This window comes from Lygodium microphyllum, chromosome 7, assembly GCF_053477565.2.
Source record: "Lygodium microphyllum isolate KBCC chromosome 7, Lygodium_microphyllum_v1.1.10, whole genome shotgun sequence".
Lineage (NCBI taxonomy): Eukaryota > Viridiplantae > Streptophyta > Polypodiopsida > Schizaeales > Lygodiaceae > Lygodium > Lygodium microphyllum.
This window is the reverse complement of record NC_141141.1, coordinates 81,749,142-81,821,230: the sequence shown is the minus strand read 5'-3', so window position 1 is coordinate 81,821,230 and position 72,089 is coordinate 81,749,142.

Genomic DNA, 72,089 nt, shown 5'->3' with positions numbered 1-72,089 from the left:
AGCTAAAATATCATTTCGGAGACATTCTAAGACCTGATCGGGATAATTTGCTAATCTGTGCATCAGTTAGTGCGGGATGTTCATCAGTGCGAACTCGCTCTGGGCGAAAGAAATCGTGGCAAGATGCCCTAATGTTGCGCCTGCATTACACATCTCTGCTTTTTCTTTCTCCTGTCCGGGGTCCAGGCGTATCGTCTAACCTTTTAGAAAGCCTGTAGCAAGTGACTTTCGGAATCTAGAAGGCCGCCCCCGGCTGTCGCCATCCTGGTCCATCGTCATTAGCCCGTCGGTCAGCAACAACGTCTGAAGCCAGATTGGACTTGAAAATCCGCTGACGATCAACCGTAGATTACGATATATTTAGTAGACAAACAAAGGGAACTACGAATTAAATGAGAGAGGCCTTGATGTACTAATATCAATCGTGCCGCCTGGGGCGACTGAATCTCTGCATTCTGGACCAGCTAGTCTTATAACACGTTTCTCGTGTATCTGAGCCAGCTGGGCTGCGACGCTCTGAATCGAATTTTTAAGTATAGATCAGAGACAGGACATCGTTTTTCAGACCCATGCATATTGAAATGACTGGAAAGGTAAGATGTTGACCGCAGCGAATTAATCAATTATGCATTAGAAATCATGAAAAAGTTATGCACCACGAGCCTGAAGGACTTACCCAACAAGTTGAACCGGTCAACTTGACGTATTGAACTTAAACTGCGCTGTTCTGTGGTAGCATATGGATGATAACTGACTTCTGCATTCATCTTGTCGGAATTCTGATAATAACTGACTCCTGCAAAGTACAAACACGGTTGCCAAGATTTAAAGGGTCTTCACATGTTGAATATAAGAAGCCTTGCTTTGTGAGCGTGGGATGAACCTTGAAGGAAGGTTTTTTACTAAGATACACATTCTCATGAATAGGAAAGATAGAAGCTAGGTTTTCAATGATGCTATATCGCGATCTCAAATGGGCTTGACAACTACTCTTTCACTCCAAAGATCACTGCCAAGCCTTATAGCCTAAACCTCCAGGGCCCTATGGTGTCACATGAGATACGCGTGGGAGTTTGTGAAAGTCACTCGTTGCCGGCAGGGACGCTTTGTGAGATGGGAGCAAACATTGATGAAGAGTACTCAACTCAAAATAATTACCCAAAAGAAAAAGTTTAGATACAAGGCGAATATGAAAAGATATAGACAATATACAAGTTCAAAAGACTCTTGGTCAAAAGGAGTTAAAGGATATGATCAAAAGATATATGATAAGCTCGAGATGGAACTTGTGATGACAAATTGTTCATTGATATGATGCTCGGTAGCAAATAGGATGAGCCCCTTGTAGAGAAATTCGCCTTATCTCTTCAAAGCAAGAAAAGGTTCACTCACCAATGAGAAGACAAGGTCATAATCTTGATCTAAGAGAGAAGAGAAGAAGGTGGAATGTGAGGATTTGATGGAGAGATCTTCAAGGAAAGGGAGGAGCTCAGAGCTCAAACTCAATAGCCACTCCCATAGAATTTTGATGACGAATACTTTGAAGTTGCGAGGAGATCTATGGGAGTGGCTATTGAGTTTGGACTGCAGTCATTCTGGACTTGCCGAAGAAGATTATGATAGAAATTTACGATCTAGTGCCCACTACAACTGCATTAGTGTTTCAATTGAGTCAGACACAAACAAATGATCCCTTTGTTGGCTTCCCATCAACGTTATGGCTACTCTTACGTATGGAAGGAAGCATTTCATCTCGATTGTTAGAGCTTCTTCTCCAAATTAGGAGTACAAAGACCAAAGCCCCCCTGAAGCATCAAGCAGTGTGCTGCTATCTACCCTACAATAGCTCTAATTGCTACACGTTTATGCAACCAATTGCACGGATTATCAAGCCATTGCTACCTACATTTTCTCTGATTGCAATTGGCTTGTGCATGGAGTCTCCTTCAACAAACATCAATGTAGTGGAGTCTCCATTTGGCCTCGTGCTTGTATTGCCTGTAGTGGAATTTCATGCAATTGCATTTTCCGTTGGACCCAAGATAGTAGTGAATCACAAGCAGCCCTCATAAATCAGACATGGTCCTCCGATGGTTGCCGTATTGCCTTAGGTTCTAAGTGTGCCATTACCGGCAAGCATATGCAGGGGGTGGCAAAAAGGATGGTGAAAAAAGCTTAATAATTAAGCTTTACAAATAAAAGAAACGACACGACAGTTTAGCATTATGCTTTCTTAAAGCGTAGTGTTTTCCTAAAGCATACACTTTTAAAGCTAAACCTTAATGTGCTAAGCTAGAAAGCCTCGGGATTTTTTAGGGTAAAGAAAAGCACAATGTGAAGATGTAGGAGAGAAAACTATATAAAGGTGACATTATGATAGCCTTAGGGGGGGATCCATCATCAAAACAAGTGAGAGAGGCTAGAGGTGGAGCTTCTATCCCTTGCCATCTTTGAAGATTGCCATCAAATTTTGGAGAGAAGGCTTGAGGTCTTAAGCCCCTCACCTACATCAAAGTTTTCATGGCAAGTCGTTTATGAAGTTTGGTTTGAGTTGAGATTTAAGCTTCTCGCCCACTTTGAAGGTCATAATCAAGATCTGCGGAATGGCTTTCAAGTCAAGCTATGAGCTCCTTGCCCTCTTTGAAATTCTCAGCATAAATTCCACGAGAGTGGCTTGAGTTTGAGCTTGATGCTCCTCGCCTTCCTTGAAATTCTACCCATAAAATCTTGCATGCCACCTTCTTTTCTTCTCTCTCAGATTGAGAATTCATTCTTCTCTTTCCCATAACTCTTTTCATCTAATCCAAAAGTCTTACAAACCTCTAACTTGCATGTATTTTTAATCAATAATTTTTTTTCTCATTTAAAATTATATTGGATAAGTTTTATTTCGTTGAATTCTTCCATCTCAAAGCATCCCTGTAGTGAGAAACCTTCACAAAACCCCGTGCGAATTCCGTGCCGCATCTGGTGAACCCAACGTGAAAGCGTTGCTTCTAATCATCGAGATGGGAGACTCTTTGAATAATCCACCCTCATCATTGACTACTTCTTCCTTTTCAATTGATGAGATGAAGACTTTATTGCAAACTCTTATCTTCAACCATCATGATTCAGAATCAACAAATGTAGTTATCTATGCAATAGCAGAAGAAAGTACTTACATTAGCAAGAATTTGATCAACAATGAATGTTACAATAAGAAGAAGAGCATACACATGGTGCGACCAAGGCGATCGAGGTTGTGGTTAGTGAGCACAAATTATTTGAGAAGTTGTTATGGGAATTTGAAGAGCGATATAACCTGTTGAATGCACTAAAGCAAAGAGCTCTAAACTTGAAAAAAATAGAGTTATTTTTGCAGGTGGTTGATCGTGCACTTTAGGATAAGTTGGAAAAGCTTCTTGAAGACCATACGCAGCCTATGGGATTGAAGACGGATTAGCACGATGTTGTCTATGTGGTCTCTTTATTGACAAAGAGACGGAGATGGAAGGCTTGCTTACAAGAACGACATGCAGTCACCATCAGCAATGTCTTCTCCTACCACGACCTCTCCTACTTCTTTTGTTGCATCATCTGCTACTTCTTTTATTTCTATGCCTATGTCTATGCCCATGCATATTCCTGCTGCGATTGCTTGACCAACTATAAAACTAATTGTCAAGTATGATGCAGGAGATTTTAAAGAACTTAAAAGACCTACAAAACAAGATGACTAGAAAGGGAGTAGTAACTAGCTTCAATTTTAGCCCCAACTTCATCTACCCCTACAAATTCTTCTAGGATGGAAAAATCTCAAGGAGTCAAGTTTCTTAGCCTTCTTCTTTAGAACTAGAGCAAAGTCTGGCTGATGTTTAGAAGCCGAAAGTACAGAAAGATTAGAAAGCCCCGAAGAGAAAAGATCCAAAGCCGAAAACACAACCTGGATTCAAGCTACTTTCCGACATCGAGATGACTACAATCTTGAAGAAGATTGAGGAGAATATTTGTGATGAGAAGATTACTAATGGCCTTTATGACAAGCTATCATGCTCAAAGACTATGGAGAATCTGTCAGCATTGCTAAAATTTGAAAATGAAGAGGTATCATATGTCTTACAAGTCAATTCTCTAGAGATGAATTGTAAGATTGTTGATTTCATGTTGTAAGAAAATTTAGGTGCTAATATTTCTCAGCAAAAAGTGTCCTTTGTTGAAATATTTCAGCAAAAAGAGTTGGGTGTTGTTTATATATAGCAAAATTTGTATTTACCACGGTATTTACTGCAAGGGCTGAAATTTACAAGTTGTAGCAAAGAAGCTAGAGTACTGAAAAAATATAAGACAGATGACAAGAAGATTAGATTACCTTTGGATAGTGATGAGGATTTGCCTATGATGGATATGGATATAAACGTCAATGTGGACAAGGCACAAACAAGACTTGGTCCATTGAAGTAAGAAAGAGAGTTTGGAATGATGGAATTGTCTAAAGTTCAACCAACCAAAGAAGATCTCGATGTTATGTAGAAGATTTTTGCAGAAGAGAAGACCAAGCCATTGGATACTATGATGATCTATGAGAACATATTTACTTTGATTCATCCATATGATTGAGGAGGATGCTGTGATAACCTATGTCAACTTATCTACTTGTCATATTACCCAAATGATTACCCATATGATCTTGGTGGGAACAATAAAAAATTTGGCCCATCCGGGGGATGTGCAAGTTTGAAGGGGACGGATGTTGTGACATTGCATGTCCACCACTGCAAAGCCACTTTGGAGTATCCTAATATTGTCACTTTTGTGCTTAAAAGATGTTGGTGTTACAAAGGACTAAGAGTCATGCCATCTTTTACATGCTAAAACAATCAAAACGGAGTTTGAAAAGAGAGCTTTCTGAGGCCAACACACTTGTGGATATGTATGGTAACTGTAGATTGCTTACGAAAGCATAGCAAGTGTTTGATAATATTCATATGAAAAAGTTTGTGGAATGCATTAACCACAACATATGTTGAACATGGTCTTGAGGATGAGGTGCTCATGGTTTTCAAAGAAATGTAGGTGAAAGATGTCATTAGTGGATGCACTTATGTATGTTTTCATCTTGAAAACTTGCAATACAATGGGAGCTTTTGAATTAGATGAATTCATACACTTTGAAATAGTGAAAAGGGCAATGGAAAAGGAGCCTCACTTACATAAAGGACTAGTTATTATGTATATGAAATGTGGATTGCTAGCAGAGGCAAGCAAGGTATTTAGCACTTTGCCACTTCAAGATATAGTGGTATGGAATGAATTGATTGTGCAGGGGCTTGAGTATAGGATTTCTTGCAATACTTCAAAGGTCTCATATTTTTTGGGCGCAAAAGACCTACTTAATCGCAGAAAAAGGAAGAGGGAGTATGCACAAATTCATAGGTGGATTGATAGTTTAGCAAGCCGCAAAGTGGATAGATGATTAGCTATACAGAAGCTCATTCTTTAAGTGTTTTGCCCTTTGCTTCATGTATTGTGCATTAATACCATGCTAAAGCATGCAATGTTATTAATGAGAATGACTTTGAAGTTGTTTGGTACGCACAACAAACTCACCATATGTTGCAACCAAAGTGGGGAAAAAGGTAGAAACGATAGTATTTGTTGAGCGAACAAAGGTGAAGATTATGAAGATTTGAGAAGCATTTGGAGAAAACAAATAAAGTTTTCTTGAGGAGATTGGATGGTGAGCTCAAATGATAGAGGAGCTTTCAACAAGGTTAGTTGAACTTAAAGCCACCATAGAACCTTGTGCATGGCATCTCCTTTGGCAATGAACATCAATGCAATGCTGTATCCATTTGGCCTTGTGCTTGTATTGACCATAGTGGCATTTCATGCAATTGCATTTTTGGTTGGACCCAAGATAGTAGTGAATCACAAGCAACCCTTATGAATTAGACCTAGTCCTTTGATGGTGGCCATATTGCCTCAGGTTCTAAGTGTGCCATTACCGACAAGTGTATATAGGGGGTGGCAAAAGGGTGGTGGAAAAAGATTAATTACTATGCTTTTTAAGAAAAGAAGAAAGGACGTGGCAATTTAGTGTTATGATTTCTTAAAGCATAAGATTTGGAAGCTAAACCTTAATGTTTTAAGCTATTGGATGGACTAGAGTAAAAGAGCTCTAAATTGAGAAAAATTAGAGTTATTCTTGCAAGTAATTGATCGTGCACTTGAGAATGAGTTGGGAGAGCTTCTTGAAGACTACACGCAGCCTATGGGATTGAAGATGGATTGGTAGGATGCTGTTGATGCGGTCTCTACACAGACAAAGAGGTGGAGATAGAAGGCTCGCTTGCAGAACAGCATTCAATCACCATCAACAATGTCTTCTCCTACCATGAACTCTCCTGGAATATTGTTGAACCATCTACTATTTCTTCTATTTCTATGCCTGTGTCTATGCCTATGCCTATTTCTATTCTTGTTGCAGTTGTTAGACCAACTACAAAAGTGACTGTCGAAGATATGATGGAGGAGATTTTTAAAGAACTTAAACAGCACACCGCAAAGTGGATAGATGACTAGCTATACACAAGCTCATGCTTTAAGTGTTTTTCCCTTTGCTTCATGTATTGCACATAAATACCATGTTAAAGTGTGCAATGTTGTTGGTGAGAATGACTTTGAAGTCGTCTGGTATGCACACCAGATTCAACATATGTTGCAATCGAAGTGGGAAAAAGGTAGAGAAGATAGTATTTTTTGAGAAGACGAAGGTGAAGATTATGAAGATTTGAGAAGCATTTGGAGCAAAAAAATAACATTTTCCTGAGGAGATTGAACGGCAAGCTCAGATGATAGAGGAGGTGTCAGCAAAGTTGGCTGAACTTAAAGCTACCATAAAAGCTTCTAATAGACATCGAGACAACATGCTCTTTGCAATTGCATATGAACTTGAGTTGTGGACTTATATGGCCTACAAATAAAAAGTTGTTTATCATACACTGAATATGCTAAGCATACATGTCACAAAGAAATGTCTTGTGGCAGAAGGCTTGTGTCTAAGCCTCAGATTCAAGATGCACTATAGTCATACTGGACTTTCCAAAGAAGGTTATGACAGAAATTTATGGTCTAGTGCCAACCATCGACCATTGCAACTACATTGGAACTTCCATTGAATCAAGTAGAAACAAATGATCCCCTTGTTGGCCTATCATGAACGTTATTAGTGCTCTTGTGTATAGAAAGAAGGGCTTCATCTCGATTGTCAGATCTTCTTCTACAGATTAGGAGTGCAAAGACCAAACCTGACCTGAATAATCAAGCCAAGGTGTAGCTATCTACCCTAAAGTAGCTCCAATAGCTACAATTTTGTGCCACCAATTGCATGGATTATCAAGCCGTTGCTACCTATACTTTCTCTGATTGTCACAAGCTTGTGCATGGGGTCTCCTTTGGCAACGAACATCAATATAGTGTGGTCTACATTTGGCCTCGTGCTTGTAGTGCCTATAGTGGCATTTCATGAAATTGCATTTTTGGTTGGACCCATGATAGTAGTGAATCACAAGTGGCCCTCTTATTAGACTTGATCCTCAGATGGTTGCCGCATTGCCTCAAGTTCTAAGTGTGCCATTACTTGCAAGCATATAGGGGGCGGCAAAAGGGATGGTGAAAAAAGCTTAATAATTAAATTTTACGAAGAGAAGAGATGATACGACAGTTTAGCGTTATGCTTTCTTTAAGCATAAGCGTTAAAAGCTAAACCTTAATGTTTTAAGCTAAAAATCCTTAGGCTTTTTTTGGGTAAAGAAAAGCACAACGTGAAGATGTAGGAGAGAAAACTATATAAGGGCAACACTATGAGAGCCGTAGATGGGGATCCATCATCCAATCAAGTGAGAGTCTAGTCTAGAGGTGAAGCTTGTATCCCTTGCCTTATTTGAAGATTTTCATCCAATTTTGGAGAGAAGGCGTGAAGTTGAGCGTTAAGCCCCTTGTCTACACAGAAGTTTTTGTTGAGAGTCGTTTATGAAGTTGGGTTTGAGTTGAGCTTTAAGATTCTCGACTACTTTGAAGGTCGTCATCAAGATCTGTGAAGTGGCTTTCAAGTTGATGATGTATGAGCTCCTTGCCCTCTTTGAAATTCTCAGCATAAATTCTACAAAAGTGGCTTGAGTTTGTTCTTGATTCTCCTTGCCTTCTTTGAAATTCTTCCCATAAAATCTCACATCCCACCTTCTTCTCCTCTCTCAAATTGAGAATTCATTCTTGTCTTTCCCATAACTCTTTTGATCTAATCGAAAAGTCTGATGAACCTATAACTTGCCTATATTTTTAATAAAGAATTTGTTTTTCTCATTCAATATTCTTTTGGATAAGTTTTATTTCGTTGAATTCTTCCATCTAAAAGCATCCCTGTGGCAAGCAACTTTCACAAACCCCCGTGTGAATTCCGTGCGACAACGGCCAACCCAATTGATCTTTGTTCTCTTCCTTCCTTCGTCCCAAAGACACTATGAGCTGATGTCGAGTACTCCACGGTTCTCCTTTCCATTGTAATTATTGTGTTGCAAACCGTCACCCTCTCAAGCTTTCATCATCATGCATAGGTGACTACTATGGCCTCCCCCCCCCTCCAGACAACTCAAAACCTCCAGTCATCTTTCTCTAGATTGTGTGACGTCAGTAAACTTGCACTAAATGTTGAATAGTAAGGCTTGTAAGATAATTTATCCTCTGATTTTCTATCCTTTTTTGTGAGCTTCAAGTGTGCTATAGATAATGGGATCTATCGTTCTCCATATTACTATTTCAGCTTATGAACTATTGATTATCCTTGCACTGATAACATGATCATAGTATAACCTTTTAACATTAGTATTTTCTACTACTCAATCTTGTGAGAGCTCTATGTTGATATCTAAGGAATAAGATACTTTGTGGACTCTCGTAAAGGAACTGCCTGTCAAGTTCTGTGTCCTTAGCGATCTCTTGCATCATCAATTTTTGAACAACGATTTAGCACTCATCTTAATCAAGACACCATCTCGCTTGCAAACTATGCTTAGAAGTGGTCATCCAATTTGCATTGTAATCTCAAGCTTGTTTCTCAATGGCACACTCCTTAGGATTGCATATCAATAGTGAGATTTATCGCCAATGTGTATGACCATGATGGCCACATTCGGAATGTAGCTCTCGTGTGCCATCTTCTTGAGATGTCCACTCATACAAATTGAATCTTTTGGTTCATAGTAGCTAAAAGCTTTCCATTGAATGCATTCAAATCATACACAACCTCTTTTGTCTCTTTTCCCATTATGAGTTGCATCTTTCCATCCTCAACCAGAAACACTAATATACAACTCTTGGAGTGCTCATTTACCTCTGGGATGGCATATGATGTTTCAATACAATAGTAAATAGTGTTGTCATCTATGAATGAGCGCCTCATTATTGAGCAACCTTATTCATAGGCATCAAACTGATATGAAACAATATTTTCAAATGTTTGATCATCTAATAGTCGAATAGAATGTGTTTTCATTTCTTCTACACTACATAGATACTTAGCACTTCAAATGGCAAAAGTTCGTGATGATTCTTGATGGAAAATGTGATGAGCATACTCATTCAATGCATTTTTTGAATGTCATCAAATGTACCGATTTTAAGTTCACCCTCTTTTCCAATTGCCAAACTATCTGGAAAAGATGCTGAATTAAAAGGGCACATATCATACCCTCCACGCCCAGTATTTGGATGTCTAGTATGTGATCATTCATCCCCATTATAGTTGTTGCTTCTCCCATGTCAATTCTTGTAGCTGAGAGCTCTTGTTTCCATCATGCCCTAGTATCTTTCCATTCATTGATAAGGTTTGATACTTTTGCTGGCTTGTCTCTTTAATTTCAAGATAGTTTTATTTTTTTTCCCACCTACAATACTTTTGAAGCAATTATTGAAGAGTTCCATGCATTTATTGAAGTAGAGTTGTTATGAGAAGCTTCAAATCTACCCCTGGTGCATGTGTATTTATTATTTTCTTGATTGCATTTGCAGTCCCTTCAGAGAAGGTGGCATGTAAATATGCCTCAATAATAATCTCATCTTGTAGCTTTGGAAAAGTTCCAACTGATGCTTTCTAGTTTAGTACCTCTAGAATGATGACAAACAATATTCAAAGTCCAATTTAGTTGAGTCACAAGTTCCTCAATGTCTTCAAACTTCTCATCCAAATATTATTCCGGCATTCAGAGTATCTTCACTTATGTAATCTTCTCTTATGACTTCACTATGTTGGGCCATTTCTAAATCTCGCCATCCCTTGTGTATTCTCACTTATCTATAATCCTTCATTTACCTTATTCCATAAATTCCATTATGGAGTGCACACCCTTGGAGTCTTCAAATTCTCTTCATATGGACCTGTTTATCATGCAATGTGCCCTAGTAAGAATATGCTATGTAGCAAAACTTTGTGTCCAATCATTCATGATTTGGGCAAATATGCAAATGAAAATCCATGCAATGCAACCAGTCTAACAATGCTCCACAAAAATTATGAATGCACTGAAGAAAATGTGCCTAGCCTATCTACATGCGTTCGTGCATCAATGCAAACACAAAATCACACACCTAATAGAAAATAGATTCCTAATGACGATGAGTAATGAGATCAAAATCCTGGTGAAAAACTCCGCCCTTAGATTCGGAGTGGTGGATGTGCAACGTTACGACATCTGCCTCCTCCAAAACTGCACACTCTTCGGATGGGCTAGAGCTATCCATCCTCATCATCGCCAAGTTCAACAGTCAATGTGATCTCCTCATCTTCTGCAAAATCATCTAAAACATCCACATCCTCATCTACTTCATCTCCTACCTCAAATCCATCACAAATCTCATTATCCAACTCTTCAATTGCATAGGCTACATTATCTCTCCTCTTGAACATTTTGATTCTCTTTCCTACAATCGATATCCGCAAGGCCGTACCATCAAGCTTTGCTAAAGAATAGGTGGCATTGTCATGGAGATGCTACACCAAATAAGGCCCAAACCATTGTCGTGTATTCCAATCTTGCTCCTCAATCTCTCTAGGTCTCAATCTATAACTACTATCAAATCAGTCTTTGTTGCGAATTCTTGCCTCTTTGAGCTTTTGAATAGCTCTCTCAATATCTTCTGATATCCTCTCCAACTAATGAATACAAAGAGCCAAAAGATCCTCTCTAATAATTTCATCTTGTTCCCATGGTAATGCACTCCAAGTAAGTGTGCAAGTCTCTATAGGCACGACTAGTTTCTATCCGTACATGAGCTCAGCTGACATATACAATGTGAGTAGTGCGATCATCCGATAAGGCATAAGGCAACAATCTAGGCCAGTCTTTGACCCCTATCCACTGCATGCTTTGGCCAAGGCTTTCACAATCGGTGAATGGCCTCTTTCGCTCTTCCCATTTCCTTCTGGATTATATGTTAAAGTCAAAGCAAGTTTAATGCGAAGGTGAGAGAAAAACTCCCTAGCCTCATCAGCATCCAACTCACCTCTATATGTAGTAATTCTCCCAATGCATCCATATACGCAAATAGCATTCTCCAACAGAAACTTACAAAAGACCACTAAAGTAGACTTCATTCTTAATGCTCTTGCTTTCACTTGATTTGTGAGATTCTCTCATTTCAGAAAAATGTAACATATTTGCTACAATCCAACAAGCATAGTAATCAAATCAAGAACCCACTTGTAGTGAATACATAGCGGGTAGGTAGGGTGAAGCTCATTGCTATGCCTCACTGAACAAAACAATAGACAATCAGTGCATGTATAAATAAACAGTGAGATATCTCTATACATGCCTCTCCACCAATACTGTTCTTTAATATTCTCATAGGTTGCCCAAACAACTCTATGTCCAACCCAAAGACTTTCATGAAACTCTTTCATGATTTGCACATGTGAAGGTCTGTCACATACAACTCTCATTGGTTGTCCTCCTTTCTTTCGTGTATGCTTCCAAAGTAGTCCATTCCGCAAGAAGAAAGCATAAGCTTTTCTTCTGATCTTCTTGAAGTCCGCATCAGTCCATCCATCCTATCTAGACATGGTACTCAAATAACGACCAATCTGTAAATGCTCTCCTATATACAAAGACTCATCAAAGCTCTCCAAAGTAGATACATGACAAGTATGATCAACATGCATGGCTGAAAGATCGGTCCCATCATCAACCTCATCAATGCAAGAAAAATCCATGTCATCATGCCTTGCTTGTGAAATCATATCGGCTATTGGGTTGTCTTTACCTGCTATGTGCTTAAACTCTGGATTCATGGATTTTATGTACATAATGCACCTAAGCATGGCAATATCTATAGTAGAACAACTCATGATCATACCTAGAAGAGGCAAGTAGTCAGTGTCTCGACCACCATAACAACACCAATGAAGTACTCTTTATCCTTCTTGAGAGCCGTGACAACTCCCAAGAGCTCCCTCTTAATCTGTGGATACATATGTTGCTGCTCGTTAAGAACTTTCGCCCCAAACCAAATGGCATACTTATTCCCATTTGCATCATCTTGGCCAATAGCCTAACCAATGTTGATAGGACTAGTATCAACAGTGAGTAGAATAGGTCTTCCACACTCATAATCTACTTTTCAAAGAGTCAGAGCAACTCTCAACAATCTCTTCAGCTTTTGCATAGTAAAGCTCTAGAATAAAGTCCCGTAAGACCTTGTTTATTCCATTCATCATATGAGCAACTGAATCAGTAGCTCCTTGCGGAAGGGTACACATTCAGACAAGACCTAAAGGTGTCTTCATCATACTCAAATCTTTGCTCTCATGAGCAAGCTCGAACTAGTCATAGCTGGTATCAAGTGAATAAATAACTCATCTTACCAAAAGCCTCTATCAACTCATCCACAATAGGTCCTACACCAACATTCCATATAGTGACCCTGTTCATCGGCTGTAAGTCATGTATGAATCTGAGTGTCCCATTCTTCTTATGAATTCTGAACCATCTATTAGAATACAAAGCTACAGAATGTTCTAGAATTCCCATCTTAATCTACTCATTTAAAAGCTCCACCAATTTGGGCAAGTGAGATCTAGGCATAGGAATAGGTCCTCGGGGGGATCACCTTGTAGAACATGTAATATTCCACGTGAGTTCAAAAGAAAGAGTATTTTTATTATGTTGACTTATAGTTTTTTTAAAAAAGGGGTTTATAAATGCAACTCATGTAAAATTTACATTAGGGGTGTTTTTATTCAAAAATTTTCAAAAGCACACTTTTTAAGGTAGGCGGGGGCGGAGGAGGGGTATGTGGGGTGGGAGGGGGATGGGTGGGGGGAAGATGGGGGGAGGGGATCAATACTTAAAGGCATATATGTTCTCATAAGACAAATATTTACAACTAGCATGGGGGAGGGGGAGTGAATTCTATCACACCTTTTCATCAATTTGAATTTACCTTGTGTTCACATTAAAATCCGGACAACTTCCAAGTTTTAGGATTATAGGCAACACACCAGGTGCTTTTTTCGGGTGAGGCAAAGCATCCATAGTTTTTTCCTCTCCTTGCAATTTTATTAGCCTTTCCCTTTAGGGCATATGCTAGTAAAATGGTGCATGGCAAGGTGGTGCATGGCTCCAAAAGATTAGCCACACTTTACTCAAGTTAAGTGGCTCACTATCTTGAGTAAAGTGGCCCATTTTATGAGTTAAGAGTTGTGGAACCTTGAAAAAAAGGAGTCCTTAAAATTAGGCATTGGTTACATCAAGGTAGATTAGAAGTGTTGGAGGAGGGAAATCAAGAGGTTGCTCAACTTGCTCAACCTTGTAAACTATCATGGATAGTGGTCAAAATAGAAGTGGTACAATGGTGTAGTAGTAAATCACATCTTAGTATGGATAGCACCCCCTCTCTTTGCATAGAAGGCAAGAAGATAAGCCAATAATTGTCTTCCACTCATGTTAGAAGGCTATTGTTAAGGTGCAAACCTGACTTTAGCCACGTTCCTAACAAAAGCTCCTTATATATAAATGAATCACAAATATCAACTTACGAAAATGGGAGTGCACATTGGGTCCTCTTTAATACAACATTTTGAGCTAGTTGTCCTATTGAAATGTCTTGTGTGATGTCTAAAACACAAAATTACTTTTTGGGACTGATATAAGAGCCATGGTACTTTGAAAGGCAATTTAAGGTAGCCTAACACTCCTTCTCGTGCTCAAAAAGGGTGATCAAAGAGAGTGAAAGGAAGGCTCTAGTCTTGACCCAAAGAGTCCCACCCTAATGAGATTAAGGCATTGTGCCAAGGGTGTCGATCCGGAATACTCAATGACCTAAGAGGATCACAGAGGTGATGGACATTTTCTTTGAGTTGCCCAAGAGGTCACCCCAATGAAATCAAGACATTAGACTAAGGGCGTTAAAATGGATTGCTCACAAGCTTGCAATGATCGTGAAGGCAATGATTTTTGTTTGGTCGATGTTTGTTTGTTTGACTTGGCCCAATAATTCATAGAAAAGTGAGACTCAAAGTACAAAACCACAATCAAGGGTGTGGATGTAAAGAGTAGATGAGGGTAACTACCTAACTAGTGTGGTAGTTTCTTGGGATCTTGCATGAACAATGAAAGCTCATAATGCTCCACTTGATGGGGTAAAAGGAAACATGATGCTCAATGCATGGTTTTCCATTTGGAAGAGCTGAGTTGGAGAAGTAATCACTATGGTAGTATCATGTTTTAATTTGAATTGTACATAAGGGGCCATGAAAATGCACATTCGATTCAAATTTTAGATTTACAGAGGGGATATAGCTATTGCCTTCAAAATTCACAAAAGGGGTATATAAAATGGTGATTTTTTTTAAAAGGGATTTTTAAAGTATCTTTTGAATGCACGTTATATAGTGTGCTTCTATAAGGTGAACCCCCCCCCCCCCCCCGAGAATAGGTCCTAGATTCCAAGGGACATGCGGAATCGTAAAAAAAACCATAGGTGTCACAACCCTAAGATCAATGCGTATCCAATCTCATGATGGGAAAAAACAAAATCTCTCCCACGTATGCTCAACATCTCTTCAAAACATCTCAGCTCTTCTGAAAGCGAAAAATCTTCAGTCCCAATCTTCATCTCTTTTAGTGTCTTGGTTGAAAACCTATGTCCAATACCTGTAGGGTCTCGTCAAGTAGGCTGCATAGCTGCTCTCCAATCATCTCATCACTATCCAATGGTAGCGGTCTTGCAACTAGTCTAACCTTCTAAGTTGTTAACTGTCTTATATTTTGTCTATACTCTGGCTTCTTTGCTACAACCTGCAAGTTACAACTTTTGTTGTAAATACCCTAGTAAACACAAATTTTGTTGTGTAAAAATAGAACCCAACTCTTTTTGTTGAAATATTTTAGCAAATAACACTTTTTGATGAGAATTCTCAACACCCATGAAAACAGCAATTTTCCAATACATCAGGAGAGAATGGACCTGTAAGACATATGAAAACTCTTGATTTTTAGTTTTCAACAATGTTGAAAGATCCTCCATAGTATTTGAGCATGAGAGCCCATCATAAGGACCATCTACCCTGTCTTCATCCTGTAAAACACCTGTAAGATTCAATTCTTTCTCTTTTCTCTTTACATACTGTATGGTAGCTTTAGGCATGTTCGAAATATGCTGAAAACACAAAGTATATTTAGTAGATACACCATAAATACCTGAGGAGAAACTGTCTAGCTACTAGGAGGCGAGAGCGTTCCCTATCTTGTACCATCATCGTCTCACAAGATAGTGGTACCTAGCAAAAATCTGGCTGGGGAATCCCTGAAAGAATCCTTATTCCGCTTATGGTTGACACAAACTGTCATGAACTGAACAACCCTGTTTCCATCTTTGCTTTGGATCCATTCGTAGGTAGACCCATCATTCAAAACTTTAGTCTCCATCCGAGACTCCGCAATGAATGGTTGCCTAAAAATAATAGGATAGGAACAATAGTTCTGTACAAAGAAATGATAACACTCTTTCACATCTTCAATAGAAATATTGAAGTTCGGACAAGTAGCATACAAATCTCCTACATTATTGTTGGCCGCATGCATGCGCCAACCATGATCCACATCAACTGGCCATCTACCAGTATCATACAATCCACACACTATGACATTACTCTCGGAGCCATGATCCAAAAGAGCAACACAAGGGGTCTCTGTCTCACCAAGCTTGGCTACCATCTGTGAAGTCTCATGAGGCCTGTGACTTTGAGAAAAGTTGCTACGAGGCACCAATGTAGGCACATCATCACTATCACATACTATACATGATGAAGTAAAGGCTAAAGAGTCTTCTTGGAAGAGTTCTTGGACTACATACATAAAGCTCCATTTGTAGTCTCCTCAATAATTTCCTCATCAGAATCAATATCCTCAATCTACAACCCATAGATAATAGCCTTAGTAACTACTAAAGCCTCTCGATGGATCATATCCTATGCCGACTCTTCAATAACCTATCATTTTCTTTTAATGATGTCAATGATAATATCATGAAATTCTCTTTTGCAATTCCCAAGACTTCTCCAAGAGTGAATTCAATTTTTCAATTAAGAATTCGATCCTCAAGTACATTTTTCAACTCCGTACTTGACTCAATGTTGAAAAACAGCTTGAATTCAAGTTGCTTTTTTAGCTTCAGATCCTTTGTCTTCGAGGCTTTCTAATCTTCCTATACTTTCGACTTTTGAACATCAATCATACTCTACTTTATTCAATCCTGAAGAAGAAGACTAAGAGACTGGATCACTCCTCCTAGTAACCCTCTTTGAAGCTTCAGGCTGATCATCATCTCTTTTCAACACAATATTAGTGAGTTTGGAAATCTCCCAATTTCCATTTTTTGAATACTGAAAAGGTGGCACCCAGATAACATGCCCATAAGTTTCTCAAAACCATATGACATGACCTATCATTGGAAAGTGCTTGAAAAATGGAATCTATTGAGCTATAGAACGCTTGATTTGGAGTTATAGTGTTCAAGTTATGAAAAATCTAAAGATTTCACTACGTGTCCCAAACTTATGGGAAATTTTCATATTCCCCAATATGGTGTTTTTTCACTTCTCCTTAACAAGCACTTCAAATTCTTGAGATTTTTCCATATAGGCATAGATAGAGAAGACATAAACTCAATCTGTTGGAAACCAGAGTTGCAGCATTGGAATGTGTGCACAAGAGGGAGAAGAGAGCTCAAAGTACAAGAACAAAATCTTGCTTACTAAGTTGCTTAGAGTACAACTTAGGTACACTCTCCCACGCTTGATAGTGACCCATAGGCTATTTATATAGCCTCTACCAAGCTAGGGTTAGGGTTTTCCCTGCCCCTAGGGCTATTCACACTCATCTGCCCTTATACTCCCTTGCTTATAGTGGGTTCCTATGCCTGTCTTCTAACACCCCCCCTCAGTGCCAGGGTGGCATTGGATTACAAAGCATGTAAGAGGTTCCCCCCCTTCTTGGGATGCCTTTATAAGTTAGGCTTACAAGGTTGTTTTTAGGTAGATGATTTAAAGAGTCAAAACAGTCAATCTTCAGATGGATTGGAGGCATAGTTGGCCACCAATTCTTTGGGTATATCAGGAGTGTTGAGGCATTTACTAGTGATATGCCCTGTCTTCTTACATTTGTTACATTTCATCTTCTCGGGATACTTCTTCGAGTAGTTGTTTACAAGATGTCATTTTTTCTTACAAAAAGAACATCTAGTGAGAGCTATATATACCAATATTTGATCACGGGAAGTTGAAGATGCCTGATTGTTGCTGCTTTCTTTGTGGTTCCTCTTTTCTTCATCCAAACAGGATTGAATGGTACTTGCCAATGTAGGATCTGGAATGTTGGTGAGGGTGGTTACAAGAGTAGGAAATACCTGTTTTACAGCTTTTAGGAGAATAGCAATAGCATCTTCTTCATGTTTTGGAGCTTGTACAGAGGCACGCTGTCCCATAAGTCCCTTCGTATGAGAGATAAATTTTCCCAAATCTTCTCCTGATAGATATTCCAAGCTAAAGAATTCAATTTTAAGGAAGATTTTAGTGTTTTTACAAGTGGCTCCATGGAGCTTTTCAAGCTCATCCCATTTTTCTTTGGCAGTTTTTTGTTGATCAACATGATGAATCAGGGATTCATCTAAGTGTAACATTATGATTGCTTGAGCACGTTGGTCATTCTCTATATGAACCAGATTTGCAAAGTTTACAGCTCTACTTCCTTGAATGAGAAGCCAATACCCTCTCTCCATCATTTTGTATTTTATAAGTACCTGCCATGGGTGGAAATCTTTGCCATCAAACTTTCGAATTTGAGAACGGACATCAGCATATGTTGTGTTCATTGGGAAGGTCTTACCACTTGTTAGGACAAGGGCAGTGTCTAATCCCTTACATATTTTCCACTGAATGTGGAAGCAAATCAGACAATTTGAAATCAAAATTGCAATGAAGAGAAAGGCTGAAAATCATATAAATGTAATATTTCAAAGTATGACTGTGGTGGTCCTTTCTTATGTGCAAACTTATTTCGAGGTTTAACAGTCTTTTTAGGTTTTAATGAAGTAAACCTAGACTGGACTTCAGGCTCCTCCTTGTGGTATGGCTTAGTGGATGAAGCTTGTGTTGGACAAGGCTGGTCTATGATCTCAATGCTTGTTGTTGATGCTTCTGAGGAGAGTACAATGACACTCATCCTTTTGATTTCATTTACCAGTGTACTTGAAAAAAATCACTCACTGTATGCAATACACTTCTAGTGTATGATGGTCTATGTGTTTATAATTATACACATAACCTTACAACAATATACGAAGAGGAATAAAAAAACTCATTAGATTTTAGTGAATACCCAGCAAGAAAATGATTAGATGATTAATGATTAGTGTTTAGAAACACTAATGTCAAGCTTAGTGAAATGCTTGAATGAAACGCAGTTGGAAGTTGGCTTCCCAATGCAGTTAGTGATGTCCATTGAGCATACCCAAGAGCTTTTGAATCTGGAATAAGCTTTAAAGAATATGCTTCAGTGATTAGAATCAATGTTAATGAAGCTCAGAGTGAAAAAAAAGACAAAATGTCAAGCTTAGAGCTTGCTGGCTATGGCTGCCACAAAATACACAGTTAGGGTTTAGCAGAGATCTCTTTGTGTGGAGAGGAATTTCCAGAAGCCCTCTTGTGGGAGGATGGCCCACTAGGGGGGCTATAGAAGCCCTATAGTGGTTGTGGCTGAGATTGCGCTGCATGTTGCCCATGCCATGCCTGAAGACGCCACACTATCAAGAACTGCGCTATTTCTGGGATTTTGGCAATGCTGCCCACGCCGTCAGCTAATCCCTGAGGTTTATCATGCCACGCTGATTCATCCTAAGATAGGCAAGAAGTCCCTAGAAGAAATCAGAGGGAGATATGGCCTCCTTTGTCCTCCCCAAGTCCTCTAATGGAGGTAGGTTGCAGGCAGCTATGGAGGAAAGAAGGATAAGATGAAGGAGATGATAGCTCATGTGCACTTAGTGATAGCTGACGCTGAGGAAAGCTGAGGAGATTAGAGATGGCTCTGATACCATGTTGGAAACTAGAGTTACAGCATTGGAATGTGTTCACAAGAGGGAGAAGAGAGCTCAAAGCACAAGAACAAAATCTTGCTTACTAAGTTGCTTAGAGTACAACTTGGGTACACTCTCCCACGCTTGATAGTGACCCATAGGCTGTTTATATAGCCTCTGCCAAGCTAGGGTTATGGTTTCCCCTCCCCCTAGGGATATTCACACTCATCTACCCTTATACTCCCTTGCTTATAGTGGGTTCCTATGCCTGTCTTCTAACACAATCATCCCATCCACTCCCTTCTTTTATCACATCATCTATGGCTGAAAGTTTAGATAATGAAGCTTTCCCCTTTTTCTCTACATGCAGTACATAGGACTATAAAGGAGATTTTTCCTTCAACAATTGCTCTTATTGAAGTACGTAGCAAATTCTCTTGCCACCTCTCGCAACACATAAGAAGAGCGTGAAAGAGACTCCTCCAACAATTTCTTCATACCACCCTTATGCCTCTTCAAAATCTTGGTAGTCCTTCTGCTCATAATCTGGACTATCACACCACATGCAACGACAAACTGGATCATTCTTGCCTATCCATTCTAGTCATCTTGGTTTGTAGGTCTTTTAAGTTCTTTGATATCTCCTCCACCATATCTTTGACAGTTGATTTTGCAAATCATTTGACAACCATAGTAGAAATAGACATAGGCATAGACACATGATGAGAAATAGGAGAAGTAATGGATGGTGCAATTGGAGAAGTAGGAGAAGTCATGGATGGTCCAATTGGAGAAGTAGGAGAAGTCATGGAAGGAGAAGACATCGTTGGTGGTGAGTGCATCCCCTTCTACAAGCAAGCCTCCCATCTCCACCTCTTTGTCAGTGTAGAAACTACATTAATAGCATCCTACCAATCTATCTTCAATCCCATAGGCTGTGTACCTCTAGCAACTCTCCCAAATCATCTTGAAGTGTAGGATTAATCCTCTACAAGAATAACTTCACTTTCTCCGAGCTCAAAGCTCGTTGCTCTAGTGCATCCAACTAGTTGTATCACTCTTCAAACTGCTGCAACAACTCAAAAGTAACAAGTCCTTTATTGGGCTGATAAACCCACTCTCTGAATATCTTTCGTGTAGCAATACCATAATCCTCTAGAAATATTTCATCTTTGAGCGTTTGGTAGCAAATAGGATGAGACCCTTGTAGAGAAATTCGCCTTATCTCTTTAAAGCAAGCAAAGGTTCATTGACCAATGAGAAGACAAAGTCGTAATCTTGATCTAAGAGAGAAGAGAAAAAGGTGGAATGTGAGGATTTGATGGAGAGATCTTCAAGGAATGCGAGGAGCTCAAAGCTTGAACTCAATAGCCACTCCTATAGAATTTTGATGACGAATACTTTGAAGTGGCGAGGAGCTTAACGCTCATACTCATGCCACCCTCATATGAGACTTGATGGCAAGAAATTCAAAGTGGGCGAGGGGCTCAATGCACAACCTCAAGCCCCTCCCCTTGAATTTGATGGTGAATACTTCGAAGTGACGAGGAGCTTAAAGCTCATATTAAAGCCACCCTCATATGAGACTTGATGGGCGAGAACTTCAAAGTGGTCAAGGGGCTCAATGCTCAACCTTAAGCCACTCCCTTGGAATTTGATGGCAAGATAAGGCTCTCATAGTGCCTCTCTTTTATAGATTTTCTCTTCTACATCAACACGTTTGTGCTTTTATTTTCCCAAAAGGTTTAAGGCTTTTCATGCCTTTAGCTTGCTTAAGACTTAGTAATAGACAAAAAGCCTTAAAGGCTTTTAAACAAAATGAATAACTTAATAGATAAACGCTTTGCTTTTCCAATAACGCCATCATCATCACGTTCAGATTATGTTCAAGCTTTGTCACCCTGCAATTCTTCTGCCACTACAACAAAAAGGGTTCATAGACGCGCTTGTAGATGCAATATTTGAATTGTGAAAAAAATATCGGCCGCGTTTATTAACGCGTCTATTTGTGCGTCTACAAAATCGCATCTAAAAGCGTGCTTATGATCAGCGTCACATGCACATTTAGACGCGCCTTTAGAGGTGCGTATAAAACGCACTACGTAAACATATAATCATATTTTTAAAAAAGTGGATATATTCATATTGTGCATCTATTTACTCTGAAAGTTTTTGACGAAAATAGATGCGCATTTATCCTGCAATTTAGACGCGCTGATAGACGCACAAAACAGACGTATGAAAAAAAAACCAGAGAGCATGTGGCCTGCAAAGCCACATGCTCTTTGGTTTTTTTCCCCCCATCAACATCAAATTGTATGCTTAGGGATAACAGATAAAGATTATTTCGAAGATTGGATACTGAAAACAAAACAATGTATGTAGCACACGAAATTTCATATATATAGATGAAACATTTTTACATTATGAGTTCTAGTGCTTGTGACGTCATGATCCCAAGCACTAGCTAAAAGTAATACATATCAAAAATGAAAATTACAAGCCAAGGGGAGGCATGCATACATGGAGCTCCTCTATATCTCCTCAGAAGAGGCATCATCATTGCTACCACCACCGCTGCCTGTGCCACTGCCGTTGCCGCCACCGCTACTGCTAGTCTCCCCTTCGCTATCCTCAACTACATCAGGGTTCGCCTACACAAAGGATTAAGGTATATAAATACCATTACAAACAATAAATTAGAGTTAAAACCGGAAACTAAAGTATCCAATGAACTTTAGGGTTGACCAAGTCGGGTTAAATAGGGTACGCCCTAACCCAAAATATAAAGGATCTTGCCAAGCTACAAGGCACCCCGGATCGAGTGCTAGATGCATTCAAAAGGAAAGATTCCTTCCTTAACAGTTTGCCAACAACAAGATCGATCAATGGAAATGTTTGTGCTTGCTAGAGATTTTAGAGCACTGTTTGATTTATTAATTACAAATTAAATGAATATCTATACTTCAGGTTGAAGGCCTGAAGGGAGTGGCAGCTTGGATAGATGAAGGCACTCTGAACCATCAATATCCCCAGTTTATCTTGAGATGAGGACATCTCGATTCCTCTAAGGGGAAGAGAATGTGACAGCTCCATAGTTGAAACACGCATTTTGCATGAATACCCTCTTAGTAGGGATAATATTTTTCTTTCTTTCTTTAAAATTAGGCAAATTTTTTTAATTCCCTCCTTCCCCCAGCCGACTTTCGTGCTAGGGGAGAGGGAGGGAATAGTGCATGACTAAGCATCCTTGTGGATGCTTTGGAGGGAGGAGGACCATGCGCATTGACACGTTAGGGGAGGGAGGATCCCCCTTCCCTCCCCTATTTAAACGAGGATGATGCTGCCAGTAGGGGAGGGACAGAATCGAGTAGGCTGATTATCTTGTCAGTAAATCACGGGGTTCATATCTTGAAGAGAAGAAGAGAAGGAGCCATAGTACTACTAGTGTTGGCGTTGTTGTTGCTACTAGGCGAAGCATGCGCCTGAGGTCATGAGGAGTTGAAGTCCAAGGGGGCAGTATTTTTGTCCGGGCGGAGCGCCAAGATCGCCACCAAGCGGCCAATGCAGCTGCGCTCCCGCCATCAAGATCCTCCTCATCATGAAAAAAAGTGTTCCCCACCCCCTCCACGTTAGTCTAAAAATTCCCTCCCTCTTCCACGTAAGCTTCTAAGGTATAGAAGCTTCCTTGGAAGCTTCCATAAGGGGGCTCCCTCAAGGCCTGTTTCCATGTGGCCACCCCGCAATTTAAAAATCCTCCCCGTGGTCTTTTCCCCATAAAATGCCTTAGGGTCCTATAAGCCCTTTCATATTGCAAGCCCCGTAATCCTTTCTTGTGGGCTTCCACAAGCCTTCTCCAAGTGGGTTTATACCCCCCTCCCCCCCACCTGAGATTTAAGCACCCATTCCCTCGCAAGTTCCACGTAAGTCCCCTTCTTCTTGCGACTTCCACCCAAGTTTCCTTTTTCCTTGAAATTTTCACCTTAATCCCTTCTTCTTGAAATTCCCACCTAAAACCCCCCGTGCTATAAGCCCTTCACCCTTCACCTTTCCCCTTTTACCCTTTCACCCCCGGGTTTTAAACCCCTCAGCCTTTTTCACCCCATGTCCTAAAACCTCTCCAAGAATCCCCTTCCTATACCCTTCACTCCCGTGCCCAAAGATCTCCCAAGGCCCTTCATATGTTTTTGAAACCACACTCACACACACCCTTTTCACCGTGTATAAATCCCTATAGGGCCTTTTCTCTAGGCTTTGTAAACCTTGCCCTCCCCATGAAATTAAGACCTTAAAGGTCTTATTACCCCCTTCACGTGGTTAATCCCTTAACGATTCCTTGCCTCAAAAAACAGAAGAAGAGTATTGAAGCGACGGTAGAATTCCGAAAAGGAGTGTAAAGCTGCTTTCACATTCGAAGGACTACAATTGCGATGCCGCCTAAGAAAGTCCAAGGAGTAGCTGTGGAGGGTCACCTCCCGGTATCCATGTGGATATCTCACCCCAAACCTAGGTTTTTCCTTCTTAATTTTATATTGGTTTTAATTCAATCGTGCAAGATGAATTGTTAGGGATAGGATATAATTTGTCCTAGTTATTTACGACGAAGGAATTTAGTTTAATTAAACATGCAAAATAAATAAAGTATAAACATAGTTTTCCTTCAAATAGCATTATGCATTGAAACGAATTATGAGCAATAATTATTTACCCACTAAAGTAGTGCACTTCGGTTAAGCCTAGAAGGTATAAAACTGCATCTTGCACTCTTTTTACAACGAATCATCATGGAAGGTGCAATTCATGAAAGGTTTCTTACGATGCTTAAACTCTAGGAAGTTATCATTGCTAACTGCATAACTTAGCAAGAGAAAGATTGCTTATTTGGCATAAGTTTTTGTTCGCAAGAAAAAAATAAGATTAATTGAATTTACCTAACCTCAAATCGATAAAGTTTAGGATTGAAAAATCAATTGACACGTAGATAACAAACCATGCGGAGGTGATCTCGATATTACCTTCTAAAGTTAACCAAATTAATTTAGACTTAGAAATACCTATGCTGCGAAATATTCACTGGGAATGAATTAAAATCCAAGAAACGTTTATACTTTAAATACTTGCCCACATTCCCTGAGTGTAGAGTCAGTAAATTGTAAACATAAAAGAAACTAGGGTTTGTCCTTGAGTTTCTTTAAATATATAAATATATATATATATATAAAGCTAAGAAACCCTAGCTCTGACAAATGTCAGCTTAAAGAAACTAAAACGAATTGTTTCTTAAACCCATTACCACATAGTACGATGCAAGACTTGCGTAGCAAGTAGGAAGTCATATGGTCTTGTGATTGATTCATAAGAAGAAGGGTTGAATACCATCAACAAGGATGGGGATCCTTACACAAGTTATCTTGCAAGAGGATGTATTCTTCGATATCCTTCTAAGTAAGGAAGGTTTAAAGCTGGAAACTAAAGTATCGAATGAACTTTAGGGTTGACCAAGTCGGGTTAAATAGGGTACGCCCTAACCCAAAATATAAAGGATCTTGCCAAGCTACAAGGCACCCCGAATCGAAGTGCTAGATGCATTCAAAAGGAAAGATTCCTTCCTTAACAGTTTGCCAACAACAAGATTGATCAATGGAAATGTTTGTGCTTGCTAGAGATTTTAGAGCACTGTTTGATTTATTAATTACAAATTAAATGAATATCTATACTTCAGGTTGAAGGCCTGAAGGGAGTGGCAGCTTGGATAGATGAAGGCACTCTGAACCATCAATATCCCCAGTTTATCTTGAGATGAGGACATCTCGATTCCTCTAAGGGGAAGACAATGTGACAGCTCCATAGTTGAAACACGCATTTTGCATGAATACCCTCTTAGTAGGGATAATATTTTTCTTTCTTTCTTTAAAATTAGGCAAATTTTTTTAATTCCCTCCTTCCCCCAGCCGACTTTCGTGCTAGGGGAGAGGGAGGGAATAGTGCATGACTAAGCATCCTTGTGGATGCTTTGGAGGGAGGAGGACCATGCGCATTGACACGTTAGGGGAGGGAGGATCCCCCTTCCCTCCCCTATTTAAACGAGGATGATGCTGCCAGTAGGGGAGGGACAGAATCGAGTAGGCTGATTATCTTGTCAGTAAATCACGGGGTTCATATCTTGAAGAGAAGAAGAGAAGGAGCCATAGTACTACTAGTGTTGGCGTTGTTGTTGCTACTAGGCGAAGCATGCGCCTGAGGTCATGAGGAGTTGAAGTCCAAGGGGGCAGTATTTTTGTCCGGGTGGAGCGCCAAGATCGCCACCAAGCGGCCAATGCAGCTGCGCTCCCGCCATCAAGATCCTCCTCATCATGAAAAAAAGTGTTCCCCACCCCCTCCACGTTAGTCTAAAAATTCCCTCCCTCTTCCACGTAAGCTTCTAAGGTATAGAAGCTTCCTTGGAAGCTTCCATAAGGGGGCTCCCTCAAGGCCTGTTTCCATGTGGCCACCCCGCAATTTAAAAATCCTCCCCGTGGTCTTTTCCCCATAAAATGCCTTAGGGTCCTATAAGCCCTTTCATATTGCAAGCCCCGTAATCCTTTCTTGTGGGCTTCCACAAGCCTTCTCCAAGTGGGTTTATACCCCCCTCCCCCCCACCTGAGATTTAAGCACCCATTCCCTCGCAAGTTCCACGTAAGTCCCCTTCTTCTTGCGACTTCCACCCAAGTTTCCTTTTTCCTTGAAATTTTCACCTTAATCCCTTCTTCTTGAAATTCCCACCTAAAACCCCCCGTGCTATAAGCCCTTCACCCTTCACCTTTCCCCTTTTACCCTTTCACCCCCGGGTTTTAAACCCCTCAGCCTTTTTCACCCCATGTCCTAAAACCTCTCCAAGAATCCCCTTCCTATACCCTTCACTCCCGTGCCCAAAGATCTCCCAAGGCCCTTCATATGTTTTTGAAACCACACTCACACACACCCTTTTCACCGTGTATAAATCCCTATAGGGCCTTTTCTCTAGGCTTTGTAAACCTTGCCCTCCCCATGAAATTAAGACCTTAAAGGTCTTATTACCCCATTCACGTGGTTAATCCCTTAATGATTCCTTGCCTCGGAAAACAGAAGAAGAGTATTGAAGCGATGGTGGAATTCCGAAAAGGAGTGTAAAGCTGCTTCCACATTCGAAGGACTACAACTGCGATGCTGCCTAAGAAAGTCCAAGGAGTAGCTGTGGGAGGGTCATCTCCCGGTATCCATGTGGATATCTCACCCCAAACCTAGGTTTTTTCTTCTTAATTTTTTATTGGTTTTAATTCAATCGTGCAAGATGAATTGTTAGAGATAGGATATATTTTGTCCTAGTTATTTACGACGAAGGAAATTAGTTTAATTAAACATGCAAAATAAATAAAGTATAAACATAGTTTTCCTTCAAATAGCATTATGGATTGAAACGAATTATGAGCAAGAATTATTTACCCACTAAAGTTGTGCACTTCGGTTAAGCCTAGACGGTATAAAACTGCATCTTGCACTCTTTTTACAACGAATCATCATGGAAGGTGCAATTCATGAAAGGTTTCTTACGATGCTTAAACTCTAGGAAGTTATCATTGCTAACTGCATAACTTAGCAAGAGAAAGATTGCTTATTTGGCATAAGTTTTTGTTCGCAAGAAAAAAATAAGATTAATTGAATTTACCTAACCTCAAATCGATAAAGTTTAGGATTGAAAAATCAATTGACACGTAGATAACAAACCATGCGGAGGTGATCTCGATATTACCTTCTAAAGTTAACCAAATTAATTTAGACTTAGAAATACCTATGCTGCGAAATATTCACTGGGAATGAATTAAAATCCAAGAAACGTTTATACTTTAAATACTTGCCCACATTCCCTGAGTGTAGAGTCAGTAAATTGTAAACATAAAAGAAACTAGGGTTTGTCCCTGAGTTTCTTTAAATATATAAATATATATATATATATAAAGCTAAGAAACCCTAGCTCTGACAAATGTCAGCTTAAAGAAACTAAAACGAATTGTTTCTTAAACCCATTACCACATAGTACGATGCAAGACTTGCGTAGCAAGTAGGAAGTCATATGGTCTTGTGATTGATTCATAAGAAGAAGGGTTGAATACCATCAACAAGGATGGGGATCCTTACACAAGTTATCTTGCAAGAGGATGTATTCTTCGATATCCTTCTAAGTAAGGAAGGTTTAAAGCTGGAAACTAAAGTATCGAATGAACTTTAGGGTTGACCAAGTCGGGTTAAATAGGGTACGCCCTAACCCAAAATATAAAGGATCTTGCCAAGCTACAAGGCACCCCGAATCGAAGTGCTAGATGCATTCAAAAGGAAAGATTCCTTCCTTAACAGTTTGCCAACAACAAGATTGATCAATGGAAATGTTTGTGCTTGCTAGAGATTTTAGAGCACTGTTTGATTTATTAATTACAAATTAAATGAATATCTATACTTCAGGTTGAAGGCCTGAAGGGAGTGGCAGCTTGGATAGATGAAGGCACTCTGAACCATCAATATCCCCAGTTTATCTTGAGATGAGGACATCTCGATTCCTCTAAGGGGAAGAGAATGTGACAGCTCCATAGTTGAAACACGCATTTTGCATGAATACCCTCTTAGTAGGGATAATATTTTTCTTTCTTTCTTTAAAATTAGGCAAATTTTTTTAATTCCCTCCTTCCCCCAGCCGACTTTCGTGCTAGGGGAGAGGGAGGGAATAGTGCATGACTAAGCATCCTTGTGGATGCTTTGGAGGGAGGAGGACCATGCGCATTGACACGTTAGGGGAGGGAGGATCCCCCTTCCCTCCCCTATTTAAACGAGGATGATGCTGCCAGTAGGGGAGGGACAGAATCGAGTAGGCTGATTATCTTGTCAGTAAATCACGGGGTTCATATCTTGAAGAGAAGAAGAGAAGGAGCCATAGTACTACTAGTGTTGGCGTTGTTGTTGCTACTAGGCGAAGCATGCGCCTGAGGTCATGAGGAGTTGAAGTCCAAGGGGGCAGTATTTTTGTCCGGGCGGAGCGCCAAGATCGCCACCAAGCGGCCAATGCAGCTGCGCTCCCGCCATCAAGATCCTCCTCATCATGAAAAAAAGTGTTCCCCACCCCCTCCACGTTAGTCTAAAAATTCCCTCCCTCTTCCACGTAAGCTTCTAAGGTATAGAAGCTTCCTTGGAAGCTTCCATAAGGGGGCTCCCTCAAGGCCTGTTTCCATGTGGCCACCCCGCAATTTAAAAATCCTCCCCGTGGTCTTTTCCCCATAAAATGCCTTAGGGTCCTATAAGCCCTTTCATATTGCAAGCCCCGTAATCCTTTCTTGTGGGCTTCCACAAGCCTTCTCCAAGTGGGTTTATACCCCCCTCCCCCCCACCTGAGATTTAAGCACCCATTCCCTTGCAAGTTCCACGTAAGTCCCCTTCTTCTTGCGACTTCCACCCAAGTTTCCTTTTTCCTTGAAATTTTCACCTTAATCCCTTCTTCTTGAAATTCCCACCTAAAACCCCCCGTGCTATAAGCCCTTCACCCTTCACCTTTCCCCTTTTACCCTTTCACCCCCGGGTTTTAAACCCCTCAGCCTTTTTCACCCCATGTCCTAAAACCTCTCCAAGAATCCCCTTCCTATACCCTTCACTCCCGTGCCCAAAGATCTCCCAAGGCCCTTCATATGTTTTTGAAACCACACTCACACACACCCTTTTCACCGTGTATAAATCCCTATAGGGCCTTTTCTCTAGGCTTTGTAAACCTTGCCCTCCCCATGAAATTAAGACCTTAAAGGTCTTATTACCCCCTTCACGTGGTTAATCCCTTAATGATTCCTTGCCTCGGAAAACAGAAGAAGAGTATTGAAGCGATGGTGGAATTCCGAAAAGGAGTGTAAAGCTGCTTCCACATTCGAAGGACTACAACTGCGATGCTGCCTAAGAAAGTCCAAGGAGTAGCTGTGGGAGGGTCATCTCCCGGTATCCATGTGGATATCTCACCCCAAACCTAGGTTTTTTCTTCTTAATTTTTTATTGGTTTTAATTCAATCGTGCAAGATGAATTGTTAGAGATAGGATATATTTTGTCCTAGTTATTTACGACGAAGGAAATTAGTTTAATTAAACATGCAAAATAAATAAAGTATAAACATAGTTTTCCTTCAAATAGCATTATGGATTGAAACGAATTATGAGCAAGAATTATTTACCCACTAAAGTTGTGCACTTCGGTTAAGCCTAGACGGTATAAAACTGCATCTTGCACTCTTTTTACAACGAATCATCATGGAAGGTGCAATTCATGAAAGGTTTCTTACGATGCTTAAACTCTAGGAAGTTATCATTGCTAACTGCATAACTTAGCAAGAGAAAGATTGCTTATTTGGCATAAGTTTTTGTTCGCAAGAAAAAAATAAGATTAATTGAATTTACCTAACCTCAAATCGATAAAGTTTAGGATTGAAAAATCAATTGACACGTAGATAACAAACCATGCGGAGGTGATCTCGATATTACCTTCTAAAGTTAACCAAATTAATTTAGACTTAGAAATACCTATGCTGCGAAATATTCACTGGGAATGAATTAAAATCCAAGAAACGTTTATACTTTAAATACTTGCCCACATTCCCTGAGTGTAGAGTCAGTAAATTGTAAACATAAAAGAAACTAGGGTTTGTCCCTGAGTTTCTTTAAATATATAAATATATATATATATATAAAGCTAAGAAACCCTAGCTCTGACAAATGTCAGCTTAAAGAAACTAAAACGAATTGTTTCTTAAACCCATTACCACATAGTACGATGCAAGACTTGCGTAGCAAGTAGGAAGTCATATGGTCTTGTGATTGATTCATAAGAAGAAGGGTTGAATACCATCAACAAGGATGGGGATCCTTACACAAGTTATCTTGCAAGAGGATGTATTCTTCGATATCCTTCTAAGTAAGGAAGGTTTAAAGCTGGAAACTAAAGTATCAAATGAACTTTAGGGTTGACCAAGTCGGGTTAAATAGGGTACGCCCTAACCCAAAATATAAAGGATCTTGCCAAGCTACAAGGCACCCCGAATCGAGTGCTAGATGCATTCAAAAGGAAAGATTCCTTCCTTAACAGTTTGCCAACAACAAGATTGATCAATGGAAATGTTTGTGCTTGCTAGAGATTTTAGAGCACTGTTTGATTTATTAATTACAAATTAAATGAATATCTATACTTCAGGTTGAAGGCCTGAAGGGAGTGGCAGCTTGGATAGATGAAGGCACTCTCAACCATCAATATCCCCAGTTTATCCTGAGATGAGGACATCTCGATTCCTCTAAGGGGAAGAGAATGTGACAGCTCTGCAGTTGAAACACGCATTTTGCATGAATATCCTCTTAGTAGGGATAATACTTTTCTTTCTTTCTTTAAAATTAGGCAAATTTTTTTAATTCCCTCCTTCCCCCAGCCGACTTTCGTGGTGGGGGAGAGGGAGGGAATGGTGCATGACTAAGCATCCTTGTGGATGCTTTGGAGGGAGGAGGACCATGCGCATTGACACGTTAGGGGAGGGAGGATCCCCCTTCCCTCCCCTATTTAAACGAGGATGATGCTGCCAGTGGGGGAGGGACAGAATCGAGTAGGCTGATTATCTTCTCAGTAATCAGGGGGTTCATATCTTGAAGAGAAGAAGAGAAGGAGCCATAGTACTACTAGTGTTGGTCTTGTTCTTACTACTCGGCGCAGCATGCGCCTGAGGCCATGAGGAGTTGAAGTCCAAGGGGGCAGTATTCGCGTTCGGGCGGAGCGCCAAGATCACCACCAAGCGGCCAATGCAGCTGCGCTCCCGCCATCAAGATCCTCCTCATCATGAAAAAAAGTGTTCCCCCCCCTCGATGTTAGTCTAAAAATGCCCTCCCTCTTCCACGTAAGCTTCTAAGGTATAGAAGCTTCCTTGGAAGCTTCCATAAGGGGGCTCCCTCAAGGCCTGTTTCCATGTGGCCACCCCGCGATTTAAAAATCCTCCCCGTGGTCTTTTCCCCATAAAATGCCTTAGGGTCCTATAAGCCCTTTCATATTGCAAGCCCCGTAATCCTTTCTCGTGGGCTTCCACAAGCCTTCTCCAAGTGGGTTTATACCCCCCTCCCCCCCACCCGAGATTTAAGCGCCCATTCCCTCGCAAGTTCCACGTAAGTCCCCTTCTTCTTGCGACTTCCACCCAAGTTTCCTTTTTCCTTGAAATTTCCACCTTAATCCCTTCTTCTTGAAATTCCCACCTAAAACCCCCCGTGCTATAAGCGCTTCACCCTTCACCTTTCCCCTTTTACCCTTTCACCCCCGGGTTTTAAACCCCTCAGCCTTTTTCACCCCATGTCCTAAAACCTCTCCAAGAATCCCCTTCCTATACCCTTCACTCCCGTGCCCAAAGATCTCCCAAGGCCCTTCATATGTTTTTGAAACCACACTCACACACACCCTTTTCACCGTGTATAAATCCCTATAGGGCCTTTTCTCTAGGCTTTGTAAACCTTGCCCTCCCCATGAAATTAAGACCTTAAAGGTCTTATTACCCCCTTCACGTGGTTAATCCCTTAACGATTCCTTGCCTCAAAAAACAGAAGAAGAGTATTGAAGCGACGGTGGAATTCCGAAAAGGAGTGTAAAGCTGCTTCCACATTCGAAGGACTACAATTGCAATGCCGCCTAAGAAAGTCCAAGGAGTAGCTGTGGAGGGTCATCTCCCGGTATCCATGTGGATATCTCACCCCAAACCTAGGTTTTTCCTTCTTAATTTTATATTGGTTTTAATTCAATCGTGCAATATGAATTGTTAGGCATAGGATATAATTTGTCCTAGTTATTTACGACAAAGGAATTTAGTTTAATTAAACATGCAAAATAAATAAAGTATAAACATAGTTTTCCTTCAAATAGCATTATGCATTGAAACGAATTATGAGCAATAATTATTTACCCACTAAAGTAGTGCACTTCGGTTAAGCCTAGAAGGTATAAAACTGCATCTTGCACTCTTTTTACAACGAATCATCATGGAAGGTGCAATTCATGAAAGGTTTCTTACGATGCTTAAACTCTAGGAAGTTATCATTGCTAACTACATAACTTAGCAAGAGAAAGATTGCTTATTTGGCATAAGTTTTTGTTCGCAAGAAAAAAATAAGATTAATTGAATTTACCTAACCTCAAATCGATAAAGTTTAGGATTGAAAAATCAATTGACACGTAGATAACAAACCATGCGGAGGTGATCTCGATATTACCTTCTAAAGTTAACCAAATTAATTTAGACTTAGAAATACCTATGCTGCGAAATATTCACTGGGAATGAATTAAAATCCAAGAAACGTTTATACTTTAAATACTTGCCCACATTCCCTGAGTGTAGAGTCAGTAAATTGTAAACATAAAAGAAACTAGGGTTTGTCCCTTAGTTTCTTTAAATATATAAATGTATATATATATAAAGCTAGGAAACCCTAGCTCTGACAAACGTCAGCTTAAAGAAACTAAAACGAATTGTTTCTTAAACCCATTATCACATAGTACGATGCAAGACTTGCGCAGCAAGTAGGAAGTCATATGGTCTTGTGATTGATTCATAAGAAGAAGGGTTGAATACCATCAACAAGGATGGGGATCCTTACACAAGTTATCTTGCAAGAGGATGTATTCTTCGATATCCTTCTAAGTAAGGAAGCTTTAAAGCTAGAAACTAAAGTATCCAATGAACTTTAGGGTTGACCAAGTCGGGCTAAATAGGGTATGCCCTAACCCAGAATATAAAGGATCTTGCCAAGCTACAAGGCACCCCGGATCGAGTGCTAGATGCATTCAAAAGGACAGATTCCTACCTTAACAGTTTGCCAACAACAAGATCGATCAAAGGAAATGTTTGTGCTTGCTAGAGATTTTAGAGCACTGTTTGATTTATTAATTACAAATTAAATGAATATCTATACTTCAGGTTGAAGGCCTGAAGGGAGTGGCAGCTTGGATAGATGAAGGCACTCTCAATCATCAATATCCCCAGTTTATCTTGAGATGAGGACATCTCGATTCCTCTAAGGGGAAGAGAATGTGACAGCTCCGTAGTTGAAACACGCATTTTGCATGAATACCCTCCTAGTAGGGATGATATTTTTCTTTCTTTCTTTAAAATTAGGCAAATTTTTTTAATTCCCTCCTTCCCCCAGCCGACTTTCGTGGTGGGGGAGAGGGAGGGAATGGTGCATGACTAAGCATCCTTGTGGATGCTTTGGAGGGAGGAGGACCATGCGCACTCACACGTTAGGGGAGGGAGGATCCCCCTTCCCTCCCCTATTTAAACGAGGATGATGCTGCCAGCGGGGGAGGGACAGAATCGAGTAGGCTGATTGTATTGTCAGTAATCAGGGGGTTAATATCTTGAAGAGAAGAAGAGAAGGAGCCATAGTACTACTAGTGTTGGCGTTGTTCTTGCTACTCGGCGCAGCATGCGCCTGAGGCCGTGAGGAGTTGAGGTCCGAGGGGGCAGTATTCGCGTGGGGGCGGAGCGCCAAGATCGCCGCCAAGCGGCCAATGCAACCGCGCTCCCGCCATCAAGATCCTCCTCATCATGAATAGAAGTGTTTCCCCCCCCCCCCCCCTCGACGTTAGTCTGAAAATTCCCTCCGTCTTCCACGTAAGCTTCTAAGGTATAGAAGCTTCCTTGGAAGCTTCCATAAGGGGGCTCCCTCAAGGCCTGTTTCCATGTGGCCACCCTGGGATTTAAAAATCCTCCCCGTGGTCTTTTCCCCGTAAAATGCCTTAGGGTCCTATAAGCCCTTTCATATTGCAAGCCCCATAATCCTTTCTTGTGGGCTTCCACAAGCCTTCTCCAAGTGGGTTTATACCACCCCCCCCCCCCCCCCACCCGAGATTTAAGCACCCATTCCCTCGCAAGTTCCACGTAAGTCCTCTTCTTCTTGCGACTTCCACCCAAGTTTCCTTTTTCCTTGAAATTTCCACCTTAATCCCTTCTTCTTGAAATTCCCACCTAAAACCCCCCGTGCTATAAGCCCTTCACCCTTCATCTTTCCCGTTTTACACTTTCACCCCCGGGTTTTAAACCCCTAAGCCTTTTTCACCCGGTGTCCTAAAACCTCTCCAAGAATCCCCCTTCCTATACCCTTCACTCCCGTGCCCAAAGATCTCCCAAGGCCCTTCATATGTTTTTGAAACCACACTCACACACACCCTTTTCACCGTGTATAAATCCCTATAGGTCCCTTTCTCTAGGCTTTGTAAACCTTGCCCTCCCCATGAAGTTAAGACCTTAAAGGTCTTATTACCCCCTTCACGTGGTCAATCCCTTAACGATTCCTTGCCTCGAAAAACAGAAGAAGAGTATTGAAGCGATGGTGGAATTCCGAAAAGGAGTGTAAAGCTGCTTCCACATTCGAAGGACTACAACTGTGATGCCGCCTAAGAAATTCCAAGGAGTAGCTGTGGGAGGGTCATCTCCCGGTATCCATGTGGATATCTCACCCCAAACCTAGGTTTTTCCTTCTTAATTTTATATTGGTTTTAATTCAATCGTGCAAGATGAATTGTTAGGGATAGGATATAATTTGTCCTAGTTATTTACGACGAAGGAATTTAGTTTAATTAAACATGCAAAATAAATAAAGTATAAACATAGTTTTCCTTCAAATAGCATTATGCATTGAAACGAATTATGAGCAATAATTATTTACCCACTAAAGTAGTGCACTTCGGTTAATCCTAGAAGTTATAAAACTGCATCTTGCACTCTTTTTACAACGAATCATCATGGAAGGTGCAATTTATGAAAGGTTTCTTACGATGCTTAAACTCTAGGAAGTTATCATTGCTAACTGCATAACTTAGCAAGAGAAAGATTGCTTATTTGGCATAAGTTTTTGTTCGCAAGAAAAAAATAAGATTAATTGAATTTACCTAACCTCAAATCGATAAAGTTTAGGATTGAAAAATCAATTGACACGTAGATAACAAACCATGCGGAGGTGATCTCGATATTACCTTCTAAAGTTAACCAAATTAATTTAGACTTAGAAATACCTATGCTGCGAAATATTCACTGGGAATGAATTAAAATCCAAGAAACGTTTATACTTTAAATACTTGCCCACATTCCCTGAGTGTAGAGTCAGTAAATTGTAAACATAAAAGAAACTAGGGTTTGTCCCTTAGTTTCTTTAAATATATAAATGTATATATATATAAAGCTAGGAAACCCTAGCTCTGACAAACGTCAGCTTAAAGAAACTAAAACGAATTGTTTCTTAAACCCATTATCACATAGTACGATGCAAGACTTGCGTAGCAAGTAGGAAGTCATATGGTCTTGTGATTGATTCATAAGAAGAAGGGTTGAATACCATCAACAAGGATGGGGATCCTTACACAAGTTATCTTGCAAGAGGATGTATTCTTCGATATCCTTCTAAGTAAGGAAGGTTTAAAGCTGGAAACTAAAGTATCGAATGAACTTTAGGGTTGACCAAGTCGGGTTAAATAGGGTACGCCCTAACCCAAAATATAAAGGATCTTGCCAAGCTACAAGGCACCCCGAATCGAGTGCTAGATGCATTCAAAAGGAAAGATTCCTTCCTTAACAGTTTGCCAACAACAAGATTGATCAATGGAAATGTTTGTGCTTGCTAGAGATTTTAGAGCACTGTTTGATTTATTAATTACAAATTAAATGAATATCTATACTTCAGGTTGAAGGCCTGAAGGGAGTGGCAGCTTGGATAGATGAAGGCACTCTCAACCATCAATATCCCCAGTTTATCCTGAGATGAGGACATCTCGATTCCTCTAAGGGGAAGAGAATGTGACAGCTCTGCAGTTGAAACACGCATTTTGCATGAATACCCTCTGAGTAGGGATAATACTTTTCTTTCTTTCTTTAAAATTAGGCTAATTTTTTTAATTCCCTCCTTCCCCGAGCCGACTTTCGTGGTGGGGGAGAGGGAGGGAATGGTGCATGACTAAGCATCCTTGTGGATGCTTTGGAGGGAGGAGGACCATGCGCATTGACACGTTAGGGGAGGGAGGATCCCCCTTCCCTCCCCTATTTAAACGAGGATGATGCTGCCAGTGGGGGAGGGACAGAATCGAGTAGGCTGATTATCTTCTCAGTAATCAGGGGGTTCATATCTTGAAGAGAAGAAGAGAAGGAGCCATAGTACTACTAGTGTTGGTCTTGTTCTTACTACTCGGCGCAGCATGCGCCTGAGGCCATGAGGAGTTGAAGTCCAAGGGGGCAGTATTCGCGTTCGGGCGGAGCGCCAAGATCACCACCAAGCGGCCAATGCAGCTGCGCTCCCGCCATCAAGATCCTCCTCATCATGAAAAAAAGTGTTCCCCCCCCTCGATGTTAGTCTAAAAATTCCCTCCCTCTTCCACGTAAGCTTCTAAGGTATAGAAGCTTCCTTGGAAGCTTCCATAAGGGGGCTCCCTCAAGGCCTGTTTCCATGTGGCCACCTCGCGATTTAAAAATACTCCCCGTGGTCTTTTCCCCATAAAATGCCTTAGGGTCCTATAAGCCCTTTCATATTGCAAGCCCCGTAATCCTTTCTCGTGGGCTTCCACAAGCCTTCTCCAAGTGGGTTTATACCCCCCTCCCCCCCACCCGAGATTTAAGCGCCCATTCCCTCGCAAGTTCCACGTAAGTCCCCTTCTTCTTGCGACTTCCACCCAAGTTTCCTTTTTCCTTGAAATTTCCACCTTAATCCCTTCTTCTTGAAATTCCCACCTAAAACCCCCCGTGCTATAAGCCCTTCACCCTTCACCTTTCCCCTTTTACCCTTTCACCCCCGGGTTTTAAACCCCTCAGCCTTTTTCACCCCATGTCCTAAAACCTCTCCAAGAATCCCCTTCCTATACCCTTCACTCCCGTGCCCAAAGATCTCCCAAGGCCCTTCATATGTTTTTGAAACCACACTCACACACACCCTTTTCACCGTGTATAAATCCCTATAGGGCCTTTTCTCTAGGCTTTGTAAACCTTGCCCTCCCCATGAAATTAAGACCTTAAAGGTCTTATTACCCCCTTCACGTGGTTAATCCCTTAACGATTCCTTGCCTCAAAAAACAGAAGAAGAGTATTGAAGCGACGGTGGAATTCCGAAAAGGAGTGTAAAGCTGCTTCCACATTCGAAGGACTACAATTGCAATGCCGCCTAAGAAAGTCCAAGGAGTAGCTGTGGAGGGTCATCTCCCGGTATCCATGTGGATATCTCACCCCAAACCTAGGTTTTTCCTTCTTAATTTTATATTGGTTTTAATTCAATCGTGCAATATGAATTGTTAGGCATAGGATATAATTTGTCCTAGTTATTTACGACAAAGGAATTTAGTTTAATTAAACATGCAAAATAAATAAAGTATAAACATAGTTTTCCTTCAAATAGCATTATGCATTGAAACGAATTATGAGCAATAATTATTTACCCACTAAAGTAGTGCACTTCGGTTAAGCCTAGAAGGTATAAAACTGCATCTTGCACTCTTTTTACAACGAATCATCATGGAAGGTGCAATTCATGAAAGGTTTCTTACGATGCTTAAACTCTAGGAAGTTATCATTGCTAACTACATAACTTAGCAAGAGAAAGATTGCTTATTTGGCATAAGTTTTTGTTCGCAAGAAAAAAATAAGATTAATTGAATTTACCTAACCTCAAATCGATAAAGTTTAGGATTGAAAAATCAATTGACACGTAGATAACAAACCATGCGGAGGTGATCTCGATATTACCTTCTAAAGTTAACCAAATTAATTTAGACTTAGAAATACCTATGCTGCGAAATATTCACTGGGAATGAATTAAAATCCAAGAAACGTTTATACTTTAAATACTTGCCCACATTCCCTGAGTGTAGAGTCAGTAAATTGTAAACATAAAAGAAACTAGGGTTTGTCCCTTAGTTTCTTTAAATATATAAATGTATATATATATAAAGCTAGGAAACCCTAGCTCTGACAAACGTCAGCTTAAAGAAACTAAAACGAATTGTTTCTTAAACCCATTATCACATAGTACGATGCAAGACTTGCGCAGCAAGTAGGAAGTCATATGGTCTTGTGATTGATTCATAAGAAGAAGGGTTGAATACCATCAACAAGGATGGGGATCCTTACACAAGTTATCTTGCAAGAGGATGTATTCTTCGATATCCTTCTAAGTAAGGAAGGTTTAAAGCTAGAAACTAAAGTATCCAATGAACTTTAGGGTTGACCAAGTCGGGCTAAATAGGGTATGCCCTAACCCAGAATATAAAGGATCTTGCCAAGCTACAAGGCACCCCGGATCGAGTGCTAGATGCATTCAAAAGGACAGATTCCTACCTTAACAGTTTGCCAACAACAAGATCGATCAAAGGAAATGTTTGTGCTTGCTAGAGATTTTAGAGCACTGTTTGATTTATTAATTACAAATTAAATGAATATCTATACTTCAGGTTGAAGGCCTGAAGGGAGTGGCAGCTTGGATAGATGAAGGCACTCTCAATCATCAATATCCCCAGTTTATCTTGAGATGAGGACATCTCGATTCCTCTAAGGGGAAGAGAATGTGACAGCTCCGTAGTTGAAACACGCATTTTGCATGAATACCCTCCTAGTAGGGATGATATTTTTCTTTCTTTCTTTAAAATTAGGCAAATTTTTTTAATTCCCTCCTTCCCCCAGCCGACTTTCGTGGTGGGGGAGAGGGAGGGAATGGTGCATGACTAAGCATCCTTGTGGATGCTTTGGAGGGAGGAGGACCATGCGCACTCACACGTTAGGGGAGGGAGGATCCCCCTTCCCTCCCCTATTTAAACGAGGATGATGCTGCCAGCGGGGGAGGGACAGAATCGAGTAGGCTGATTGTATTGTCAGTAATCAGGGGGTTAATATCTTGAAGAGAAGAAGAGAAGGAGCCATAGTACTACTAGTGTTGGCGTTGTTCTTGCTACTCGGCGCAGCATGCGCCTGAGGCCGTGAGGAGTTGAGGTCCGAGGGGGCAGTATTCGCGTGGGGGCGGAGCGCCAAGATCGCCGCCAAGCGGCCAATGCAACCGCGCTCCCGCCATCAAGATCCTCCTCATCATGAATAGAAGTGTTTCCCCCCCGCCCCCCCCCCTCGACGTTAGTCTGAAAATTCCCTCCATCTTCCACGTAAGCTTCGAAGGTATAGAAGCTTCCTTGGAAGCTTCCATAAGGGGGCTCCCTCAAGGCCTGTTTCCATGTGGCCACCCTGGGATTTAAAAATCCTCCCCGTGGTCTTTTCCCCGTAAAATGCCTTAGGGTCCTATAAGCCCTTTCATATTGCAAGCCCCATAATCCTTTCTTGTGGGCTTCCACAAGCCTTCTCCAAGTGGGTTTATACCACCCCCCCCCCCCACCCGAGATTTAAGCACCCATTCCCTCGCAAGTTCCACGTAAGTCCTCTTCTTCTTGCGACTTCCACCCAAGTTTCCTTTTTCCTTGAAATTTCCACCTTAATCCCTTCTTCTTGAAATTCCCACCTAAAACCCCCCGTGCTATAAGCCCTTCACCCTTCATCTTTCCCGTTTTACACTTTCACCCCCGGGTTTTAAACCCCTAAGCCTTTTTCACCCGGTGTCCTAAAACCTCTCCAAGAATCCCCCTTCCTATACCCTTCACTCCCGTGCCCAAAGATCTCCCAAGGCCCTTCATATGTTTTTGAAACCACACTCACACACACCCTTTTCACCGTGTATAAATCCCTATAGGTCCCTTTCTCTAGGCTTTGTAAACCTTGCCCTCCCCATGAAGTTAAGACCTTAAAGGTCTTATTACCCCCTTCACGTGGTCAATCCCTTAACGATTCCTTGCCTCGAAAAACAGAAGAAGAGTATTGAAGCGATGGTGGAATTCCGAAAAGGAGTGTAAAGCTGCTTCCACATTCGAAGGACTACAACTGTGATGCCGCCTAAGAAATTCCAAGGAGTAGCTGTGGGAGGGTCATCTCCCGGTATCCATGTGGATATCTCACCCCAAACCTAGGTTTTTCCTTCTTAATTTTATATTGGTTTTAATTCAATCGTGCAAGATGAATTGTTAGGGATAGGATATAATTTGTCCTAGTTATTTACGACGAAGGAATTTAGTTTAATTAAACATGCAAAATAAATAAAGTATAAACATAGTTTTCCTTCAAATAGCATTATGCATTGAAACGAATTATGAGCAATAATTATTTACCCACTAAAGTAGTGCACTTCGGTTAATCCTAGAAGGTATAAAACTGCATCTTGCACTCTTTTTACAACGAATCATCATGGAAGGTGCAATTTATGAAAGGTTTCTAATTACGATGCTTAAACTCTAGGAAGTTATCATTGCTAACTGTATAACTTAGCAAGAGAAAGATTGCTTATTTGGCATAAGTTTTTGTTCGCAAGAAAAAAATAAGATTAATTGAATTTACCTAACCTCAAATCGATAAAGTTTAGGATTGAAAAATCAATTGACACGTAGATAACAAACCATGCGGAGGTGATCTCGATATTACCTTCTAAAGTTAACCAAATTAATTTAGACTTAGAAATACCTATGCTGCGAAATATTCACTGGGAATGAATTAAAATCCAAGAAACGTTTATACTTTAAATACTTGCCCACATTCCCTGAGTGTAGAGTCAGTAAATTGTAAACATAAAAGAAACTAGGGTTTGTCCCTGAGTTTCTTTAAATATATAAATATATATATATATATAAAGCTAAGAAACCCTAGCTCTGACAAATGTCAGCTTAAAGAAACTAAAACGAATTGTTTCTTAAACCCATTATCACATAGTACGATGCAAGACTTGCGTAGCAAGTAGGAAGTCATATGGTCTTGTGATTGATTCATAAGAAGAAGGGTTGAATACCATCAACAAGGATGGGGATCCTTACACAAGTTATCTTGCAAGAGGATGTATTCTTCGATATCCTTCTAAGTAAGGAAGGTTTAAAGCTGGAAACTAAAGTATCGAATGAACTTTAGGGTTGACCAAGTCGGGTTAAATAGGGTACGCCCTAACCCAAAATATAAAGGATCTTGCCAAGCTACAAGGCACCCCGAATCGAGTGCTAGATGCATTCAAAAGGAAAGATTCCTTCCTTAACAGTTTGCCAACAACAAGATTGATCAATGGAAATGTTTGTGCTTGCTAGAGATTTTAGAGCACTGTTTGATTTATTAATTACAAATTAAATGAATATCTATACTTCAGGTTGAAGGCCTGAAGGGAGTGGCAGCTTGGATAGATGAAGGCACTCTCAACCATCAATATCCCCAGTTTATCCTGAGATGAGGACATCTCGATTCCTCTAAGGGGAAGAGAATGTGACAGCTCTGCAGTTGAAACACGCATTTTGCATGAATACCCTCTTAGTAGGGATAATACTTTTCTTTCTTTCTTTAAAATTAGGCTAATTTTTTTAATTCCCTCCTTCCCCCAGCCGACTTTCGTGGTGGGGGAGAGGGAGGGAATGGTGCATGACTAAGCATCCTTGTGGATGCTTTGGAGGAAGGAGGACCATGCGCATTGACACGTTAGGGGAGGGAGGATCCCCCTTCCCTCCCCTATTTAAACGAGGATGATGCTGCCAGTGGGGGAGGGACAGAATCGAGTAGGCTGATTATCTTCTCAGTAATCAGGGGGTTCATATCTTGAAGAGAAGAAGAGAAGGAGCCATAGTACTACTAGTGTTGGTCTTGTTCTTACTACTCGGCGCAGCATGCGCCTGAGGCCATGAGGAGTTGAAGTCCAAGGGGGCAGTATTCGCGTTCGGGCGGAGCGCCAAGATCACCACCAAGCGGCCAATGCAGCTGCGCTCCCGCCATCAAGATCCTCCTCATCATGAAAAAAAGTGTTCCCCCCCCTCGATGTTAGTCTAAAAATTCCCTCCCTCTTCCACGTAAGCTTCTAAGGTATAGAAGCTTCCTTGGAAGCTTCCATAAGGGGGCTCCCTCAAGGCCTGTTTCCATGTGGCCACCCCGCGATTTAAAAATCCTCCCCGTGGTCTTTTCCCCATAAAATGCCTTAGGGTCCTATAAGCCCTTTCATATTGCAAGCCCCGTAATCCTTTCTCGTGGGCTTCCACAAGCCTTCTCCAAGTGGGTTTATACCCCCCTCCCCCCCACCCGAGATTTAAGCGCCCATTCCCTCGCAAGTTCCACGTAAGTCCCCTTCTTCTTGCGACTTCCACCCAAGTTTCCTTTTTCCTTGAAATTTCCACCTTAATCCCTTCTTCTTGAAATTCCCACCTAAAACCCCCCGTGCTATAAGCCCTTCACCCTTCACCTTTCCCCTTTTACCCTTTCACCCCCGGGTTTTAAACCCCTCAGCCTTTTTCACCCCATGTCCTAAAACCTCTCCAAGAATCCCCTTCCTATACCCTTCACTCCCGTGCCCAAAGATTTCCCAAGGCCCTTCATATGTTTTTGAAACCACACTCACACACACCCTTTTCACCGTGTATAAATCCCTATAGGGCCTTTTCTCTAGGCTTTGTAAACCTTGCCCTCCCCATGAAATTAAGACCTTAAAGGTCTTATTACCCCCTTCACGTGGTTAATCCCTTAATGATTCCTTGCCTCAAAAAATAGAAGAAGAGTATTGAAGCGACGGTGGAATTCCGAAAAGGAGTGTAAAGCTGCTTCCACATTCGAAGGACTACAATTGCAATGCCGCCTAAGAAAGTCCAAGGAGTAGCTGTGGAGGGTCATCTCCCGGTATCCATGTGGATATCTCACCCCAAACCTAGGTTTTTCCTTCTTAATTTTATATTGGTTTTAATTCAATCGTGCAATATGAATTGTTAGGCATAGGATATAATTTGTCCTAGTTATTTACGACAAAGGAATTTAGTTTAATTAAACATGCAAAATAAATAAAGTATAAACATAGTTTTCCTTCAAATAGCATTATGCATTGAAACGAATTATGAGCAATAATTATTTACCCACTAAAGTAGTGCACTTCGGTTAAGCCTAGAAGGTATAAAACTGCATCTTGCACTCTTTTTACAACGAATCATCATGGAAGGTGCAATTCATGAAAGGTTTCTTACGATGCTTAAACTCTAGGAAGTTATCATTGCTAACTACATAACTTAGCAAGAGAAAGATTGCTTATTTGGCATAAGTTTTTGTTCGCAAGAAAAAAATAAGATTAATTGAATTTACCTAACCTCAAATCGATAAAGTTTAGGATTGAAAAATCAATTGACACGTAGATAACAAACCATGCGGAGGTGATCTCGATATTACCTTCTAAAGTTAACCAAATTAATTTAGACTTAGAAATACCTATGCTGCGAAATATTCACTGGGAATGAATTAAAATCCAAGAAACGTTTATACTTTAAATACTTGCCCACATTCCCTGAGTGTAGAGTCAGTAAATTGTAAACATAAAAGAAACTAGGGTTTGTCCCTTAGTTTCTTTAAATATATAAATGTATATATATATAAAGCTAGGAAACCCTAGCTCTGACAAACGTCAGCTTAAAGAAACTAAAACGAATTGTTTCTTAAACCCATTATCACATAGTACGATGCAAGACTTGCGCAGCAAGTAGGAAGTCATATGGTCTTGTGATTGATTCATAAGAAGAAGGGTTGAATACCATCAACAAGGATGGGGATCCTTACACAAGTTATCTTGCAAGAGGATGTATTCTTCGATATCCTTCTAAGTAAGGAAGGTTTAAAGCTAGAAACTAAAGTATCCAATGAACTTTAAGGTTGACCAAGTCGGGCTAAATAGGGTATGCCCTAACCCAGAATATAAAGGATCTTGCCAAGCTACAAGGCACCCCGGATCGAGTGCTAGATGCATTCAAAAGGACAGATTCCTACCTTAACAGTTTGCCAACAAAAAGATCGATCAAAGGAAATGTTTGTGCTTGCTAGAGATTTTAGAGCACTGTTTGATTTATTAATTACAAATTAAATGAATATCTATACTTCAGGTTGAAGGCCTGAAGGGAGTGGCAGCTTGGATAGATGAAGGCACTCTCAATCATCAATATCCCCAGTTTATCTTGAGATGAGGACATCTCGATTCCTCTAAGGGGAAGAGAATGTGACAGCTCCGTAGTTGAAACACGCATTTTGCATGAATACCCTCCTAGTAGGGATGATATTTTTCTTTCTTTCTTTAGAATTAGGCAAATTTTTTTAATTCCCTCCTTCCCCCAGCCGACTTTCGTGGTGGGGGAGAGGGAGGGAATGGTGCATGACTAAGCATCCTTGTGGATGCTTTGGAGGGAGGAGGACCATGCGCACTCACACGTTAGGGGAGGGAGGATCCCCCTTCCCTCCCCTATTTAAACGAGGATGATGCTGCCAGCGGGGGAGGGACAGAATCGAGTAGGCTGATTGTATTGTCAGTAATCAGGGGGTTAATATCTTGAAGAGAAGAAGAGAAGGAGCCATAGTACTACTAGTGTTGGCGTTGTTCTTGCTACTCGGCGCAGCATGCGCCTGAGGCCGTGAGGAGTTGAGGTCCGAGGGGGCAGTATTCGCGTGGGGGCGGAGCGCCAAGATCGCCGCCAAGCGGCCAATGCAACCGCGCTCCCGCCATCAAGATCCTCCTCATCATGAATAGAAGTGTTTCCCCCCCCCCCCCCCTCGACGTTAGTCTGAAAATTCCCTCCGTCTTCCACGTAAGCTTCTAAGGTATAGAAGCTTCCTTGGAAGCTTCCATAAGGGGGCTCCCTCAAGGCCTGTTTCCATGTGGCCACCCTGGGATTTAAAAATCCTCCCCGTGGTCTTTTCCCCGTAAAATGCCTTAGGGTCCTATAAGCCCTTTCATATTGCAAGCCCCATAATCCTTTCTTGTGGGCTTCCACAAGCCTTCTCCAAGTGGGTTTATACCACCCCCCCCCCCCCACCCGAGATTTAAGCACCCATTCCCTCGCAAGTTCCACGTAAGTCCTCTTCTTCTTGCGACTTCCACCCAAGTTTCCTTTTTCCTTGAAATTTCCACCTTAATCCCTTCTTCTTGAAATTCCCACCTAAAACCCCCCGTGCTATAAGCCCTTCACCCTTCATCTTTCCCGTTTTACACTTTCACCCCCGGGTTTTAAACCCCTAAGCCTTTTTCACCCGGTGTCCTAAAACCTCTCCAAGAATCCCCCTTCCTATACCCTTCACTCCCGTGCCCAAAGATCTCCCAAGGCCCTTCATATGTTTTTGAAACCACACTCACACACACCCTTTTCACCGTGTATAAATCCCTATAGGTCCCTTTCTCTAGGCTTTGTAAACCTTGCCCTCCCCATGAAGTTAAGACCTTAAAGGTCTTATTACCCCCTTCACGTGGTCAATCCCTTAACGATTCCTTGCCTCGAAAAACAGAAGAAGAGTATTGAAGCGATGGTGGAATTCCGAAAAGGAGTGTAAAGCTGCTTCCACATTCGAAGGACTACAACTGTGATGCCGCCTAAGAAATTCCAAGGAGTAGCTGTGGGAGGGTCATCTCCCGGTATCCATGTGGATATCTCACCCCAAACCTAGGTTTTTCCTTCTTAATTTTATATTGGTTTTAATTCAATCGTGCAAGATGAATTGTTAGGGATAGGATATAATTTGTCCTAGTTATTTACGACGAAGGAATTTAGTTTAATTAAACATGCAAAATAAATAAAGTATAAACATAGTTTTCCTTCAAATAGCATTATGCATTGAAACGAATTATGAGCAATAATTATTTACCCACTAAAGTAGTGCACTTCGGTTAATCCTAGAAGGTATAAAACTGCATCTTGCACTCTTTTTACAACGAATCATCATGGAAGGTGCAATTTATGAAAGGTTTCTTACGATGCTTAAACTCTAGGAAGTTATCATTGCTAACTGCATAACTTAGCAAGAGAAAGATTGCTTATTTGGCACAAGTTTTTGTTCGCAAGAAAAAATAAGATTAATTGAATTTACCTAACCTCAAATCGATAAAGTTTAGGATTGAAAAATCAATTGACACGTAGATAACAAACCATGCGGAGGTGATCTCGATACTACCTTCTAAAGTTAACCAAATTAATTTAGACTTAGAAATACCTATGCTGCGAAATATTAACTGGGAATGAATTAAAATCCAAGAAACGTTTATACTTTAAATACTTGTCCACATTCCTTGAGTGTAGAGGTAGTAAATTGTAAACATAAAAGAAACTAGGGTTTGTCCCTGAGTTTCTTTAAATATATAAATATATATATATATATATAAAGCTAGGAAACCCTAGCTCTGACAAACGTCAGCTTAAAGAAACTAAAACGAATTGTTTCTTAAACCCATTATCACATAGTACGATGCAGGACTTGCGCAGCAAGTACGAAGTCATATGGTCTTGTGATTGATTCATAAGAAGAAGGGTTGAGTACCTTCAACAAGGATGGGGATCCTTACACAAGTTATCTTGCAAGAGGATGTATTCTTCGATATCCTTCTAAGTAAGGAAGGTTAAAAACCAGAAACTAAAGTATCCAATGAACTTTAGGGTTGAGCAAGTCGGGTTAAATATGGTACGCCCTAACCCAGAATATAAAGGATCTTGCCAAGCTACAAGGCACCCCGGATCGAGTGCTAGATGCATTCAAAAGGAAAGATTCCTTCCTTAACAGTTTGCCAACAACAAGATCGATCAATGGAAATGTTTGTGCTTGCTAGAGATTTTAGAGCACTGTTTGATTTATTAATTAAAAATTAAATGAATATCTATACTTCAGGTTGAAGGCCTGAAGGGAGTGGCAGCTTGGATAGATGAAGGCACTCTCAACCATCAATATCCCCAGTTTATCTTGAGATGAGGACATCTCGATTCCTCTAAGGGGAAGAGAATGTGATAGCTCCATAGTTGAAACACGCATTTTGCATGAATACCCTCTTAGTAGGGATAATCTTTTTCTTTCTTTCTTTAAAATTAGGCTAATTTTTTTAATTCCCTCCTTCCCCGAGCCGACATTCGTGCTGGGGGAGAGGGAGGGAATGGTGCATGACTAAGCATCCTTGTGGATGCTTTGGAGGGAGGAGGACCATGCGCACTGACACATTAGGGGAGGGAGGATCACCCTTCCCTCCCCTATTTAAACGAGGATGATGCTGCCAGCGGGGGAGGGACAGAATCAAGTAGGCTGATCGTCTTGTCAGTAATCAGGGGGTTAATATCTTGAAGAGAAGAAGAGAAGGAGCCATAGTACTACTAGTGTTGGCGTTGTTGTTGCTACTCGGCGCAGCATGCGCCTGAGGCCATGAGGACTTGAGGTTCGAGGAGGGCAGTATTCGCGTGCTGGCGAAGCACCAAGATCGCCACCAAGCGGTGAATACAGCTGCGCTCCCGCCATCAAGATCCTCCTCATCATGAATAGAAGTGTTCCCCCCCCTCGACGTTAGTCTGAAAATTCCCTCCCTCTTCCACGTAAGCTTCTAAGGTATAGAAGCTTCCTTGGAAGCTTCCATAAGGGGGCTCCCTCAAGGCCTGTTTCCATGTGGCCACCCCAGGATTTAAAAATCCTCCCTATGTTCTTTTCCCCATAAAATGCCTTAGGGTCCTGTAAGCCCTTTCATATTGCAAGCCCCTTAATCCTTTCTTGTGGGCTTCCACAAGCCTTCTCCAACTGGGTTTATACCCCCCTCCCACCCGAGATTTAAGCACCCATTCCCTCGCAAGTTCCACGTAAGTCCCCTTCTTCTTGCGACTTCCACCCAAGTTTCCTTTTTCCTTGAAATTTCCACCTTAATCCATTCTTCTTGAAATTCCCACCTAAAACCCCCCTTGCTATAAGCCCTTCACCCTTCACCTTTCCCCTTTTACCCTTTCACCCCCGGATTTTAAACCCCTAAGCCTTTTTCACCCCGTGTCCTAAAACCTCTCCAAGAATCACCCTTCCTATACCCTTCACTCCCGTGCCCAAAGATCTCCCAAGGCCCTTCATATGTTTTTGAAACCACACTCACACACACCCTTTTCACCGTGTATAAATCCCTATAGGGCCTTTTCTCTAGGCTTTGTAAACCTTGCCCTCCCCATGAAATTAAGACCTTAAAGGTCTTATTACCCCCTTTACGTGGTTAATCCCTTAACGATTCCTTGCCTCAAAAAACAGAAGAAGAGTATTGAAGCGACGGTGGAATTCCGAAAAGGAGTGTAAAGCTGCTTCCACATTCGAAGGACTACAATTGCGATGCCACCTAAGAAAGTCCAAGGAGTAGCTGTGGAGGGTCATCTCCCGGTATCCATGTGGATATCTCACCCCAAACCTAGGTTTTTCCTTCTTAATTTTATATTGGTTTTAATTCAATCGTGCAAGATGAATTGTTAGGGATAGGATATAATTTTTCCTAGTTATTTACGATGAAGGAATTTAGTTTAATTAAACATGCAAAATAAATAAAGTATAAACATAGTTTTCCTTCAAATAGCATTATGCATTGAAATGAATTATGAGCAAGAATTAGTTACCCACTAAAGTAGTGCACTTCGGTTAAGCCTAGAAGGTATAAAACTGCATCTTGCACTCTTTTTACAACGAATCATCATGGAAGGTGCAATTCATGAAAGGTTTCTTACGATGCTTAAACTCTAGGAAGTTATCATTGCTAACTGCATAACTTAGCAAGAGAAAGATTGCTTATTTGGCATATTTTTTTGTTCGCAAGAAAAAAATAAGATTAATTGAATTTACCTAACCTCAAATCGATAAAGTTTAGGATTCAAAAATCAATTGACACGTAGATAACAAACCATGTGGAGGTGATCTCGATATTTCCTCTAAAGTTAACCAAATTAATTTAGACTTAGAAATACCTATGTTGCGAAATATTCACTGGGAATGAATTAAAATCCAAGAAACGTTTATACTTTAAATACTTGCCCACATTCCCTGAGTGTAGAGTCAGTAAATTGTAAACATAAAAGAAATTAGGGTTTGTCCCTGAGTTTCTTTAAATATATAAATATATATATATATATAAAGCTAGGAAACCCTAGCTCTGACAAACGTCAGCTTAAAGAAACTAAAACGAATTGTTTCTTAAACCCATTATCACATAGTACGATGCAGGACTTGTGCAGCAAGTACGAAGTCATATGGTCTTGTGATTGATTCACAAGAAGAAGGGTTGAATACCATCAACAAGGATGGGGATCCTTACACAAGTTATCTTGCAAGAGGATGTATTCTTTGATATCCTTCTAAGTAAGGAAGGTTAAAAACCGGAAACTAAAGTATCCAATGAACTTTAGGGTTGACCAAGTCAGGTTAAATAGGGTACGCCCTAACCCAGAATATAAAGGATCTTGCCAAGCTGCAAGGCACCCCGGATCGAGTGCTGGATGCATTCAAAAGGAAAGATTCCTTCCTTAACAATTTGCCAACAACAAGATCGATCAATGGAAATGTTTGTGCTTGCTAGAGATTTTAGAGTACTGTTTGATTTATTAATTACAAATTAAATGAATATCTATACTTGAGGTTGAAGGCCTGAAGGGAGTGGCAGCTCCAGTTACCCCCAACTATTTGCTTGACCCTAACCAAGGGGGTTGTTGACCGTGCCGGGAACGTGGACCGAACCCGCCGATGGTGACTTAAATTTACAATGCTAATAGTGATAGAGATGCTGATAACAACGAAAGTAGCCATGTCGATCTAAGAAAAAAAAACATTCAAAACTCAAGCACGACATTTCTTAAAAACATTTGTGAAAGGGAATAAAAGAGAGAGCTAGACAGATCAAGGTTTTGAGAGGAAAAGAGAGAGAGAGAGAGAGCTCATCCATGCCTCCACCACCACTCTTGCCATATGCCAAGAAGAAGGAGAAGGGTGCAAGGAAGAAGGGAGGGAAGCTATGAAAGGGAGGTACAAAGGGTTTCATCTTTGCGCCTTTGAGGTAGATACATTACCTCTTCTTGCTTTGTTTTCTTCTTTTCTTTATTTATTTTCACTTGTGGAGAGATGCCTTGAGAGAGCGAGAGAGAGGGAGAGAGGGAGTGAAGGAGAGTAAATAAGGGAGCAGGAAAAAGGGAGGAAAAGGAAGGGAGGAAGAGGGAGAGAAAGATGAGAAGGGAAACAAAGAGGGAGGGAAAGGAAGGGAAAGAGAGAAATAAAGAGATGGAGGGACAGAGAGAGGAGGGTGAGTGAGAAACAATGAGGGAGAGAGGGGAGAGGGAGAAACAAAGAGAGAGGAAGGGAGGAAAATGAAGAAAGGGAACGAGAGAGAAAGAGAGGATGGGGATAGAAATAAAGATGTAGAAGAGATAAAAATAAAGAGAGGGAGAGAAAAGGAAGAGAGATAAATATAGAGATGAAGGGGGAGAGGGAGAGGGGAGATAAATATACGGATGGAGAGAGAAAAGGAAGGGAGAGATGGAAAGAGAGAGAAAGGGAAAGAGACAATGGAGGAGAGATAAACAAAGTCTAGAGGAAAAGAAAGGGAGAGAGAAAAGAAGAAAATGAGAAGGAAAGCCAAGAGAAAGGAAGGGAGAGGGAGGGAGAGACAAATAGAGAGATGGAGAAAAAAAAGAAAGAGAGAGAGAGAGAGAGAATAAGAGAGCTATAGAGAGATGGAAGGAGATGGAAAATGAGAGAAAGAGGGAAAGAGAGAGAGAGAGAGAGAGAGAGAGAGGGGGGGAGGGAGGGAGGGGGAAAGAGAGATGAAGAAGAAGATAAAAAATGAGAGCAAAAGAGAGGGAAAGAGAAATAGGAAAATAAAAAGAGAATGAGAGAGAGGAGAAAGAGAGGGAGAAAGGAAGAGATAACGAGAGAGAGAGGGAGACATTACTTCCCATTTCTTTGTTTTTGAAGTAGCTCATGATTTTGCCCACTTCAAGGTTTCTCTGAATGGAAGAACATAGACCTATTAACCATAATCATTAGCCCATTGATAGTTGTTGGGAATCAAGATTGAAATAGAGCCTACACTTCACCTCTAGACGATGATGCTATTGTTACAAGTTGACATATATAATATATTAAAATTTGATCAAAATTTGATTTCCTAATCTTCTCCTCTCCAAAGTGCACTCTTTCTCTCTCTCTTGTCTCCAAAGCCACTTAAAGTGATTCATGTGAGAGAGGAGGTGGATGAGATGGAAGCTTGAGGAAGTTACTATATGTATATCCTCTACATGAGGCACGTTGTCGTCGTGTTGGGGGTTGAAGGTCTACCACCGGGGTTTAGAGAAGAAGATGAGTGTGGGATTCAAGGTTTGGAGAAGGAGAAAAGATTGGGATACATGAATGGAATGAAAGACTTTGACTTGATCACATCAAATGCATATGGAAATAATAAGCCATTACATTAGGGATAATCTCAAATTCAAACCAAATGCATATTCCAAATGCAAGCTCAAATGGTTTCCATTTCATGAACATGAATGGATAACAACTCCAAGATACAAGTATTTTGATGGTAGACTCAAATACATTCAAGACATAGATCAAAAGCTCATGAAATGCATTGATAAAGCAAAATTTGAACTTCAGCCCTATTTTAAAACAGTAATTTCTAGCCCATAATCAAGCTCCAAAAGTGTATATAATCCCAAGAATAAGCTCCTCTAATCATTCACAAGTAAAGCCTTGATGTTAAGAGGTCAATTTTCTCTATTACAACCACATAGATCACTTGTTTACTCATCAAAATGGACAAGAACAGTGGGCTACCCTGTTTATGACTGGTTTTTTTAGTCCATAACAGCCCATACACCTTCAAAATCCTCCCCTTTGCTTGCCCCAATATCACTCAAGTACTTGGGTACAAGACGGGCTTCATTGGACCATGAATAAGGTAAAAGAATGAGAGAAGACATACATAAGAGTAGGCTAAATACTTTTTTTCAAGTTTTTCCCTAACAAAGCACATTGAGGTGCATTATCACTATGTGCGAGAGAGGGTTTTACTAGGTCTTATTGATCTAGTTTATGTCAGCACAGAGGATCAGGTAGCTGACATATTCACGAAGGCATTGGGCGCAGAGAAGCTGCACAAGTTCAGAGACCTGCTTGGTATGCAGGAATTGGGATTGAGCTCGAGGGGGAGTGTTGAGATATCGAGCTCCACTCGTGATACGCCAGGGTGACCGTTGTGTATTTATGTCACCGACTTGTCAGTTGCAGACGCGGTTGGTACACCGCCCATGAATAATAGCTACATGATAGCTATCCTTATCTACTCTAGTTCGTGGCTCAGTTAGTATGCCACTTTAGTTATTTGAGTTTGGTTTGAGACCCATATATAGGGTTCTTCTATTTCTTTGTATGAGAGTTCTTTTTGGCCTACACGACTAAGAAGAAGAAAACTGTTTTTAGCCTCCACCTCTGTGTGTATTCCCCCATTGTGCAAGCAAGAAAGCTACAAGTGAGACTCCTTCCTTCTCTCCCACAATCTTGACATGTTTTGCCACCAAAATTTCTATTCTATTTTGGCAAAAGTGCCCCATATGCCTCTATGACCAGCCAATAGGCTTTCATGAAATTCTTGCATGACCTGTCTTTGAGTCTTCTTGTCTCCTAAGACACGAACAGGTGCCCTTCCTTTCTTTTTCGCATGCCTCCAAAGGTAGCCATTTTTGAAAAAGAATCCATAAGCTTTTCTCTTGACTCTCTTGAACTCTTCATTAGTCCAATCTTCCTTTTTTGTCATAGTGCTTAGAAATTGGCCAATTTTTAGCCAATCACATGCATAATATTCTTCTTTAAAGTGCGAACAAACCATAACAAAACATTGAGCATGCTATCTTTCAGCTGCCCATTGCCCTTCCATGGTTGTTTCTTCTTTCTTTGCTGCTATAAATTTTGTTTCAGCAGCTGAACCTATTGTACTTGCTGTAATCAATGTTGTACCTACATTTTTGACAGCTGAACCATCATTAGATACAGCTGTCCTTGCCGTTTTCAGATCTGAACCTACAATTACAGCATCATTTTCAGCAAATTTAGACTCTGATTCTTCATCATCCATCATCTCTTCTTCATCCTTATATTTGGCACGCGAAAGCATGTCAGCAACTGGATTATCTCTTCCTGCAATATGTTTCAAATCAGGATTTAAGGATTTAATATAGGCTATCCATCTTAGCATAACTATGTCGGGAGTGGAGTAGTTGGCAATCATGCCCAAGAGTGGAAGACAATCTGTTTCAACTATTACATGTGCGCCCATGAAGTACTCCCGGTTACATTTCAATGCAATTACAACTCCCTAAAGTTCTCTTTTAATTTGAGCATACCTTCTTTGATGTTCATTAAGAACCTTCACTCCAAAGTGAATTGCATATCTGTTGCCCTCAAGGTCGTCTTGACCAACTGCCCATCCTATTCCAATAGGACTTGTGTCCACTGTGAGTATGATAGGTTGTCCATTAGAGTAATTAGCCCTTTTTAAGGTGGGGGCTAATTTCTTCAATTAGCCCTTTTTAAGGTGGGGACTAAAATTTTTGAATAGCTTGAGTATGCTCTTTTTCCCATATAAACCTTTGACCGTTTCTTAGCAGTTGATAAAGATTTTCAGCAACATGAGCGAAATGTGGGATCCAAATAAGATAAAAGACACATACTCCAAGAAATCTTCTCACCTCCGAAACATTTGTGCATATTTCCCGCATTTTTCTTATAGCATCAATCTTGGTTAGGGAAGGCTTTCGACCATATGGACCACACATATTCCCTACCACAAGAACATCTTCGACAAAAACAAATTTAGCTCCTAAAAGAGTAAGATGGACTTCTTCCAATTTAGACAAGATTTGAGCACAATCATTAATATGATCGGAAACAATCTTGCAACATCCTAGCTCATTGAGTTCTTTATTCTTCTCATGAACTTCACATCCTTTGACCGGTACATCATCAAGGAAAGGAAGAGTTAGTTGGGGAATATTATCTCTCAATACTTTATGCATGGCATTCATCATGTGAGCTACTGAATTTGTAGCTCCTTGAGGTAGAGTAAATATGCAGACTAAACCAAGAGACGTCTTCATTGTGGTAATGTCTCGGCTCTCCAAAGCAAGCTGAAATTGGTCATATCCCGAATATAAATCTCCCATGGAATAAATTGCTATACCTGCAAAAGCCTTAGCAAATTCATCAACAATTGGCCCCGAACCAACATTTCTAATAGTGACTTTATTGACAGGCTGTAAATCTTGAATAAATCACAAAGATCCATTCTTCTTAGGCACGGTAAACCATCGGTTGGAATATGGAGCTAAAGATGACTCCAATATTCGCATCTTTATCTTTTCATTTAAAAGCTCTAGTAACTTAGGCAACGAGCCCTTAGTACCGAAATTGGTTTAAGATTCCAAGGAACGTGTGGAACCGTGAAGATCACCATTGGTGCCGCAACACTTGGCCAATTTCATGTGGCTGAAATGAAAAAGCTTTTCCATGTTTCTTTAGCATCTGCATGAAGATTTGCTTTTCAACTGGCAAGAGAAAAGAGTCTTCACCAATTTTTAGTTCTTGTAAACTTTCAGCTATAAATTGGTGACCAATATCTTTGGAATCACGAAAGCTTGGCTATTTGGATGCCCTTTCTGCCAATCCTTCCCTTTTGGGAGGTAGAAGAGTAGCCACCGGCTTGACCTTGTTGTCAACTGTCTTATACTTTGTTTCTACTCTTACCTCATCCTTGTTTGGCTGTCCAAAAGCTTCTTGATCTGCAAGTTCTTGAATTATGTCATAAATATCCAATGTGCATACCTGTATGGACTGATTTTCAGCTTGATTTTCTACATGAACAGTTGCATGTATTTCAGCCAATGTATCATTATAATTCAACCCATGAAATAGCCCAAGAATTTCTTCATTTTTAGCCAAAACATCAATTTGCTTCAGCTCTCGTTCCACATGACATAAATGCTTTCTTTCAGCCCTATTCATGGCTAAAAACTGTTTATAACATGCCACACTATTGGCCGTAAAAACCTGCAAGTTAGCTTTTGGCATAGCCCCCTTTACATGTGGAGGCAATTTTTTATGACATGAAGCACCGCCATAGCCTCTACTTATAGCAGTGCTACCCGAAAACCATTAAATTCTCGGGCATTAGGAGGTACAGGATGATCTCTCAATCGATTTCTATTCCGATGATGATTTACATATACAATCAAAAATTGGACAGCTTTGTCATTATCCTTACTTCAAGGGCAAGGCCCTGAAGAAGCCCAACAATGCCGGGAGGGAGCTCGGGAAGCCGGGGAGTGTCGGAAGCTCGGGAGTTTATGATGAACCATCATCAAGGGCCTTTGTCTCCAAACGAGACTCAGAAATAAAAGGTTGACCAAGAATGATAGGGTAGCTGCAGGATTCTTGAACAAAAAAATGAAATTCATCTTTTACATTACCAATAGTTACTTGTACATAAGGGCATGCCGCAAAGAGATCGCCAGAGGAGTTATTGGCTGCTTTCATGCACCATCCTAGGTCTACATCTATGGGCCATCCACCATTCTCATAGAGACTTCTTGACATGACATTGATTTCCAAGCCTTTGGTTGCCTTACCTTTCTCCATGCGATCTAAGGCATGCATCCACACTTTAGATTTTGCATCAATTTTACATGCTTTAACAATTTCATTAGTTGGCTCAATTTGTAGCCCATAGGTAGCTGCATCAACAGCTGCATAGGCTGTTCTTGTTGCCAAATCCTCCAGTATTTTCTTCATGCCACCGTTACCGAGATTTGGCTCAAGAGGAAGCCCAGTTTCGGTTGCATGAATTTTACCATCCTTCCAAAAGACTAATTTTTGCGCTTCAGCTTCTCGGAATGCGGCACACTCCCTTTTATCATGTTGTAGGATATCACACTAGATACATCGTCTTTTGAAGCCTTCTCGTACGGGTCTTTGGGTAGTTGTCCATCCTCTTTCTTCCACTTTCACATCAAGCCTTTCCACCTTGGAATTAATCTTCATTAGATTAAGATGGAGATCCCGCATGCTCTTAATTAGCTCGTCCATGACATCCTTCTTTGGAGGTGAAACAGCAGCATTTCTTGGTTGCTCGGCCATAGAGACAGGAGGTCGATATATAGGAACATGCTCCTTCATGGATTGAGTTGGTGTAGAGGTAGATCCCCATCTTAGGCACATTCACTCTCTTCGAGCAATCATATTAACTGCTTCAGTAACATCACTCCAAGCAGTCTTCAATCCCGTCTCAGAGTCAGGATCTTCAAGCCGATCAGTTAGCTTTTCTTGAAGAAAAGGATCCGTAGCCTTTAGAAATAATTCAACCTTCTGGCTTTCCATACCTTGCTGATCGTCAGGATCTAATTGAGCAAATTTTCTTTCAAATTCGCTATGAAGAGCACTGGAAGTTAGTCCCTTATTGGGCCTTTCGACCCATTCAGTGAAGACTTTTTTCGTCATGAGGCCAGAATCTTCAAGAAAAAATTCTTCTCAAAGAGCCTTCTTGAATGCGGTCCATCCCGCGTCTTTTTGGAAAAGACCATGAATTCGGTCCTGGAGGCCATGCACGGCCAAAGGGGCAAAATATCGGCTCCAATCATGATGAGTAACTCCAAAGAAGACCATCTTGTCAGTATAGAGACAAATAAAAGGGGACCCATTTTGCCCATTAAATTGCTTGATCTCCTACCCAACTGCTTCCAAAGCTTTAATGGCAGCGGCATCATTCCGCTCTTCTTCTTGTCTCTTCTATTGTTGCAATTGCAACTGCTGCTGAAATTGCAATTGTTGTTGTTGGCTTTCTTGCATTAGACGAACCAATTGTTGCAAGGCATCTCCTCCCAAACTTGATGATTCTTCCATTGTACTTCCTCTTCTGCAGTTGACCTTCATGTCGGGTTCACCACTATCGTCATGTTGGGGGTTGAAGGTCTACCACCGGGGTTTAGAGTAGAAGAGGAGTGTGGGATTCAAGGTTTGGAGAAGGAGAAAAGATTGGGGTTTGATAAGATTTGGGTTTTAGAAATGACTTAGTTGAAAAAGAAGATATCAAGCTTTTTCTTTTTATTCAGCATACATGAATGGAATGAAAGACTTTGACTTGATCACATCAAATGCATATGGGAATAATAAGCCATTACATTAGGGATAATATCAGATTTAAACCAAATGCAAGCTCAAATGGTTTCCATTTCATGAACATGAATGGATAACAACTCCAAGATACAAGTATTTTGATGGTAGACTCAAATACATTCAAGACATAGATCAAAAGCTCATGAAATGCATTGATAAAGCATAATTTTAACTTCAGCTCTATTTTAAAATAGTAATTTCTAGCCCATAATCAAGCTCCAAAAGTGTACAAAATCCCAAGAATAAGCTCATCTAATCATTCACAAGTAAAGCCCTGATGTTAAGAGGTCAATTTCCTCTATTACAACCACATAGATCACTTGTTTACTCATCAAAATGGACAAGAATAGTGGGCTGCCCTCTTTATGACTGGTTTTTTCAGTCCATAACAGCCCATACACCTTCAAAATCCTCCCCTTTGCTTGTCCCAAAGTCACTCAAGTACTTGGGTACAAGAGACGGGCTTCATTGGACCATGAATAAGGTAAAAGAATGAGATAAGACGTACATCAGAGCAGGCTGAATACTTTTTGTCAGGTTTCCCCCTTTTATGGACTGTCATACCATTCATTTTCGTCATACCAAATGGACGGGTAAGAAGAGCTCTCACCTTCCTTGTTTGTATCTCCTTCTTCAGCTTCAGTTTGCCTTGAGTTTGCATGCTTTGGAGCATGCACCATAGCTCATAGCTCATCCTCCATCTGCCACATGTATGCAGGCCCATTTTTTGCACCGAAAAATGTGGGCTGCATCCTGCTCAACTCCCACTTATCATTTTGACCATCCAGGTCACTTACAGGTCATTTTAGTCCATTATTTCAGGTCCCACATGAACCTAGTGGACTTTTGGCACTTTTCTTGATTTCCAACCAAATTTTCCTCTTAAACCAATGTGACTTAGCCTGCAAACTGTCAATTACTTCCAACTGATCAAGTTGTGGGTTCCCATAGACTTAATTTTTATCAATATAGATGGACCTACAACTGAAAATTGTATGATAGTTACAAAAGAACTATAGAACTAAGTGATATCTAAGTTGGTTGTTGGGTAACAATGACTGAGTTATGTATGAAAATTCCTCATATAAATCCTAATAAAGTTCTTCTGTGATCAAAAAAATTCTATGATTTATATTATGAACAAAAAACTTTTTGACAACGTTCAAGGCTTATTAATAAATATCCTTATCTGTGAATTTTTCCTGAATAAAACATAACCCTTTTCTATTCAATACATAAATATTCCCTTTATATTACATCCTTTGGTATGTAAAAAAAATGTATAAAATTTGTATTTTCAAAATACCTTTTCTTGTACCCACGCGATGAACACATATATTCATGAGTAACTTACTCGAGGATGGAAGAGCTTGGGGCATGTGTATGCATAAAAAATGAATGCTAGATTATTTATAATATCTGAAGGCTTGTTATCAACAATCACATGGTGCATCAATGATAGTCGGATGACTTGTAGCATTGCTGTAATAACACCTAAGTGATCCTTCTTTCAATATAGTTTGTGAGGATGTTCATATGAAATATTTGCATGGGTTAAAGTTAGTTTTTTGTGATGATTTGAATCTTTGTTTCTTATTGATTGCTTGTTTTTATATATTTTTATTGTTAAAAATACTCAAAAATTAAAAAAAACAAACTAATAAATAGAGAGAAATGTCCAAAAATTACGAAAAGACAACATGATGATTCTCAAAATTTTATTTATCCAAGAAATGCTTTCTTGACTAGAATTCATGGAAACATTCACCATGAAGTGTGATTATTTTGGGTTAGTAGCACAAGGTTAGCCTTGGTATACCTATAGTTGTGTCATAGCGTGAGAAATATATAAAGAAATAAGGGGATGATTAAATGAAATGATTTCAATCTTGTTTGGTCATTGAAGCATTATTAGGCTTAGATTCATGACTATACATGTGCATTATGGTATTAGGGATTTTGGGTATTCATGGAAAAAAGGAAAGATATATTTTCGTATGCATATACTGCTTTCTTAGAAGGTTGTATAAGCATGAATCATCCACATATACATTAAAGTGATATCCCTCTATATATTATTGCACAATACTCACGACAAGATATAGGCCTTATATTGACATTAAAAGTGACAAAAATGTTCATAAAGAAATTTGCCCCCATCATCGCAAAAAACGTCGTTATTGGTGACACCATAGAACAGTCGATATTAGCGTCATTATCAGTGTCGCTATTCGCATCGCAAATAGCGACATTGATAACGACTCTTTGTGATGCATTTTGCGACGCTAATAGTGACGGTAACAGGAAACAAAAATAATTTGTGGCAGGGCATCTTGCACTATATGCTTTACTTGGGCCATACAAAATAGTTTCAGTAATGTTTACAATGCTAAAGGAAAAGTGCACTTACATCATAACACTGATACATGAAATAAAAACATGATCGCGTAATGAAAGCGACGAGTACAATCATGGAAATATACTACTACTACATAGAAAATGTCTACATAGATCACGTGACCAAAAAATAAGTGTATGTGAGCTCCAGGGATCCAAGGGCGAGCTATAGATCCTCGCCACCCGAAAACCTTGTCCCGTCACAAAGGAGCATCGAATAGACTCTACAAAAAAAGAAACAACTATACATCGGTCCACCATACAATAATGTATTTTAATTAAACTTAGTAACTATGGACAAGAAAGATGAGTGACATTTAGGGCCGCAACATCCATACAATCGGTCGATTAATGTAGTGAGACTGTGCCTCTCTACATATCGAGTCTCAAGGCCGATGGGATCACGGTTTGTAATGGAGTGCTGCAAAGAAAACAAGATACAACTGTTGGAAACACGATTGTCAGTACAAAGGATATTGCAAAAAAAAAGCAAGCAGAACAAAAGAAAAACTTACAAAGTCCTCCAGATATGTCTTGTGGCCACCACTCCCAAGATAATGGACCACTCCGGCCTCTAGTCGTGCCCTCACTGCCTCGCGCTGCTGTCTCCAACGTCCTGGAGAATCTATAGCCTCCTCCCTAAGTTAGCACCAGTCATCTACGTCTGGCCCTATAAGGTGTCCACTTGTAATCTTCAGGACATGTCTTAGCAGTCCATCAGAAATGATGTCTAGAAAGCTCGGCCTGGCATTCCCATGGATTGTCACGGGGTTTGTGATCTTGGTCTTTCTATGTTTGCCACGTAGCGAAAGTATTTTGGCCATTCCCACTTAGGACCGACCTGAATCAGGGTTTTTCCCTAATGGTCATTTCCTAAATAGCAACTAGCGTCCAATCCCAAGCGAACTACTTTACGTAGAAACGCAGGTCTGAAGCGGATTCACGCTGCACTTGGTTCAAGGAGAATGGGAAACGAGAGGGATGCAAGGCTCGACCTATCTGCCATAAGGTATAGTCCCATTCCTTTCCCCTAAAACAGCGTAAATCGATATTTTTATAACTTAGATTCTAGGTCAGCGCCCTTGCTGTTCGTGTCCTTTGAACGATCTTCTTACTGTCCATCATGATTGAGAAAAGTTCCTGGCCAACCGGGACCACCCATCCATAGGATGGACCATGGCCACATCCTCCGCACTTTCCTCAGGTTGTTTTAGTTATTTAAATACCTAACACATTTAGTTGGACATGTATTAATCAGCTTCCTTAATTAGCCCGTTAGGAACTGGTTCCTTCACGTAATCGTAGCACTTGACATAGAAAAGCAATGTCAAACAAGTTCCTTTTCAATAGGTTATCATATTTATCTTTGAAATACATAAAGTCCAGTCCGTAGGCTTATCCATAATCCGCTCGAAGGCTATCCAGCAATCCACAGGGATTACTAATCTGAGATTCCGCCCATAGACTAGTAAGAGGGACTCGAGATCCAATCCAGAGTCACATTGGTCTCTTGTGCAGGGCCCAGAAGGCGAGGGATTTACGACCAGAGCCCCCTCTAGCACCCAAGCATCCTCCTGCTCCAAGTTGTGGTCAATGACCTCTCACGGTGGGTTCGATCCACCTTCCCGGCGCTGTAACAATCCCCTTGGTTAGGGTCAAGCAGGCAATCGGGGGTAACTGAAGCTGCCTCTTCATTCAAGCCTTCAACCTGAAGCATTAGATATCTTTTCATCCTTTAACTCTTTGAGCAAACAAAGCAAAACAATGCTCTTAAAACTGTTACAAGCACAATCATTTTCATTGGTCGTTATTTTTGGCCAACTGCTAAGAAGTGAATCCTTCTCTCGGAATGCATCCAGCACTCGATACGGGATCAATTGCGACTTGAAAAGATCCCCAAGAGTTTGACTGTTAACCCTTGTATCCTTAGGTTAGGGCCGTATCCTATTAATCCAACTTAACCAAAACCTTAAGTGCTATTAGCAGTAAATATATTATTTCAATTTACTGATTGGTCCTTTGCTTCCAAGCAAATATCTAATCCATGTATCTTGGTCACTTTACCCAAGAAAGGTACTATATTAGGATGATTATTTATCCTCTTTCAAGATAACTTGCATAAGAATATGCCAATCTCATTTCGAGGAATTGGCCATTCCCTTGTGATCAAATCACAAGATCATGTGACTCTGCAACTTGTTGCCAAGTGTCGCACCTAATCCATGGGACTATTCTACCCATCAACGGCGTCTTCTAATCATGATATCATGATTAGATATAACAATCCATTCCCGATTGCATTAGGCTGACATTGTCGGTCCTAGGGTTCCAAGTTCAAACCGACTTTCATCTTTTTAGCGAGAGATCCTTAGGGTAAAAACCCTAGATCATTTCTTGCAAGTATGTCCTACTGTCCCTACATTCCATGAATGTGGGCAAGTCTTTAGGGTATAGGAGTTGCAGCTTTGGCAATAAGAGCGGCTAGGTCACGTCCTCAATGTGTCAAATCCTAGTTAGCTCTTTGGGATATGTTGCATTGAATTAACCCTTCCTAAACGAGTATTTCGTAGTTTTAGGTATTTAGATTTTAACTTGTCTATTCTTGAAGATAATTATGCTACCATTTCTGTAACCACATGATTCATTGTCTACGTATAAGTTGATTTACAAACCCTAAATTTTCGGGTTAAGATCAAAGCATAGGCTAAGTTATAGCATAATTCCAATTGATCATCCTATAACATGCAAACAAGATTCATGCTACTAAGCTTTAGGATTCTATGTTTTAACATGCAGCCTTTTTCTACTTTCATTTCCGAATGAATTTATCGTATGCAGAACTTACACAACCTTTCATTGATTTGAGTTTTTAGGCCACTTGCCTAGAGTTAAATCTTCTTCATACAACCCTAGCAATTTCCAATGGTTGCTAGTAACTTTCTTTAAGAATCGTTTCGAAAAAGATGTTCAATAATGCGATATGCACTTTATTCATTCCATGCTTAATCAAAGTGTACTATCATAATTCCATTTTGTAAAAATTAATTAATCTAATTTCATTACTTTGCAATGCATAAAAACGACTTGCTAGAAATGCGTAGAAATCTTATGCTCACTTTATTTTGTTCGTTTTATTGAAAAACACTAATGACCGAATCCCTCAATTGTGATCTATTAGCCAAAATATCTTCAATAAAAAAGAAACATGCTTCCTTATTCCTCAAATGAGCCATGCATAACTAATTTATTAGGATGTAAATCAAAATTAGGAAGAAAAACCTAGACTTGTAGTGAAATGTCCACATGGATACTAGGAGACGATCCTCCTACGGTTGCGCCTTGTGCTTTCTTAGGAGCCATCGCGAGTGGGCCTTTTCGTCTTGGAAGCAGATTTATGACCTTGGCCATCTTCTTCGAATGTGAAACTTCCTTTGTGACTGATTACACCGTCTTTTAGAGTCTGCTTTAGAAGGCTTTATAGGTTTCCTCCTTAAACTTCGAGGAAGAAGGGGTGTAAAAGATTTGCTTTGTGAAGGCAAAGGGGATTTTTAAAATATCTTGGGTTAACAAGAACCCGCTTGAGAGGCAATAGGGAAGGCCCATAGGGAGGGTTTTAGCACTCCGGCTATTGGGAGCTTGTGGGAAATCCAAGGGGGAAAAAGGGTTTGACGAGACTTTTTAAAGGCCTCGGATAGGACTCCACAGGAAAGGGGTACTAAATGGACTTTAGCGGATTGGAAAAGGGGGGCAAAGGGTGTAAAAGACCTTAAAGAAAGATTTTTGCGGAGAGGGGAAAAACCCACGGGAATGGGGTTTAAATCCTGTGGAGGGGGGGTTTATCAAACCCACTTTGAAAAGGCCTTTTAAAGACCCACAGGAAAGGGGGCTTCCAAGGAGGCTTTAGAAGCTTCCTAAGAATCTTATAAAGCTTTTGGAAAAATTCTGGAAGCCCCACGTGGAAAAGAGAAGGCAATTTCCTCTCTCGGCGTGTTGACGGCCAGATGGCGGCGAGTTGGTGGCATCCTATAGCAGCTTGCAACCCTTCAGCTCCCCACCTCACGACCTGGTGCATCGACGATTAGGGCAGCGCTCTCCTGGCTATGGCGGCTTTATGCAGCCCCTCCTCTCTCCACACAACCACACTCTCCTTGACGGATGCAGCTCTCAAGCCCGTAGCGTGACGATCCCTTCCTCTCTCCCATGGGACAGTCTATATAGGTGAGCTCGAAGAAAATTCTCAAATACATCTTGACAATTCTCAAATAAACAATTCTCAAATACATCTTGACAGATATGTGAGCTCGAAGGAAATTGATCCAAACACATTGCAAGATGCTCGAGTATTATTTGTTGAGGTGGTTTAGTTTGGTGGAGGAAATTTTTTCTCGATCCATTTTAACTACTCAATTACATTTACTCGTACATTTGATTGATGAGATCACACTTTGTGGGACAGTTCATGTAAGGTGGATTGAGGATGACCTCTATAGTACCTCAAGGAAAAGGAATGAGTAAAGGGCTAACAAAAGAAGAACTTCGTAAGTTAAATAGTTTTTGTGTGCTCAATAGTGATGTAATGAGCAAATGGGTGACACTATATAATGAAGCAAGGACAAGAAGAAAAAGCGAAAGACAAGAATTTCGCACTAGATATGGACATAATGTCTCATTTCCAGATCATCTAAATGCGCTCCAACGTCATATTGACATAGATTGGTTACATGAGGAAATGGAGAGAATGGAAAAAGAGGAGGAAATTAATATATCTCAAGAAGAGTGGGAATACGCACGAGGTTGCTTATCAAAGGTGAGTCATACTATCAATTAATTTTTTTCTATAAGTTTTATTTTATATAAATAATTGACATGTTTGATCTTTTATCTTTTACTACTAGTGCACATTATTCAATGCACTTTGGTGTGAGGGTAAACATCTTCGAACTCAACGTATAGATGAAAAGAGAAATACCCAAGATTGTGGTGTCCTTGCTCACTTCAAGGATGCCAATGGTACCATGGAAGGTTATTGTGGCTTGATCCAAGATATTCTGAAGCTTGACTTCAGACGATTCTTTATATATGTACTGGATGTGAAGTGGTTTAAAGAAGTGGTAACAAATGGTGAGCATTGCACAATCAGACGTCATCCAAGTGGTTTTGTAATCATTGACTCTACAAAATTTCACCAAAACAAGAATGACACATTAGTACTACCTCAACAATGCGAGCAGGTATATATGCAAAGGCTAATTTTTTTATATGTATACATGTGATACATATACACAATATAATAGGTACTTAAGTTTTTTGCTTTTGTTTTTCAAATACAGGTTGTGTATCATCCAATGGTAAACAATAACCGATGGTGTTATGTCATCCCTATATCTAATCGTTCAAAACCAATATATGGTAATATTACCGACATGGAGATAGCAGATGACAATCCAACAATTAATGATGATGTGCATGATGACACCATAATGGATGATATGCGTGATATAGTACAGGATGAACCTCACGAGGATGTTCAAGGAGACGCAGAAGAAGATAATAATGTGATTGTAGATGATATTGAAGAAGTTATTGAGCAATATAGCAACACATCTGATAGTGGGATAGAATTATTTGTTTCGTTACCTCTTGGTAACATAGACCTAGAAGTAGATAGTTTAGCAAGGGCTGATCTCATTGAAGATGAGATGGATCATTCAATGTAATATACTTAATTTGCTTATCAAGTCGTGGACAACCAAAGATAAGCTTCATCTTTTCCATAGCTAAAAAAACTTAAACCTCAAAGTTTCAAAAGCTTTAGTTAATTGACTTAAGCCTTATTAAAAAAATCGAATCGTGGAGAGGACGGCGGGCTATTCTGAAGGCCGAAAATCGCGCCGTGGACATCCTCTTGTCCTCCAAATCGATGTCGACTCTGAAGCACTAAAGCTTCTTACTTCCCTAAGTCAACTAAGGCAAATCACTTCTACAAGTCACAAACTCCAGGTCTCACCCAACAAAATCAAGTTCAGCAAGTATTTTCTGATCAAGTTCTGCAAGTTCCATAAATCGAATAAGTTCTGCAAGTCTGCAACTCTGCAAGTCACATAAGTCTGCAACTCTGCAAGTCAGACTAGTCAACTGGAGTCAGAACTGACGTGTGCTCAAAACTCCTAGAAGGACTGTTCCTGCGCAGAAACTCCGAACTGCAAAGTTGTTCATTGGAAGGTACTCTACCCATACGCAGGTTTGCTGAAGCATTTTTAGCATAAAAAGAAGGATAAATCTCAGATTTTCCGAAGATTGTGAAAGCTATACCCCAAAACACATAAGCCTTGTAACCCCGAATTTGAGCTACGCTCATCCCGCTAACTTGATTTTGAGTGAGAAAGGTCTTTTTAGTTTTGCAGGATGACAGAACCACATATGGATGATCTTATGGCTAAAGGCGGCTTACCTGAACCTACGATGGAGTAAAAGCTGGACTTAATCATGATGCAATTGGAAGAAGAACGAAGGGCTAGGCAAGCATTGCAAGCTCAACTGGCAAATTTACAAAGAGCGTCTACCGATAAAGAAGAACCTCAAGCTGAAGATCTGATTCGACGTACCATCGACGCAACTCTCGAAGCTCAAACCATCCGCAAGGAATCAAAGATAAGTAAAAGAAGTTTCAAATTCCGTACTTTCAATGGCATACAAGAAGGAAAAACTGTTCTAGCATTCATTAGTCAGTTTAATGACTATTTCCATGAGGAAACCTATGCAGAAAAAGATAAAATCAAGTGTGTCACTAATCATTTAGTAGACAGAGCATCTCTTTGGTGGACTATAGTACGCAAGAGCATAGAATGTCCTGATACTTGGGAGAATTTCAAGAAGAAGTTCATGCAGAATTTCCTTCCACCACAATTTCATGAGAAAGCTATTAAGCAATGGGATCTTCTCCAGCAACGGGATCGTGAGCCTATTCCTCAGTATACATAGCGTTTTTGGAATGCACTACTCCAGTTACGCATGCTTGAAGACGTACCAGAAGCGACACATAAGCGCAAGTATATGTCTAGACTCCTTGGGCATTACTATGCTGAAGTTAACATGTTCAAGCCTGCTACTCTTGAAGATGTTATTTCACTAGCTCACGACACTGAAGATAAGCTACGAGGTGGAGACAGACGTCCACAGAAATTCCAAGCCAATGGTAACTATGGATCTAAACAATTCAATTCCAACTTTAGAAGATTTAATCCAGGTCGTTTCTCTTCATCATCTTTCCGCAAGAATTGGGCAAAACCACCTGCATTACCATCCAATGTCAATCAAAACCCTAAGCCTATTCCACAGCCAAATCCTAATGTACCTAGACTTCCCGCCATTGCAAACAATGTAACCAAAGCCAAGCCAATAGTATGCTATAAATGCCACTAGCCTGGATATCTAGCAGCAAATTGTCATTCAAAGAAGCCACCAGCTCATATCAACTACCTTGGAGCAATGGATGAAGACGAACATGAAGATATGCCTGATTTCACTGAAGAGGAGGACGACACTACTACTACTTCCGATACTTTACCAGGTATGCCTACTCCACATTCATTATTGACTATGAAATGTTTGGTGCATGAAAAGGAAAAGACTATTTTGCATGATGACGGTAGCACTCATGATTTTATTTTAGCAAAATTAGTAAAAGAATTGAAATTACAGACTGTACCTATGCATTATTGCATTAAAGCTGCATTTTTAGGCACTAGGTATAATGGTACATAGGAAGTGCAAGACTTAGAGATTCAAATTGGTCAATACACAGAAAGAAGAAATTTTCTAGTTGTTCCATTACAGTCGAGTGACATTATTTTAGGTATGCCTTGGCGTCACCAGCATAACCCAGATATAGACTATTCCACACACTCAATGAATATTAATTTCCAAGGAAAATCTATTACATTTCTGTTATATCTTTTGATTCTTTGATTGCTACGAAAGATACATATCATCAGGATATTACTTTTCATGCTGATTGGAATAAATTAGTTCAAAATAATTTGATTCCTATTGATTCATTGTCATATAATGATGGATTTATGTTTTATGAAAAGAGATTGTGTGTTACAATTCCATTCCGATCTTTTGTTTTGAATGAAATTCATTGTCCCCCATATCAAGGTCATAGAGGTATCATATCTACCTTACGTACATTAATTGAAGATTTTTATTGGCCGCATATGGATGCAGATGTATCTAACTTTGTTTCGGAATGTTTGATTTGTCAAAGAGTTAAGAGACATCATGGTAAACAGTATGGATTACTTATGCCTTTGTCTATTCCATCTAAACTTTGGGAACAAATTTCTATAGATTTCATTACTGGTTTACCTAATACTAAATCTAACCATGATATAATTTGGACAGTTGTAGATAGATTTAGTAAACAAGCATATTTCATTCCCTGTAAGAAAACTTTAACAGCATCACAAGCAGCACAATTGTTTTTGAAAACTGTTTTTACTAACCATGGATTGCCAAAAGTTATTATTTCAGATCGTGATTCTAGATTTTGTAACAACTTTTGGATTACTCTGTTTGCTAACCTAGGCACAAAGATTGATTTCTCATCTGCATTTCATCCAGAAACTAATGGACAAACAAAAGCCACTAACATCACAATTCTAGATCTTTTACGTGCATATACTATCTCTAAACCACAGACATGGGACACACATTTGCATTTATTACAGTTTGCATATAACAATACACCACACACATCTACAAAGAAAGCACCGTTTGAAGTCATTTATGGATATAGATTATCTACACCTGTTGCATCTTTGTCAAATAGAATTCAGAGTGCTGATGATATTGCTAGTATGCATAACACTATTCTTGATGAGGTTAAAGATATGATTGCCAAAGCCCAGTAATCATATACCAAACAAGCCAACAAGAAAAGACAAGCCATGAATTTCAAAGTTGATGATTATGTTTGGCTGAGAATAGAAAAACGTAGACTGCAAAGTGTAGATAGACATCCAGTTGTCAAATTAGCCCCCAGATTCTATGGACCATTTAGGATCATTCATAAAATTAATGACAATGCATTCAAGTTAGAATTACCACCTCATTGAAAAATTCACAACACATTTCACATTAGTTTATTGAGACCATTTAGAGGCCAATTACCTGTACACTCTATTTATGAAAACCCACCTTTATTAGAGGAAGAGACTGAAATACTTGAACCAGAAGCTATCATAGACACTAACTTTATGACCACTAGAACTGCCCGAAGGTATTCTAGATATCTAGTTAAATTTAAGAACCATCCTGTAGAGAAAGCACAATGGATGCACGCTAGAGACTTAAATGCTTTCCCCACTCTATTAGCTCCACATTGAGCTAATAGCAATTGAGGTCAATTGCTATCCCACCCCGGGGGTATGATGCCAGGAGGCATATTCCACGGTGGATTCCGTGAGGTTTTACGGTGGATTCCGTAAACTTTGATGACCGGGGCTCATACACAAAGTGGATTCTTTGTGCGAGAAGTTGATGGGGACGCCTGTCCTTTTCAGGCGTTTCATTAATTTAGTGTGTACATGGGTGATTCCATAGCGGGTGATTCCGCAAAATGCATATTAAATTAATAAACGTTTATGAGTTTAGAGTACGCACTCGTAATAAATTAAGGTTAGGATTTATTTCTAACCAGTTGATTTATTTATGTAGCTGAAGACTACTCGGTATTCACTTTTGTCGGTTTAATTGTATTATTTTACTAACGATTGTGAATGCTTCAGTTGATGTGTAGAGATAGCAGCAGTGGCGGAGGAAAGCATTGGAGGATAGCGAGTATTCAATCTATGGATTATATTCTCATAGGTGCCACGCCTATATTTTGTCATGCCTATTTATTGAGGCATCGATTATTTATTATTATTTTGTATGCACATGGGCGCACGGTTATGTTATTTCTATTTGGACATTGTATTGGGCGTGCCAGACTCTTTGGGCACCGTCCATTAGCTTTATTCCTATTTTTGTGTAAAAGCAAACTCAAAAGCTAAAAGCTTGTTATATTTTTATAAATTGGGCTATTATTGAGCATGAAGATGAAATATACATAAAATACATGCTTTGTGAAGCGCTCACACAAGGCATGGGGGGAGATTGCACCCAATTGGTCTCTTGCTCTTGTCGTTCATGCTTTTTACCTTGTAATTTGTGCAAAAAGTAGAGTTCATTGTTCTTGGGGACCTTCCGGCATTCACTACGCGAGCATACAGCATCCGATCTGCGCAGCAATATGATGCCAGGAGGCATATTCCATGGTGGATTCCGTGCCACGGTGAATTATGCCTCCTGGCATCAACTAGCAACATTACATTTTAAGATTTAGAGATTAATAGTTACTATTATCTCTAAATGATTTCCTTTAGGAGTGTGGAGTTGTAGCCTGATTATATCCAATTTATTGATGATGTATCTCTTAGCCTTGCTCACTATATATAAATGCTTACTTTAATATGCATTCACAAGCATCTTATTTGAAAACCCCTTATGTGTAAATCTATAATGAGTAAAACACTCTCTATGAATATCTCCATGAAATGACATCCATTTGTATGTAAAAGTGATCCAAAGGTTAAATTCCCTTTTATTAAACTCACATGACCAACTTATATATTTATGATGAGTGAACCTTCTCTCTTCCTTCCCTCCCTCGCCACGCCAACAAGAGGTTCTTCTTTATACTTCACATTTTCTATTATCCTATAGTAGTCTTTGTCACCATCACAAGTATTATTGGCTAATTAGCCAAGCTTGATTAGCTAAGACAATTGAATCAATCCGTACTAGTCCCAATGACATGGAACCTTGAGATTCCTCCATTTTATGAGTGTAAATCTTAATTCAATAGTTCATTTACTTTCAATGTTTCTCAACGTTTATCATACACACTTTGGAAACCTCCTTGTAAATTCTACCATTACTTTGCATCTACCTCCTTGCAAAGTTTCGAAAAACCTTTCCCTAGCTAGTATTCTTTTATTTCTTTTATTTGGAAGCAATCCTCTACCTTAGAGATATGTAGGACCTTCAAGACTTATACTAAGTATGCAATAGGTCTAGAGTGCATAGTGAGAATCCTGAATGGGAGCACCACTATATGGCACGTGGATAAGAGATCTAGCCTCTAGTCACCGCAACTTAAGCAATTACATGAAAAATATTAAGGATTCTCACTCTTGGGAAAGCAAAGCAGCATCCTGAAGAAGTCATATTTGGCACATACTAGACTCCATGCTCTTATTCTTCTTACGAGTTCTCTTTTGCTTGTTTCTCTTCTTTGAGGAATATTAGTTTTTTCTCTTCTTTGTCTTGCTTGAAGAGAGATAGGAGATGAGCCCTTTTTTCTATCTTCAAGTGAATGAAGGATGAAGATGGGAGGCTCTCATTCACATGCAAAGCAATGTGTTTTTCCTTTCTTCTCTTCTTTTTCTTCTTCTTATTCCTAGTCTACTTCTTTTTCTTTCTTGAGGAATATTGATATATTATCTTTGTTTTAAAACTTGAAGAAGGACGAGAAAAGCTCTTCCTTTCTATTACTTGAAGAGAATAAGAGAGGATCTCTTTTCTTCCATCTCCACATTAAGGAGAGATAATGGATAGATAATTATTGTTGACTAGAATATATGGAGCTTGAAAAATCTTTCTTCATACTAGTTGCTAGCCGTTCGAGGATATTTGACATGCTTATGGAATTCCCATTGTGACATGTGTTACCTTATGAACCCTCGCACTGCGATTCAAATCCAGTCATCTTCTTGCTTCTGCTTATATCAGCTAACCGAAAGTGAGATCCAAATCTCCTCACCTCCTTGCTTGCTCAATAGACAAGGAAAGAGTATCCCTTGCAACAAAGGATAGCATTGATCTCTCTAAGCCAAACAACTCTTCCTTCGAGATGTTTCAATGCACTAGCTTCGTACGACTCCTTTCATTCAATCGGTCTGAGAC